Source organism: Nicotiana tabacum, chromosome 20 (genome assembly GCF_000715075.1).
Source record: "Nicotiana tabacum cultivar K326 chromosome 20, ASM71507v2, whole genome shotgun sequence".
In the NCBI taxonomy this organism is placed as follows: Eukaryota; Viridiplantae; Streptophyta; class Magnoliopsida; order Solanales; family Solanaceae; genus Nicotiana; species Nicotiana tabacum.
Genome location: NC_134099.1, coordinates 93867916 through 93940004, shown reverse-complemented (window position 1 = coordinate 93940004; position 72089 = coordinate 93867916). Strand labels below are relative to the sequence as shown.

At 38.7% G+C, this 72089-nt stretch overlaps 2 protein-coding genes and 1 non-coding gene across 8 annotated transcripts in view; all 3 read left to right on the top strand.

Annotated features, from left to right (window-relative positions):
- The first annotated feature begins 13142 nt into the window (after positions 1 to 13142).
- Positions 13143 to 48412, top strand: LOC107809493 (5'-3' exoribonuclease 3). Of its 5 annotated transcripts, none has more exons than XM_075239960.1 (23): positions 13143 to 13512; positions 21106 to 21208; positions 21632 to 21708; positions 21786 to 21977; positions 22116 to 22235; positions 22330 to 22392; positions 26075 to 26224; positions 26374 to 26538; positions 40502 to 40579; positions 40706 to 40792; positions 41425 to 41775; positions 41984 to 42079; positions 43062 to 43157; positions 44261 to 44331; positions 44693 to 44821; positions 44934 to 45010; positions 45388 to 45428; positions 45505 to 45579; positions 45662 to 45819; positions 46404 to 46508; positions 46614 to 46689; positions 47154 to 47233; positions 47322 to 48412. In XM_075239960.1, the coding sequence occupies exons 1-23, from the start codon at positions 13309 to 13311 to the stop codon at positions 48052 to 48054; spliced, it is 3327 nt and encodes a 1108-aa protein (XP_075096061.1). In that variant the 5' UTR covers positions 13143 to 13308; the 3' UTR covers positions 48055 to 48412. The 5 variants fall into 5 exon arrangements, with proteins under 5 accessions (XP_075096061.1, XP_075096060.1, XP_075096062.1 ...); XM_075239959.1 differs by having other exon boundaries at positions 46392 to 46508; XM_075239961.1 differs by having other exon boundaries at positions 13210 to 13512; positions 21106 to 21174; positions 46392 to 46508.
- An 831-nt stretch (positions 48413 to 49243) lies between these two features.
- On the top strand, positions 49244 to 49325 carry TRNAS-UGA (transfer RNA serine (anticodon UGA)). The gene has a single exon. It is a non-coding gene; the product is annotated as a tRNA-Ser (tRNA).
- A 21589-nt stretch (positions 49326 to 70914) lies between these two features.
- The window catches only part of LOC107813155 (putative HVA22-like protein g), a 3223-nt gene continuing 2048 nt past the window's right edge, over positions 70915 to 72089 (top strand). The window contains exons 1-2 of one of the 2 annotated variants that reach the window (XM_016638377.2): positions 70915 to 71167; positions 72020 to 72060. In XM_016638377.2, coding sequence (XP_016493863.1) covers positions 72029 to 72060 — 32 coding nt within the window. In that variant the 5' untranslated portion in view covers positions 70915 to 71167; positions 72020 to 72028. The remainder of the gene's footprint in view (positions 71168 to 72019; positions 72061 to 72089) is intronic. The other variant, XM_016638378.2, reaches the window with a different exon arrangement.

The following is a 72089-nucleotide window of genomic DNA, read 5'->3' as shown; positions in this document are numbered from 1 at the left end:
AAGCCAAATAAGCTCTAGAACTAAACTAGATTAAAGATTACAACTAGATGCAAGCTCAGTTGTTATGTTAACGCTAAATTTTGGTTAATCTGAAAATAAAAGTTTAAATAAAAGAGACGTTTTTTCTTTTCACATAAATTAGGATTTTTTTTAAATATTTAAATTTGAAATGCGTAGCAAGGCTATAACAAAAACAAGTTTTTAGCGTCAATTTTTTCTTTCCTTATACTTATTTGAAAGTTATTTTGTGTGCATCAAAGACGAGGACGGTCGAGTATTGATGGAATAGGCCTAGATTAGGCAAAGATGGCAGTCGTACTTTCATAAACTTCTAAATGAAGAGGGGGATGGAAACGTCGTGTTAGGGAAATTGGGGCACTCCGAGAGTCACCAAGACTTTAGGTATTGTAGGCGCATTAAGGTTGAGGAGGTCGTGGGTGCGATGAGTAAGATGAGTCGGGGCAAAGCGACTGGACTAGACGAGATTCTAGTAGAGTTTTGGAGATATGCGGGTAGAGCAGGCTTGAAGTGGCTGGCTGGGTTGTTTAATGTTATCTTCAGGACAAAGAGAATGTCTGATGAGTGGCGCTGGAGTACAATGGTTCCGGTGTACAAGAACAAAGGGGATATCTAGAATTGTAACAACTATAGGGGTATCAAGTTACTAAGTCATACCATGAAAGTTTGGGAGAGGGTGGTGGAAAGGAGGATAAGGAAGGCGGTATCAGAAAATCAGTTCGGGTTCATGCCGAGTCGTTCTACTACGGAAGCTATCCACCTTATCAGGAGGTTGGTGGAACTATACAGGGATAGGAAGAAGGATTTGCATATGGTGTTTATAGACCTAGAGAAGACATATGACGAGGTCCCTAGGGACGTCCTTTGGAGGTGTCTGGAGGCGAAAGGTGTGCCGGTGGCTTACATTAAGGCGATAAAGGATATGTATGATGGAGCTATGACTCGGGTTAGGACTGTGGGAGGTGACTCAGAGCCTTTTTCGATAGTTATGAGGTTACACCAAGGATCTGCACTCAGCCCGTTCTTATTTGCTCTGGCGATGGACGCACTAACATACCATATTCAAGGAGAGGTGCCATGGTGTATGTTGTTAGCTGATGATATAGTTATGATTGATGAGACATGAGGTGGCATTAATGGGAGACTGGAGATATGGAGGCAGGCCCTGGAGTCTAAAGGTTTCAAGTTGAGTAGGACTAAGACGGAATATGTGGAATGTAAGTTCAGCGACGTGACGGGGGAAGCGGATGTGGAAGTCATGCTTGACTCACAGGTCATCCTCAAGAGAGAAAGTTTTAAGTACTTAGGGTCAATTATCCAGGGAGATGGGGAGATCGTCGGGGATGTAACGCACCGTATTAAGGTAGGGTGGATGAAATGGAGGTTAGCGTCTGGAGTCCTGTGTGACAAGAAGGTGCCTCCGAAACTCAAAGATAAGTTCTATAGAGCGGTGGTTAGACCGACCATGTTGTATGGAGCTGAGTGTTGGCCAGTCAAGAATTCACATATCCGGAAGATGAAAGTAGCAGAAATGAGGATGTTGAGATGGATGTATCGGCACACTAGGCTGGATAAGATTCGGAATGAAGATATTCGGGAGAGGGTGGGCGTGGCTCCCGTGGACAACAAAATGCGGGAAGCGCGACTTAGATGGTTCGGACACATGCGGAGAAAAAACCTAGATGCACCGGTTAGGAGGTGTGAGCGGTTGACTTTGGCAGGTACGAGAAAAGGCAGAGGGCGGTCTAAGAAGTATTGGAGCGAGGTGATCAGACTAGGACATGGTGTGGCTTCAGATTTCCGAGGACATAGCTCTTGATAGGAACATGTGGAGGTCGAGCATTAGGGTGGTCGGCTAGGGGGTAGTCGAGAGTTCCTCCCTCTTTGTACCGGGTAGTCTGATAGAGTTTTATTTAGGTTTGTTAGCGGTCTATGTTGTGTTCACATTGTTGTTTTGTATAGTTTTATATTATTGTCCTTTCACTTATTCGTTATTGGTATTTTTCTTTCTGGCATCTTTTATTGTTATGTCTATTCTCTTGTTTCTTTTTTGATATTATTGTCTCTCCTATTGAGCCGAGAGTCTCCCGGAAATAGCCTCTCTATCTTTTTTGGGGTAGGGATAAGATCTGCGTACACTCCACTCTCCCCAGATCCCACTAGTGTAATTTTATTGGGTATGTTGTTGTTGGACTATGATTAAATTCTGAAAGTACTTTGCATCTAGGCATGGCAATACTGTGTGTAACGCACATGCTCCTCAGTTTAATTTGGTACTAATTAAGAGGAGTGATTACCTAAATTTAATGTTAATTAGTACTTTCACCTTCGGAATCTCACTTTGATAAATCATCGTTTGAACTCGATCGAACGTGCTAAGGTCGAAACCTATTTCGATCGTATACAATAATAAAAGAAGAAACGGTGCCAGTTAAGAAACCAAAATGAGAAGATTATTATATATAGTTTTCTTAATGATGAGGATTTATCCAAAAATAATAAAACTCGCGAAAGTCGTACGTACGCTAATAAACATTTCTTGTTATACTTTAAATTGAGTTCACAGCTGTTTTAATGTGTCCTTTTACGATCAATGAGCAGTTTCTAATATAATGATGCAAAAGAATATATCGACTTAATCATTAAGCATAGGCGACATCTTAGAAATTACAAGATGTTCAACGCATTTTACATTTGGTTTTATTATATACTATAAAGAAAAGTCAAGAGATCGCTGTGAGAAGTGGCATCAGACGGAATTTGATGCTTACAAAACTAACAGGTGATTGATCGACTGTCTCATTATTCAATAACCCATGGTCCATGGCTAACAACAACAATAATGCAATCCAGTAAAATTCCACAAGCGGAGTTTGGGAAGGGTAATGTGTACGCAGATCTTACTCCTATCTTGGGGAGATAGGGAGGTTGTTTCCGAAAGACCCTCGGCTCGAGAGGAAGAATAGGAACAAGTAAATAACAACAACAAGGCTAGGAAAAAGATAACAGCAATGTATGAACCGAGAAAAACTCAAAAGGAAGAAAGCAATAGCAATATCAAAAACAATATCAAGAAGCAGTAACACGACAGAGATCTAGAAAAATAAAGCGGAAGATAGTACTGCAAAAAAACAACCCTAATACTAGCCCTCTAAGAATAGAAGATAATGTACTAGTTAGCTCGCCCTAATAAACCTGGAACAGATCAGAAAAATACACTACGACCTATTACCCTTTTACCCTAATCATGTCCTCGGTAAGCTGAAGCCACGTCATGTCCTGCCTGATCACCTCTCCCCATTACTTCTTAGGCCACCCTCTACCTCTTCTCCTACCTGCCAGAGCCAGCCGGTCACACCTCCTCACTGGGGTATTTGGGCTTCTCCTTCTCACATGCCTGAACCGTCTATGCCTCGCTTCACGCATCTTATCCTTCCTATGGGCCATGTCCACTTTCTCCCGAATATCCTCATTCCTAATCCTATCCAACCTAGTGTGCCCGCACATCCATCACAATATCATCATTTCGACTACGTTCATCTTCTGGATATGGGAGTTCTTGACTGGACAATATTCTGCCTTATATAGCATAGCCGGTCTAACCACCGCCTTATAGAACTGACCTTTAAGTTTTGATGGCACATTCTTGTCATACAGGACGCTGGATGCTAACTTTCATTTCATCCACCCCGCTCCTATACGGTATGTGACATCCTCATCGATCTCCTCGTCCGCTTGGATAACTGACCTGAGATACTTGAAACTTCCTCTCCTAGGGATGTCATGTGAATCAAACTTCATGTCTATATCAGCCCCCATCCCCCCATCATATCACTAAACTTGCACTCTAAGTACTTCATCTTAGTCTTGCTCAACCTGAAACCTTTAGATTCTAAGATCTTTCTCCAAACCTCTAACTTGTCATTTATACTGCCTCACGTCTCATCAATCAGTACTATGTCATCAGCGAATAACATACACTATGACACCTCCCCTTGAATATGACGCGTCAGCGTATCTATCGCCAAAGCAAATAAGAACGGCTGAGCGCAAATCCTTTGTGCAACCCCATCCCAACTGGAAAATGTTTCGAGTCTCCTCTCACTGTCTTCACCCGAACATTTGACGTAAATGTTATCCTTATATAAATCCTATAGTTGAAAATTTCATATTTTTTTAAATCTTGGCAATAAATTCTTGATTTTTCAAATTCCAAAATAAATTGACGTGTAAATATAAATTTCTAGTGTGGTTGTGTGTAAATACTCTTAGAACATATTGTTTGACCAAAAAGTTTCAAGCTTTTTTATTAAACTAATTAAATAAGAAGATATGGGGTAAATCCTAGCCAGAGATAATTTATTCTAGATCTGAGACAGAAGACAAGAATAGACAAGCATAGCTGAACGTAAAATTTGATTACAGTCGCGATTGTATTCCATAATGTAAGAAAATGAAGATGGCTTTAATAATATCAAATGATAACGACAAATACAAGGAAAGGAATCACCATTCTTGAACTAGATAGACCACCATACATTTGATAAAGTTGAACTACAGATAAATGCCAAGATCCTGAGATTTATCCCCCTTTTGGCGAAGAGCCTGGGAGGATGGAACATCTTCTCCTTCAGAGGGATGAATGTCTATGTATGTGTTCCTCTCAGCCCCCCTTTTGTTATTTTCTCTCATGATTTTTATACAAAACATTTCCCTTACCCAATGGTCCTTAACCGGAGTACCTAAGTTCTTGAAATATCATCTAGAGTATTCGTCTGAAATGTCTAAGTGTTGAACTAGCCATTCGTGCCGAGCTGCGTCATTCGCTGATATATTATTTCCTGTACGTGACTTCGGCTTGATTGAACCCTGGTCGTTCTCCCTTAAGTAGAATTCCTTTGATCAGATTTTGACCTATATATTTAGTCCCTCTGCCTGTCGGGGTCGTCTTTGGACGAGCTTGATGGGCGGACTACGCCAGTTTACGAATTGAGAAATTTGAGTATCTAGGTCGAGGGGCGAACCCTTCATAACGAGATGACGATGTGATGCTTTGAGAGCCATACCTGCTCGTTACGTCAGTTTGAAATAACGTCAAATTGTCATGCGTCATTATGGCGCACGTTCCCTATACGTTACGTCGTTTCCTGTGCCTCTTCTGTTTTGGAGTTAATGTGGCGGCGTTTGGTTTTCCCACTCAGGGTGCTTGTATTCTTATAAATAGAGAAGAGAACTTCTCGTTTGGGTGTTGTGTTTCCTATAAATTATTCAAAAAACTCCAGGCATTTCTTTCCTCCCTCTTCAGATTCTTACATCTCCATATCTCTCCTTTTGAAGTTTCTTGCCATTGTTACCCCTTCCACCTTAGCACTTACCATCTATATAACCAAAGAATACATGGCTAGTGCATCTTCTAACTCCGATAGAGTCACCGGTACCGTTGTGTCAGAAATGGATTTGTCCTCTGGTGAAGAAGGGACATCCATTGTAGAAGATGAGAATTTTCCCATTGTGGATGAGATAATTCCATGCTCGGGGAAATCCAGGACTGATTTCAAGAACTTACTTGACGTCGATCCTGAGCCCGTCATTTTCGTAATGGATGTTGTGGTGCTTTCTGTGCTTAAGGCTAAGTGGAGGATTCCTGAACATGTTGAACTCATTCCTGCGGGTAACGATGTCGTGCAGATACATCGCCCGGGGTACTGTGAGTTTTATGCGTACCCGTTTGTCATCGGTTACACACTTCCCTTTCCTTCCCCGGCGGAGGACTTCTGTCGCTATTATGGGGTGTGCCCGGCTTAGCTCTCTCTGTATATATACAAGCTCTTCCTCATGGTTACCAAGTACGAAGAATTGTCCAGCTGGGGGATTTCTCTCCATCACTTGCTTCACCTCTTCGTACCCAGTTTTTATAGGGGTACTATGATACATCTTTGCCACTGCGGGACCGAGGGCTTGGTGGTGAAGATGGATGATAAGACCAATCATCGCTTTTGGGAGAACTTCTTCTTTGCGAGGACGGAGCACGTGGTGTCAAATCCTAACGGGTTTTCTGAGGAGTGGAATTATGCCCGTAAGTTTTTGTATATTTTTTTCTCAAACGGCTTTTTGTTGTCCCCTTCCGGTAATCTGATTGCTCTTCTTTTTCCCTTTTTCTCTATTTTGCAGTCGAGAAGGCACCTCCTCCGCTAGTCGCTGATATTCGCGAGGTGAGCCAGGTTTTGCCCATATGATGGGGATTTGTGAATGGTCGTCGTTCCATGAGAGATTTGGGCGTAGACCCTCTGCTGGTGAGTCACCTCGTCTTGCCCTTGGTCACTTTGCCCTTTGTTCTGTATTTTCCTCCCCCTATTTCCTTTTTGGTTTAAGCTTCTCTCGTTGGTAGGTCGGCGAGTCACGAGGAGGGCGAGGGATCCGATTGCGGCTACAAATGAGAGCATTCAGGCCGCTACTACTTTACAGACTATAGCCCCTCCCGAATTCGATCGTCGTGAGGTTGCTCATCAAGCGGAAGCTTTGATTCCCGTAGTTCATTTGGTGGACGGATCATCTTAAGACGATGGCGAAGAAGCTCCATTAAAAAGGCGGAGAATAAGGGTTGATGGGGTACCCAAGATCGAGGGGCATTCGAGGGGCGATCCCGTGTTGGCAGTGTCTGAGCCTGCTGGTGATGCTGATTTAGATGAGGAGAATATATCCCCCTGGGGCATGGAGGTGGTGCCCGTTTTTGGCGTGGGAGAGTCTACCGTGGTAGGGGCAGAGCTCGGAGGCTGCTGCGATCATTCTGAGTGGTCCATCAACTTCACAACAGGAATGTGCTCCCTCTTCGGCCAGCGAGAGGGAAAAAGTCGTGGTTATAGACGACTATGAATTCGGTTCAGATATTGACCCCGAGGACATAAGCATGTTTGAGGCGAGGTTCATTTGGGAGGAGGCTAGAACGGACGATTCTTCCAGCGTGATCGAGATTTCTTCGGATTGCGATTTGGTGGAGGACACGGTGATCCTGGTGCCCTAATTTGCCCATCTTTGTTCCTCTATTGAAAGCAGGGCCCTTCAGGAGATCAATGATGTTGGCTTATCACGGGGCGTAGCCAGAATGGCTTTGAGGGTGAGTTTATTGCTTTCTTCGTTTTACGTTTTCCACTCTTGCTGACTTTCTCTTTCTATTCTCTCTTCTTTCTTCAAACTTTCATTTTGGAGACCGAGAGTATCCGCCGCGAGGAGAGGTCATGATCCGGTCCATTGGCAGATGCAACAAACTCGAGGGGCTGCTTAGGGCTAAAGAAGAAGAGCTCGAGCTGGGCAAAGGGGTTGTGGCTGAGTGTGTTGATCTTCAGGCGAAGGTGGTGGCCCTACGGGCGGAGCTTAAGCAGAGTGCCACTAGAGTCATCGGTCTAAGTGTTGAATTGGCTAAGAAGGTGACCGAGTTGGAGAGGGCTGAGGGATCCCGAGTAGCGGCCTTGGTGAGGGCTGCGGCATTGGAAGATTCTATCCGCGTTCTCAGGTCTGAACGTGCAACTAAGATGGAAACGGCCACTCTGAGGGAGGCACGACTTGATGAGAGAATTTGTGGGCTTGAGAGAGACGTCTCGAGCCTGGGCGATCAAATTGCTGCTCTCGAGGCTGAGAGGGCGCACTTGTTGGCTTTGACTCCTCCGGTGTCTACCTCTGTTGACGTTCCTCACCCTTTGTACGAGATGTGGATCCACGCTGAGGCTCAGTGGGATATATATAAGGGCTTGTTGGCAACATGGAATGTTCCTAAAGCTGCTTTCAAAGAAGTTCGTGTTAAAGCGCGTGAGGCCCGGCTTGCCTGCGGCTATGACACCGCGACACCGGAGGCCGGTGGAGACCATGAGGGCGAGGACGGGCTTACCTTTGATGATGAACATTTTGATGGAGATGGTGATGGTGAAGGTGAAGCCGCTGAACCAAGCAGAGTGAGAGATGATGGTGTGGAGGGGGATAATGCTGAGTGAGCTTTTGTACTTAATTTTTCCTCTTGTATTTAGTTTTTCTGTACTTAGTTAGTTAGGTGGGACCCCCTTTTAACCCTTTGTAAGACGCTATTTTTCCTTTGAACGGAACAGTTGATTTGTCCTTGGTTGTACGTCTTTGGCTTTTCCTTCTCTTTTCTTTTCGAATTTCTAGGATCTTCTTGCAATAAGTTCCCGACTTTCGGTAGTTAATTCAAGCGTGGTCGAATGTAGCTTTCTAAAATTCGAGCGAGGTCGAATTTGACTCGCCAACTCTAGCGAGGTTGAATTTAGACTTGTTAATTCAAGCGAGGTCAAATTTGTCTTGCTAATTCGAGCGAGGTCTAATTTAGACTTGTTGATTCGAGCAAGGTCGAATTGATCTTTGCTAATTCGAGCAAGGTCGAATTTAGACTTGTTGATTCGAGCGAGGTCGAATTTATTTTGCTAATTCGAGCGAGTCGAATTTAGACTTTTTGATTCGAGCGAGGTCGAATTTATCTTGCTAATTCGAGCGAGGACGAATTTAGACTTGTTGATTCGAGCGAAGTCGAATTTATCTTGCTAATTCGAGCGAGATTGAATTTAGACTTGTTGATTCGAGCGAGGTCAAATTTATCTTGCTAATTCGAGCGAGGTCGAATTTAGACTTGTTGATTCGAGCGAGTACGAATTTATCTTGCTAATTCGAGCGAGCTCGAATTTAGACTTGTTGATTCGAGCGAGGTCGAATTTGTCTTGCTAATTCGAGCGAGGTCGAATGTATATTTCCTGTGTTGGCGTGATGTGTAAACTTGGTGGAGTTATGTAAGAATTCTGTATACTGCTTCGCTTAATCGTTTATTGGAGAATACTACATGTTATTGTACGGTCTGTACATACATTCGAGGAGTCCTAGTCTATATAGTCCCTTCATCGCTCAAGCTTCGGGACGTCTCAATGTATGTACAAGACCGAATTTTAGCTAGTTGTGTCGTCGCATAGTGCTTTGTCGAGCGCGTGGGTGAGTTTTACGCACTTGTGTTTTGTCTGCATGTTGGAGAGATTTTATGTTTTCTGGGATGGTGACCCAGTCCTAGTCTATACAGACTTTTCCTTTATGGCGTTGAGTACCAACTTATTGGGGGATGGGGGGTTTCGCTCGACCGTTGCCTATAGGATGATATGGCGCGGAGCATTTTCTTGGTGTGCTATTTTGACGACGTTTGTTCCCTGTTCACGTGTTGGTGAGTATGCCCCTGTTCCTGTCCCATCCTGAAAAGAAATAGCAAGTTAAAGCCAAACGAAATCATTTGTTACCTCGACTGATTGATTGACGAGTGGAAGGGAGCGATCATGTTCCCTTTTTTGGATATGCTTCGTAGCTGCTATCATTGGTTGAGCTAATATCCACCGAACTCAGATGAGATCTTGTGGGTCTTTGGCTTGGTATTTTTGCCGTCTCCGCTACTTGGGTCTAGAGAGTCCCTTCGATTTTATTGGCAATGAACTAAGAGTGCTAGCTTTAGATTCGATCTCAACCTCGTACTTAGCTTCGGCGTTAGTCAAATTTGGGCACCTTGTGGGCTGATGACTTACTTCGCCCTTTGAGATCTTCGAGTTCAAGTCTCAATCTGATCCAGTCCCGAGTGCATGAAGATACGGAAACATAAGCCGCACCACAAGCACACAGGCGAAGGGATGAAGTTACAATGAACGGGAAGTAGAACTAGAATCGAGTTTAGATCTAGAGGAAACTAAAACTTTGGCTAGGAAATCCCCACAAAACGGTGCCAAATTGTTTGACCAAAAAGTTTCAAGCCTTTTTATTAAACTAATTAAATAAGAAGATATGGGGTAAATCCTAGCCAGAGATAATTTATTCTAGATTTGAGATTGAAAACAAGAATAGACAAGTATAGCTGAATGTAAAATTTGATTATAGTCGCGATTGTATTCCATAATGTAAGAAAAGGAAGATGGCTTCAATAATATCAAATGATAACAACGAATACATAAAGGAAAAGAATCACCATTCTTGAACTAGATAGATCTCCATACATTTGATAAAGTTGAACTACAGATAAATGCCAAGATCCTGAGATTTATCCCCTTTTGGCGAAGAGCTTGGGAGGATGGAAGATCTTCTCCTTTAGAGGGATGAATGTCTATGTATGTGTTCCTCTCATCCCTCCCCCTTTCTGTTATTCTCTCTCATGATATTTATACAAAACACTTCCCTTACTCATCGGTCATTAACCGAAGTACCTAAGTTCTTGGAATATCCTCTAGAGTATTCTTCTGAACTGTCTAAGTGTTGAACTAGCCGTTCGGGCCGAGCTGAGTCATTCGCTGATATATTGTTTCTTGTACGTGACTTCGGCTTGATTGACCCCTGATCGTTCTCCCTTAAGTAGAATTACTTTGATCAGATTTTGACCTATACACATATGTATACAAAGAGTACAAAATGATTATATTGCTGTAGCATTGCACCTTCTTTAACTAATATAGGTCTACAACTCTGTTTTGTTCACGATGACTTGCTGGATGAGGGTTTCCCAATTGACGCAATAATAACTACAATCATTGAGCATACGACTTACTATATTTTATCACGAATAAGAAATCTACAATCTAGGCCCAGTTCTTAGTTGTCTACCACCAAATTAGACATGATTTGGGTCAACAGGCCCAGTTAAGGCGTAAAAGTGGGTTTGCAAAGATCCCCTTCTAATGACTGTTGAGCGGGCATTTTCACAAATATTTATTTTTGAAGAATTTTCAAAAACCACTATTGTTTAGTGGCTATTAATTTTCTATAGCTATCATATACATAATTACTTTGTATAGCTACTATTTAGTTGTTACGCGATTGTATTCGCTGTATTCGCGCTACTGTATTCATGAATACAATAGCAGAATTCACCTAAAAATAGAGGAGTCCAGTTGTGCGTCTGTATTCGCTGTAGTCGCGCTACTACATTTATGAATACAATAGTGGAATTCACCTAAAAAATAGGAGAATCCAGCTGTTTAATAACGAAAAGAGGATCAATTAGCGTGTATCACTCCTAATTTAACTTAACAAAATCAATTTTACATAAATTTCATTGCTACGCGACTGTATCCGCGCTACTGTATTCTTGAATATAGTAGCAGAATTCACCTAAAAATATGGGAGTCCAGTTGTGCGACTGTATTCATGAATACAACAGCAGAATCCGCCTAAAAAATAGGGGAGGCCAGCTGTTTAATAATGGAAAAGAGGATTAATTAGCGTGTATCACTCCTAATTTAACTCAACAAAATCAATTCTACATCAATTTCGATGCTACTATGCTGTATTCCATGTATTCAGGCGACTGTATTGATAAATACAGTGAGGTAATCAAGAAATAGGGTGTATATCGTTCTATTCAATTTGACCGTATACATTGTATTCAATTCGCATATATTCATTATTCACTATTATACATTATATTAAATTCACCGCACAATAAAAAATCATAAAACACAGTGATATTCAGTAGTATTAAAAAATATAAACCTTTAGAATACATAAAGACAGGCGAGAAAATAATGTATTTATAAAAAAATACAATATATTTGAGTGTACTTGTACAAAATACAATGTATTTGAATTATTGCATGTGACTAAAATAGCAAAGAAGAGAAGAAAGTTCACTGGAGATGGCGTTTTCCGGCCAAGCAAAATGAAGAAAAGTTTGATAGTTCCGGGAAAAGAGAGAGGATTGAGAATTAATCTTGATGATAGAGAGAAGGAAGAGAGAGAAAGAACATAATTAACGTATTTCATGTATCAATAGTAAGTATAAATAAATACCTATTTTGCTATAAAATAGAAAAGGTAGCTATAAGTAATAATATTTTAAAATTATTTTGGTTTATAATAAATAGGGTATAATAGTTTGCTATAAGAGGTAAAATTTCCTTTTCAATACTAATAGAAGTTTTTCATAAATTGTATAAAAATTTATAAATTTTATCCACCGGAATTTGAAGGAGTTCTATCTTTTCAATGCAACTTCAAAAATCAAATCTTAAGTTCTTTTATCTTTAAAATGCAACTTCGGAATATTCGAGTATTAAGTAGTTCTATCTCTTCAATGCAATTTCAGAAATCAAATCATAAGTTCTTCTATTTTTCAAATGCAACTTCAGAAAATTCGAATCTTAAGTAGTTTTATCTATTCAATGCAACTTCAGAAATCAAATCTGAAGTTCTTCTATCTTTCAAATGCAACTTCAGAAAATTCGAATCTTAAGTAGTTCTATCTGTTCAATGCAACTTTAGAAATCAAATCTTAACTTCTGAAACTAAACTTGTTTTTTCGAATTTTAACAATCCAATTCACGATTTAACCCCACAATCTACTCCAAATGAGCTCAAATTTGAAACATAACTTTCAAATAATACAAAGAATAACATTTTCTAAAACAACAAATCTAACAAACCTATTTTGTAACTAAGAAGAAGAAGAAACCTTAAGCACACCCTACAATGGTGTTTTGCAACTAAGAAGAAAAGATGAAACCAAGCAGCTCATGTATACATGAGTTATGAATACAGAAAAAAAGAAAGCAACAACAAAGTTCCTGAATATATGTGACATATACAGAGAAGAAAATAGCAATAGCGAAAAAGAAGAGAAAATCGTGAGTATTTGAAGTTAACTAAAAATTGAGTATCAATTGAAATTTATAAAAAAAATGAGTACATATTAAACGGGTAGGACACCCGGTGAAGTTCTTACCTGCTAAGCGTACCTTATGGACTTGTCATAAACGAGTGACTGCAATTGTATTTTGTTTGCGACTAAAAATAAATAAAAAAGTTTTTAGCGGTAAACCGAAAAATACAACATTTCAATCTCAAACAAATGAAAATTGTGAGTCCGCGTACACGGTACGGACTTAACTTATCTAGAAAAGTAAAAATTTAGTATGCAGAAGTGTCTATTATCACACCTCGTAATTTGCATTTGCGCGTGGTTTAACTTTGACAGACTGCTTAGTACGTATCTTTGCTAGATTTTCAATTGTCATGCTTTTCGCACAGATATTTTCGTTCAGCTCTTTTAACTGTCAACTAAAGATCTTATAAACCCCTCAGGTGACGTCTATATAAAGAAAGGTCATTGTCGTCCTTTCACAATTCTTCCGTGCCCTAACCTCTTTCCTCGATCTGAAAATCGTAGCCCGCCATTGTCATTCCCATATCACTTCCTTTCTCTCCTAATATCTTTCTCTTATACCATTCTTAATTAAAAGTCCGTTAATTAGTGGGTTTGAGAGGTTAATTACAATGGGAGTACCGGCATTTTACCGGTGGTTAGCTGAGAAGTATTCAATGGTTATAGTAGACGTCATAGAAGAAGAAGCAGCTGTTATTGAAGGAATTAAAGTTCCAGTTGATACGAGTAAACCTAACCCAAACAACATCGAATATGATAACCTTTATTTGGATATGAATGGTATTATTCATCCCTGTTTTCACCCCGAAGATCGAGTACGCACTTTAATCCTCTTGCTTTCAATTTAGTGTACTTTAGTCCCTTTTGATTAAATTTTTCTTAGAATTTGACTGTGTTTGTGTTGTGTTTTTGAATTGTTGGTTGTTCTAATATAAATTGAGTATGAATTTGGGTATGCTGAATTGTGAGCTTCATCATGACGTGTTAAATACTGTTAAACCAATCCAATTTATATAAACACTCTTTCCATGTCATTTCTATACAACTTTCACAAGTTACAAAAGTTCAAATTGGTTAAGCTATTACCGTTTTAAACTTTGATAGATGTTACTAACTTTTCAGGTTTCAAACAATACTTTAATATTTTTTTGTTTTCAACTATCAATGATTTAGTTTAGCGCACAGTCAAATTAACGTCTTATATTCTTTATTAAGTTGAACACCGTGGTATAACTGCTGGTGCTTTTGTACTGTTTTAAGAAGTCACAGTGGATGAGGGGGACGAGGTGGTGCATGCATTTTCATCTGCTTGTGGCTACTTTAATACATGATTTTCATTTAATCACTGTCAATTGCTCTATACATCACGAACAATTTTATGAAAAATCAGGGCAGTGTAGATATTTATGGTTAAAAGACAGAAAAATCTTGCTCTGTTGATTATTAACTTTCAAGTGATTATGAAATGTGTCAAGTCTTTTGGTGTTTCTCTCTGGATTTGCTAACAATCACTATATAATAGTCCCTTATTGTTGGATCGGATACTTTGAGTTAATCAAGATGTTTGTTTTGGGGCGAGGAGAAGTTTGATTATATATAAAAGGATCGATTTGCTTTTGCAAGAATTGAGCTTATGTATTGGTTATATATTCCCAGAACGTGATATTTGGGAAGAAAGTGCATGGAATTGAGATACTCAGTGCATCCTTGCCATTTCCCTATCCTATGTGTTAAATGTCGATTCCACTCACACTTAATATTGTTGGAGGATGACTCATAGGCAAAGAAAAAAATTGATGTAGCTAGAGGTTGTCACAAACACAACATTGAGGATCTTTTACTTTAAATGATAGTAGAACTTTGGACAAATGGTGTTTGAAAAAGCAGATAAATGACATAGAAAATGATTGAGTGGGGGTAAAGCAAAAAAGTTGTTAATGAATAGTAAAATCATTTGTTGGAACTTAAGGGGGTGAATGACCCTAGCAAGAGGGCCATCATCAAGGTGGGACTTAAAGAATGGGAGACAGATATTGTTTGCCTGCAAGAAACTAAAATGGAACTGGTGTCAGATAGCATTGTTAGAAGTTTGTCGGGAGGAAGATAATATGAGACTATTCCGGCTAGAGGCTATGCATGGGGAATTCTTTTACTATGGAATGAGAGAAAAGTTAAATGTTGGGAGGTTAAAAGGGGCGTGTTCTGTTTAGTTGTGAGATTGCGTAGTTGTGGAGCTGGCGTAGAGTAGGGTTTCGAGGGGGTTTATGGTCCTATAGGGGAAGGGTCTAAGTCGTTGTTTTGGGAGGAGATTTCCACTTTTATGGAGGAGTGGGATATTCCTTGGGTGTTGTGAGGGGATTTTAATACTAGGCGGTTCCCGAAGGAGAGGTACGGGGGAAGGGTGATTTCGAAGGCTATGGAGGAGTTCTTTGAGTTTATTGATAACCAGCTCCTTGTTGACCTTTCTTTAATAGGTGCCAGATATACGTGGTTTAGATCTGAAGACTCTTCTTTTGGAAGAGGAGGTAAGAGGGCTATTGCAGTGTCTATGAGCAGTTGTTTAAGGAGGAGGCTAAATGGAGACCTAGGTTGGGAAGTTCAGAGTTTAACCGTATCGGGGAAGAAAATATAGAATGGCTTGAGTTGAGAGGACAGTTGGGGAAGAGGAATTCGGTTGAGAGTCAGGGGATAAAGCTTCGGGACCTGATGGTTTTACTTTGGCATTTTTCTAGCAGTGTTGGAATATTGTTAAGGGCGAGGTGTTGGAGACCATCGATGCTTTCCAAACTACTGGGAGTTTGAAAAGAGTTAATGCCTCTTTCATTTTTCTTTTAAAAAAAGGAGGGAGCTTCGAATATTAACAATTTTAGACCTATTAGTCTAGTGAGAAGCTTCTTTGAGATCATATCTAAGGTGCTTTCCAATAGACTACAACAACAACAACAACAACAACCCAGTGTAAATCCCACAAGTGGGGTCTGGGGAGGGTAATATGTACGAAGACCTTACCTCTACCCCGAGGGGCAGAAAAGCTGTTTCCAGGAGACTCTCGGCTCAAAGAGGCGACAAGAGACACTATATTAGTACTATCAATAGACTCATAATAAAACAACATAAAATACCATAAAATCCATAACATAACATAAATACCATAAAAATAAAGTAACAGCAATATAAGAGATATAGGAAATACGAGAATATGTAAGGTATTAATACACAGAAGATAAAGACCATCATCAGTAGTTGATCAATAACATCCTAAGACTAATTCCTAACTGGCTAGTCTCACTCTAGTGCGCTGTAAAAAAGACATCACAATTTCCCTAACCTACAACCTTAATGCTCGATCTCCACAATTCCCTGTTTAGGGCCATGTCCTCAGTAACCCTAAGTCGCGCCATATCCTGCCTGATCACCTCCCCCCAATATTTCTTAGGTCTCCCTCTACCTCTCCACGTACCCACCACCGCCAGTCGTTCACACCTTCTCACCGGTGCATCACTGTTCCTCCTCTGAATGTGCCCGAACCATCTGAGTCTTGCTTCCCGCATCTTGTCCTCCATGGGGGCCACACCCACCTTCTCTCGAATATCTTAATTTCTAATCTTATCCTTCCTTGTATGCCCGTACATCCACCTCAACATCCTCATCTCTGCAATTTTCATCCTCTGGATGTGTGAGATCTTCACCGGCCAACACTCGGTCCCATACAACATAGCAGGCCTAACCACTGCCCTATAAAATTTACCTTTCAGTAACAGTGGCACTTTCTTGTCACACAGGACTCCCGTCGCTAACCTCCATTTCATCCACCCCACCCCTATACGGTGTGTGACATCCTCGTCGATCTCCCCGGACCCCTGAATAAACGACCCCAGGTACTTGAAACTACCCCTCTTAGGGATGACTTGAGAATCAAGCCTCACTTCCACTCTCGCTTCCGTCGGCTCTGCCCCAAATTTGCACTCAAGGTATTCCGTCTTTGTCCTGCTCAACCTGAAACCTTTGGACTCAAGGGTATGTCTCCAAACCTCTAACCTCTCGCTGACGCCGCGTCGTGTCTCGTCGATTAGGACTATGTCATCAGCAAATAGCATGCACCATGGCACCTCCCCTTGAATATGATGCGTTATAGCATCCATCACCAGGGCAAATAGGAAAGGGCTGAACGCAGACCCTTGGTGCAACCCCGTAATAACCGGAAAATAATCGGAATCGCCTCCTGCTGTCCTAACCCGAGTCTTAGCTCCATCATACATGTCCTTAATCGCCTTAATGTAGGCAACCGGGACCCTTTTAGCCTCTAAGCATCTCCATAAGACCTTCCTAGGAACCCTGTCGTACGCTTTCTCTAGATCGATAAACACCATGTGGAGATCCTTCTTCTTATCCCTGTATTGTTCCACCATCCTCCTAATAAGGTGGATAGCTTCTGTGGTAGATCGCCCCGGCATGAACCCGAACTGGTTGTCTGAAATAGACACCGTCCTTCGCACTCTCATTTCTACCACTCTCTCCCAGACTTTCATGGTATGACTTAGTAATTTAATACCCCTATAGTTGTTACAGATCTGGATATCGCCTTTGTTCTTATACAACGGGACCATTGTACTCCACCTCCACTCTTCGGGCATCCTATTAGTCTTGGATATAACATTAAGCAACTTAGTAAGCCATTCTAAGCCTGCTCTACCCACACACCTCCAAAGCTCAACCGGAATTTCATCTGGTCCGGTAGCTTTGCCCTTCTCATCTTACGCTTTGCCTCCATGACCTCATCGACCTCAATGTCCCTACAGTCACTTAGTTCATGGGGGCTATCGGCGTTCCTCAATTCACCTAGTACAATATCCTGATCCCCTTCCTCATTTAGAAGTTTATGAAAGTAGGTCTGCCATCTCCTCTTTATCTGGTCATCCCCCAACAAAACTTTGCCGTCCTCATCTTTTATGCACCTCACTTGGTCCAAATCCCGAGCCGTCCTCTCTCTCACCTTAGCGAGTCGGAGTAACTTCTTCTCCCCGCCTTTGTTCCCTAGTTCCTCATACAAACGAGCAAAAGCTGTCGTCTTTGCCTCCGTCACTGCCATCTTTGCCTCCTTCCTAGCTACCTTATATCTCGCAATGTTCGCTCTCTTCTCCTCCTCTCCAGTGCTCCCCACTAACCGCAGATAAGCCACCTTCTTCGCTTCCACTTTACCTTGTACAACTGCATTCCACCACCAGTCTCCTTTGTGGCCACTGGTGCGGCCTGAAGATACCCCCAACACCTCTCTCGCCGCCTTCCTTATATAGTCCGCCGTCGTCGACCACATAGTGTTTGCGTCCCCACTACTTCTCCAAGCTCCCATTGCCGACAACCTTCCTTCCAACTCCTGGACTTTAACCTTAGTCAAGGCGCCCCACCTAATCCTCGGGCGGCCTCGTACTGACCTCTGTTTCCTTCTTATCATAATACTAACGTCCATCACCAAGAGCCTATGTTACGTTGCAAGGGTCTCACCTGGGATAACTTTGCAATCCTCGCACAACCTTCTGTTGCATCTCCTGAGGAGGAGATAGTCAATTTGAGTCTTCGCCACCGAACTTTGGTACGTAACCAAATGCTCCTCTCGCTTCAGAAAACTCGAGTTTGCAATCACTAGATCGAATGCCTTCCAATAGACTAAAAAAGGTATTAGATATGTCAGTGTCTTCTTCTCAAAATGCTTTTGTGGAAGGCATGCAAATTCTACATGCAGCTCTGGTGGCCATTGAAGTGGTGGGCTCGAGAAAAAAAGCAAGGGGAAGCTGGGATTTTATGCAAATTAGATCTTAAGAAGGCCTTTGATCATGTTAATTGGGAGTTTCTTGATTTCATTACGATGAAAATGGTATTTAGTGCTATTTGGAGGAAATGGATCAAATTCTGTATCTCTACTGCCAGGTTTTCTGTCCTAGTGAACAGTAACCCATGTGGTTTCTTTGGTAGTTTGTGAGTTATATGACATAATGGCCCATTTTCCCATAGTGTTGTTCGTATTTGTGATGGAAACATTGAGCAGGATGATGGACAGAGCTGTAGCAGGGGTTATTAAGATTTTTTTTTTTGGCAGTGATCAGTGGACAAGGCACTGTGAAGGTGTCTCATCTTTTGTTCGATGATACCTTAGTTTTTTGTGATGCTGACAATACTCAGTTGTCTTTCCTGAGACAAGTGTTGACATGGTTCTAGGTGGTATCGGGCCTAACGATCAACTTCAGAAAATGCGAGATTATACTAGTTGGTGAGGTGGGGAATATTAAGAGTCTAGATGATGAATTGCACAACTGGAACACTTTCTTCTACTTATCTAGGTCTCCCATTAGGAGCATTCAATAAGTACCAAGTTTGGAACCCAGAGGGTAGAAAAGAGGCTAGTGGGTTGTCAAAGGAGGTATTTATCCAAAGGGAGAAAGGAACTCTTAATTAAGAGTTCTCTATCAAGCATATCCACATATTTCATGTCCCTATTGCACGCCCAGTTAATGTTACATGCAAGTTGGATTCAAAGGGACTTTCTATGGGATGGCACAAACATGGAGAGAAAATTTCACTTGGTCAATTAGAAGACCGTCACTATCCCGAAATGTTAGGGTATGCTTGGGATTAAAGACCTGAGAGTCTTGAATAAGACACTATTGGGTAAGTGGCTATGGAGATTTGGAGTAGAGGTGGTTACTCTTGGAGAGGGGTAACTGCAGAGAAGTACGGGGTTTTAGAAGGGCTGTGGAGGACAAAAATATCTCACTTCTCTATAGGTGTTGGCTATGGAGGAATATCTTAAAGGGGTGGGAAGAGTTTAATGACAACATCTCATTCAGGGTGTAGGATGGGAGGATGATAAGTTTTTGGGAGCATAGGTGGTGCGGGAACAAAGCTTTGAGAATCACATTCACATATCTGAATACAACAACAACCTATCTAGTATTATCCCACATTGTGGGGTCTGGGGAGGGTAGTGTGTACGCAGACATTATCTGGGGAAGTTGTTTCCAATAGACCCTCGGCTTAGGAAAGCATAAGCACCACATTAATGAAAATAAAGACAAGAAGGGACAACACCAAAAGCCCGATAAAAGCATAATAAAGACAACAAGATAGTAAGGTGATCAACAATGAAAGAAAACAACAGTTAGTCATAAAAACCTACTACCAACAGAAAGCGATACTGCATGCCAATACTATTGTTATGAACACTCTAGGCTACCTACTCTACTACCCTAATCCTCGACCTCCATACCTTCCTATCAAGGGTCATGTCCTCGGTCAACTGAAGCTGCGCCATGTCTTGCGTAATCACATTCACATATCTGAATATGTATAATATTTCAAGCCAAAAGAAGATACATGTCCAACGGGTTGTGGAATCTACAAGGAGAAGAAGTGCAGTGGGATGTGAGATTTTAGAAGGAACTTGCAAGATTGGGAGGTAGAAGAATTTCAAAACTTGCTCGGACTGCTTCACAATCAAAAAAATTCACTAGATAGTCATGATACATGGAGATGGGGTGCCGGGGAAAATGACATTTTTTTTGTGAAGTCTTATTATGAGAAGCTTCTATCTAGGAAGGAGCCGGTCTTCCCACATAATTCGATATGGATTCTCAGGGTATCGAGAAAGGTGTGCTTCTTTACTAGCTAGCTACAACAGGGGTGATCTTGATGGCGGATAATTTGAGGAAGAGGAAGATTATCGGTGTTTGGTTGGTGACTCATATGCAAAGAATCGGGACGATATGAATTATCTCCTTATACTATTGCCGGATAGCATCTTATTTGTGGGGGAAAATTTTGAGTTGGTCTGGTTTCAACTGGGTGATGCCAGTCACGGTGAAAGAAGCTATGTTTAGTTGGGGCTTCAGAAGACGAAAGAGAAGACGCAAAGCATGGGATGTTGCCCCCTAGTACTCATGTGGGTTGTTTGGAATGAGAGGAATAGGAGAGTTTTTGATGCAGTAGAAAAAGATCTTATTCACTTGAGGAGTAGCCTCTTTTCCCTTATTTATTTTTGGTGCACCCATGAGGTTCCTATTTGTATGGAATATTGGGTGTCGTTCATAGAAAACCATGTCCTTTTGTAAGGTTTTTTACTTTTTGGTATACTCCTTGTATACGGGCATGTTTTGCCTTTTTTCAATGAAATTTATTACCTTATTAAAAAAAAATGAATTATGCATGCACATTGTTTCTGCTATAGTAAGAAGAGGAACGTTAAGATAAATAGTTGGAACACAGTGTAGCATTATGCCCTTTTATTGATGACATATGTTACTATTGTATACATGTTTGGGGGATACTGCTTTCATGTTATATCTGTAAGATTTTTTCGTTATTTGTGCTATCTTCTCTATTATCTATTGCATAAGTTTCCGTGCTTTCTGATGCAGCCTTCTCCAACAACATTTGATGAGGTGTTCCATTGCATGTTTGATTACATAGACAGGCTTTTCTCTATGGTGCGTCCTCGAAAGCTGCTATTTATGGCTATTGGTGGGTAACACGGTCAAACTACCTTTCAATTATATTAAGAATTCTATATTTACCAAAGGAAATGAAATATGGGTCAGATGTATTAAGAAAGGGGTGGGTTATTATTGCTTGGGGAAGTCGAAGAAAACTTTGGGTTCTCTTGTCAAAATTCCCTGCATAGGAAATAATGAAATTGGAAATCATAAAGACGGAACTAAAACTGCTTTTACTTTCCTTCTCAATACTTAATTATCGACTTCTAAAATCTTTATAAAATCAAATTATTTTATATTTCTTTGTCCCTCCTGTAAGTTTTTGAAGATGGGCCCCAGATTTTCTTTTCTAATCATTTTTCCCATCGAGCAATTTTCTGTACAAAACAGTGATATATATTATAAGTGGATAGATTTCTGCGCTAATTACTGACGGTATATATTTTGGTAGATGGTGTTGCGCCAAGGGCAAAAATGAACCAGCAAAGATCTAGACGTTTTAGATCAGCGAAAGATGCAGCAGATGCGGTACATGCCCTTAATATTCTTTAATCATGGAGTAATAATTTCTGCTCAAGTACTATCTCATGGAATCCTTCTTTTAGGCAGCTGAGGAGGAAACATTGCGTGAGGAATTTGAGAGGGAGGGTAGGAAGCTTCCTCCTAAACAGGTGTCCCAAGTTTTTGATTCAAATGTAATTACTCCAGGGACACAATTCATGGCCACATTGTCAATCGCTCTTCAATATTATATTCACCTTAGACTAAACCATGATCCTGGATGGAAAAAAGTTAAGGTATTGTTCCTGTAAATTCTTGCTGTTTCAATTTGAGATTATTTGGTTTTGTTTTGTAGGTTGATGCAGTCACTTTCTTTTCTCTTGGTATGATACTAAAGATTATTGTGTACTTATTATTCAACTATTTTTTCGAAGGTTATACTTTCTGATGCAAATGTCCCTGGTGAAGGTGAGCATAAAATTATGTCCTATATTCGTATCCAAAGGAATCTTTCTGGTTATGATCCAAATACACGCCATTGTCTTTATGGTTTGGTACGTCTTATCTTTGGATGACTTGTAAATTCTTGGATGGAATCTTCTTCCTGATTTTCATGAATATTGTACTTGATATCTGGTGCCACAACAGGATGCAGATTTAATTATGTTGGGCTTGGCTACACATGAAGTTCACTTCTCTATACTCAGAGAGGTTAGGGACATTTATCATTACATATGCTAGCATGTCGGTTATAAATTTGTGCATAAGAAGAAAAAAGTTGAATCCTTTTGTTCACGAAAAGCCTTCTTTTTAAGGCGGATTAAGAAAATTCTCATTGTTTTCACCTTCACTTTTAAGAGAATGCTTATAGCTCCTATTTTCCCATAGGTAAAGTTTCATGTTTGATTGAAAATTTCGGAACTAAGAAGCTGTATTTTTTCCTAACAATGTCCTTTTCTTTGCAAGGGCTTAAACCTAACAATCTCCTTAGAAGTTGTAAATACTGTTAGCAGTATATTTTCTTTTAATTTCCATGATTGTTTAACTATTGGCTATTAGATCATACTTATATTAGTTTCTGATTTACAATACTTGTTTGTTAAATAATAATAGTAAAGCAATTAAGTATACAAGAATATTTGATTATGCGGTTAGTGTAGTAGTCTAAGCAGTATTGGTTGATCTACAACTTATATTTATTTGCTATTTTGAAGTAGTAATCTTTTTTTTTCCTTCTGAACATACTGTTACATCTGTATTTCAACCAATATTGTTTTTCCTGACAGTAATTTGGTGCAAATGTTGGATGTCTTTTGATCTATTGTCGTTGTTGTTATGAATTGGTTTTTATTTATCTAGGTTGCATTTTTGTACAATAAAATGGGATAACAATTGTATTTTCATTATAAACTAGATAGAATCCTCTTAATCCTAATAATTAATTCATTTGTTAATAAAAACTCATTGGATACAACAAAACAACTAAGCGTAAATCCTAAATAGGGGTGGCAGAACTAACACAAACCCATTTGACCCCCCCAAGTTTTAATGGGTTTGGGCTAGAATGATTTTGAAAATGGGTTGTTTTGGGCTAACCCAAGTTAACCCATAAAAATCATTAGCCCAAATTGACCCATGAAAATGCTCAATCTTAGAGCTCTACCTTGACCCATGTTCTGGAAAATATTTTCTAATTTTTACATGTTCGGTTGGTTTAAGTGTTTGAAAAACATTTTCTTTATGAATTCGTTTTTCTCCAATTGGAGGAAAATATTTTCCTTATCAAAATATTTTCCCTATCAATTGAAAACGCTTTTTCAACCTTCCCCATCTCCACCAACCCCTACCACCCCACCCCACCCCACCCCATCCCCACCTCACCCCCACTCTCACCCACCTACCACCCAACCTTACCTCGACCCACCACCCTAAATATATGAAAATAATATTTAGAGTACTTTCTTTTCATGATGTAGAAAATATAATTTTTTTCATTCCAATAAAATGAGTATTTTTTTTTATCACGTAAAAAAAGTATTTTCTTTCATTTCAACAAAATGAGTACTTCCGTTTCATGATGTCGAATTTAACTAATTGTTGTTGACAAAAATAATCATCAAATGTGAAAAAAATCTGAAATTAAAGAAGAAACACATTATCGCAAAAGAAAAAACAACAAATAAATTTATTTCGGTAAAATAAAGGACGGGTACTGAGCTATTTTTCAGGTATCACAATAGAATAAAAGAAGTATTCACATTTTATTGAAACGAAAAAAATACTTTATCTACAACTTGAAAAGAAAGTACTCATTTTGCGAAAAAGAAAATACTTTTTCTACATCATGAAAAGAAAGTACTCATTTTGTGAAAAAGAAAATACTTTTTCTACACCATGAAAAGACAGTTATCTTTTTGTTAAAACAAAAGAAAATAATTTTTCTACATCATGAAAAGAAAATATTTATTTTATTGAGATGAAAGAAAATACTTTTTCTACATCATAAAAAGAAAATATTTATTTTGTTGAAATGAAAAAGAAAATACTCTATCTACAACATTAAAAGAAAGTACTCTAAATAATATTTCTATTTAGGTAGGGGTAGGGGTTCGGGGGTAAGATAGGGGTTGGGGTGGTGGGAGGTGGGATGGGGTGGGTGGTAAGTTCTAAATTTACTACTTTTTAATTATTCTGATTTGATTTTTGTTAGTATTATAAGAAGAAGAGCTATCAAATAAAATTCTAAATCCAAATTGAGGAAAGAGATCATTTGGCATGAATTGACTTGTATTCCAAAACATAAGATAATATATATATGCTTGTTTAAAAGTTGAGAATATTGCAAAGATTTGGGTAAATTTGGGTAGTTGGTTTACAACCCATTTGTTTAGCCCATTTTGACCCAGCCATCTTAACCCAAGTGAACTTTGGGCTGGGTTGGGCAATGACCCATTTAATGAGTCAGCCCATTTTGACTAGCCCAAATACAACCCAAACAGCCCATTTGTCGCCTCTAATCGTAAACAAATCGGGATCGACTTTATGAATCTTCATGGACCATGTTTCTTCATTTAAACTGGCCAATATTCACAAAAGAAAGTTAAAATATAAAGTATGGTTTTCTATATATTCTATTGGCATATAAATCTCTGACATGAAATGACTCTTAGCATCAAGCATATGACCTATAGTAGATGTACTAACATGATTAAAGCATATTTTGAACTAGTTGCTATTGCCTATACAGATCATTTCCTTCCATGTTGCCTTATTTTCTGCCAAGTCTACACACATTCTAAGAAACTGTCGGTCTTTTGAGATAGCTCCTTTCCATGTGATTTTAAGTTTCCTCGCCTCCTTTTAACACCTTCACTCACCATAGCTTCACACTTACAGACCGACCAATGCATCTAGAGGTCGGCGCATGACTTGACCAAACCATCTCAAACAACATCTCTCACATAACACCCTGGGAGGACCTTAAAATCTCGTTCTAGGTTTAGCATCTTTATCTATCATATTCATAGCATTCTCCTGGAGCAAGGAGTCTAGATATATGTATTGTTTGCATTTAGGCATCACAATCCCGTCTAATTTCATCTCAACTTCACTTTTTATTCCGTCTGAATTATTAGTCTTGTTTCTACTTATCTTAAAATCCTTACTCTCTGAAGTGCTTCTCCAGAGTTTGAGTTTTTGTTGACTCCTGTTAACCTTCAGTTACTAAGGTCTATAACCTCAGGAAGAAGGGTGACATTAAGGCCTAAATGTAATTAACAACAACAACAAACCTACGGAAATTCCACAAGTGGGGTTTGGGGAGGGTAGTGTGTACGCAGACCTTACCCCTACCTATAGGAAGGTAGAGAGGTTGTTTCTGGTAGACCTTCGGCTCAAGAAAGATAAAAGGAAGAAGCAACAACAAGCAAACCCATCAGAAAACCGAAGCGATAATACAAGACTAATACTAAGTGGTGCAATAAGAAACTGAAGTGAAAGAAACAACAAGTAATAACAGAGATCTAAAACATAAGAAAACACAAGACTAACACTGAGTAATGCCCTAAAGCTACTAGAACGCGCAAGGACAAGGCTCGGCTGCCTATCCCTCTATCTTAATTCTCAACCTCCACGCCTTCCTATCTAAGGTCATGTCCTCAGTAAGCTAGAGCATCAGCATGTCTTGCCTAATCACCTCTTCCCAATACTACCTCTCCTAGGGCCCTCCAAGACCAGCCTCTCAAACCTCCTCACTGGGACATCTGTGCCTCTCCTTTTCACATGCCCGAACCATCGAAGTCTCGCTTTCCGCATCTTGTCCTCCACCGGGGCCACGCCCACCTTGTCCCGAATAACCTCATTTCTAATTTTATCTAACCTGTCTACCTTTCAGGTCGTATTTATTCCAGGCCAGCAGGACAAATGTTTCCTTTGTGGTCAAATGGGTCATTTAGCTGCAAATTGCGAAGGGAAGGCAAAGCGAAAAGCAGGGGAGTTTGATGAGAAAGGAGATGTTGAGGTTGTGGCGAAAAAACCATTCCAGGTAAGATTTCAGTCTGCCAAAAAAATTAACTTCTGTTTTTCTTGTTCATTCTCAAAAAAAAAAAAAAAAAAAATCATTAACTTCTGATTTTCTTGTGGTTATTCATTCCTATGTAACTTTTCAGAATTATTTTGGTGCATCATTTTCAGTTTCTCAACATCTGGACTTTGCGGGAGTATTTGGAATATGATTTGAGAATTCCCAATCCTCCTTTTGCGATTGATTTAGAGCGTATTGTTGATGACTTCATATTTATGTGCTTCTTCGTTGGCAATGATTTTCTACCACATATGCCCACACTGGAGATTCGCGAGGTGTGTGTTCTATAAGAACTGGTTTCATTTTATGTATTTGTTATGACTGGCGTTTCCCACTAACTACTAGATTTGTACCAAAAAATGATATATATATATATATATATTTCTTGACATGCTTTGATGGTTTTCGCTATATTTATGGATTAATATTTCTCTAACAGTCTAACTTCAAGAAATTTGTAACTAAAGCTGTTGCCTGCTTTTTGGAGCTGATAATGAATTTTAAATGTGAAAAACTAAATTTGGGGGAAAGACAAGTACTGATCATATATGAGGCAACAAGTGCAGAACATCTTGTGGGAAAAAAAAAGAGAAAGATGCTGCAAAATGCATAACTGTCCCTGAAGAATGTACTGTCGTAGTACTCATATATATAATGCCCCAGGTGAAAAGATGAGAACTGTAGGATGTTTGCTTCCTGTGAGATCAAAATTATTTTCTTATCTGACATGTATGTAACTGGTTTTACCGAAGGAAGTTGTGTTAACTTTTTGAGTTTGATGAAAAGCAAGCAGTGAGTACTGCTCGTGTTATTGAGTGTACTTAATGGCGTTGCATGCATATAGAGTGGAAAATGATGGTGCTTTTGCACTCCCTGTCTAGTGAAGGTGTGTCTGATTGAGAGATACATAACAACGGAGTGGTGTGGAATGGAGCTTCCAATTTTGTGAATGGCAAAAATTAATTAGCCCGCTGATAAAGTATTTCGGGTGCAATGTTAGGTTATGACATGCGACCTGCAATTTTTTGTTCCTTCTTTCAAGTAGGAAACTTGAGTTTTGTTGGATAATGGCTTTTGGAGATTTGCGTCTAAAAAAGGATAGCACATAGTCATAGCAAGCAAAATACAGTTTTTTTTTTTCTTTTTTCATAAGGTAGCAAGGAAAATACAGTTTTTTGAGGAAACAACTTGGTGTTTCCAGGGCACTCTCCATGTTGCATGGTGTTAGCCTATGGAAAACTTTTCAAGAGACTATCTTGAAAGTGGGCAATGGAGGAAACAACAGGATTTGGATGGATTGGTTGATTGGCCACATTCCTTTGGGTGATGAAGGATTCATGGAGCTGTTTGATATTTGGTTTTTCTTATCTGGAATAAGCAACTGAACATGACATTGTTTATACCAATTGCATCATGTGTTGGATTTGAGATTTCAGAGAAATACAATGGTTGGATGATGGAAAGATTCAATTTTCTCTTGAGAGTGTTCAGTGGGACTGTTAATTTACGAAAATCATAATACGTCGGAATTACGCTGAACTTGGCAGCATTTATACGGTGCACACCTGAACTATCTTTTGTGCTGATTACCCCCCTGAACTTAGCAGTTTGATACTCTTGATCCCCTTAGACGCTAACGTGGCAAAGAGTATAAATACACACTCTGTTAGACGTGTGGAGGTGAACCAAAACAAAAATCAGCTTCTAAGTATGGTATATTTCAACCGCTAATTTTCACGCAGTCATATACAATGATTTATTTGTTCCAAATTTGTATTTCGTCTTGCTTCTTCTTAATATACAATGCATGTTTACCCCAACTTTGTATTTCCTTTTATTTCTTCTTTAGAGGCAATGGTTATTTGTTCCTCCAACTGTGTATTTCTTCTTTTTTGAGCCAAAACTGTAAAAATTTGGCTGGAACTCTATTATTTTTAGCCAAATAAAAAATTCTTTAGGCAAATAAATGGAGCTCCAACGGTGTATTTCTTTTTATTCTTCATTAGATGCAATGGCTATTTTTCCAATGTGTATGTTTTTTTTCCTTCTTTAGATGCAATGACAATTTGTTCAATTGTGCATCTTCTCTTTTGGGTCAAATTTGTAAAATAATTTGACCGAAACGCCATTACGTTTAGCTAAATAATTTTTTTTAGCTCAAATAATGGAGTTTCAGCCAAAAAAAACTTACTGGCCTGCAAAGGATAAGAAGTTAACAAATTTTAGAAGGTAATAAATATATTTTATTTTAAAACAATGCCATCAGGTTAGATTGGTTTGGGGGTCAAGGCTATTGAAATGCCAATTCTTCAGGGATTAGGACTAGGAAAAGTTTAGTTGTGCACTAAATAAAACATGTCAAGTTTAGGGGGTGTCCTCAGGTATTCTGCCTATACAACACAAACCTGATGTTCTAATAGGGGATGAAAGTAACATAGGTACTCGCCTGTCAAGTCATTCAAAGAGCAATGTAAGCAGGTGCTCCTTGTAGAACAATGTGCAAAACCAAAGCATCCACAAGATTAATGTTTTTTGCCTGGACAATGATATGGGAAGTTATCCTCACTCAAGACTATTTACAGAGAAAAGGAAAAGAATATGTATATGATTATGTTATTTGTAAAGACCAGATGGAGCCGGTCAATCATCTGTTGTTACGCTGCAAGGTTGTTACTGAAATATGGAGGGTGTTCCTGCCGTTTTGTTGGATGAACTGAGTGATGCCTAAATCGGCTGATAGAGTCCCAATTCTAAAGACTTATTCTAGAAGAAAGTATCAGCAAAAGGATAAAGAACTGAATAATCTTGATGAAGTACAACTGCTGCAGTTTCTGAAATGCATATCTGATGAAACTATGGGTGTTTAACGGGTGGGCCGGGCCGGGCTGGGTAGGGAATTTTAGTACCCGTACGGGTTATGGTCCGGCCGGTTACGGGTGGGGGCCTACCGGGTTTAACGGGTTCGGGTTCATCCGGGTAAAAATTGAACCGTAAGGGTTACGGGTTGATGGAGCCGGGCTGGGCCGGGTTTAGTGTTATTTTTGATTTTTTTGTATTTTGTATAACTATTGTAAGTTATATTAATACAAAGTAAAAATATAAAGAATACAAGGAAGATGAGAAAAAATTGCACTTATAAATTGCAAGTGCTACATTTATTTCAAAATTCAAACTTACAAATTGAAAGGTTTACATTTAACAAGTAAAATAACCAAAAAAGAGTAAATTCAAAGGTTTTGCATTGCCTTAGTAAGTTCTTCATAATCAATATGAACTGAGTGACCTTCTTCTGGAGTGTTAAATTCGGATGGGTTACCATGTGTTAATATATCTCCAAGTTCCTCGTCTTCTGGGCTATCAACATCTTCACGTCCTTGATTTCTTCGTTCCGATCTAATCCAATCTCTGAAACATACTAAAACTTCCAAAGCATTGCTTCCCAATGAGTGACGGGTGTCTCCAAGTTGCTTGGCTAAATGCACTCTCTGATGCAACAGTTGAAACTGGCACATTCAGCACGTCCCGAGCCATAGCGAAAAGATCAGGAAATTGTTTTCCATTCTCATGCCACCATCCCAACGGTGAAAATTCCTTTGTGCGAGGCTCTTTTTGCTTCTGCAAGTAGAATTGAAGTTCATCAATGTTCCTGCTACTGGTTTTAGTGTTAGAAAATGTAGAAAAAATATTAAAACTATCAAGGCCTTCTTCATCATCCACAGTAGCAGAAGTGGTACAGTGCATAGTGGGATTAACATTGCCTACACTAAGAGCAGCATCATCAATTACATTTGCATAATAATTATATAATTGTTGTAAATATTCATTTAGCTTGTTCATACAAGTATATAAATCTGGGGTTTTTGTTGGTCCAATCTCCATATAAGTATATAAAGCATTCATTAATTGATGACAATCAGACATCTTAATAGAAAGATTTAAAACAACACCAATTAAGTAAATCGGAGGAATTGGAAAGAAATATTTTTTGAATTTTGCTTGCATTTTTTCAACAACATCCCTATATTTTTCTTTCTTCTTAAATTCAAAGAGAAGAAAAGAAATTTCAGCTATATGTACTAAAGCCATAGTAACAGTAGGGTAATATGCTCCAGAAAACTCAACAGTAGCTGTATAAAATTTATGTAAAAATTTAACAACATCATTAATGACCTCCCAAGTAGTAGTTGTTAACATACGGTTTGGATCAGTACAATGCGCATTAGCAACTTCAATTATTAGGAATCTATATTTGTAGCAACATTTTAAAAATATATATGTATAATTCCATCTAGTAACAATTTCGTTTGGCATGAATCTGGGTTTAAGGTTATACTGGACACACTTATTCTTAAATTCGTTTATTCTAGATTGTCTATTATTTCCTTGAATAACACCAACTGCTCTTCTAACATGAGTAATCTCAGTTGAAAATAAATCAAGACCACTTTTAACAATCTATACTATATTAAAAGCATGACGGTCCTTAGCGAAATGTCGTTCGCCTTTTTTACCCTCTAAAACTTGATTTCATACTAGACAAATTAGTCATTTCATTATTTCTCCTAATTTTTTTAGGACTTTAAAATCACCTAAAATTTTTCTTATTATATCTTTCCTTAATTCTTTTTTGAAGTATATATGTAAAAAGTCATAATATTTGGCAACATGTAACACATTAATTATCAAACCTAACATGAGTAATTTTCCATCCAAAGAAAAGCTACATTTCCATTGTTAGATATCCTTCGACAAATATAAGAAGTATAAAAAGAAATCAAGAAAATTAATTTTACACTCAAAATAATTATTTAATTATTTTTCTAACTTTTAGGACGTTAAAATTAGCTGAAATTTTACTTATTATATTTTTTTTATTTGAACTATGTAAAAATCTTAATATATAGAATTATATGACGTGTAATATATTTATTAAATCAAAACTAACGTGAGTATTTGCCGTTCAAAGCAAAGCTAAACTTCCATTGTGATATCCTTCCATTGTGATATTACCATGGTTTCAGCTATCATTCTCTTTTACTATAATTCAAGAGTCTAAAAAAATAACTTTATCAATTTAAATTTGAATGATTATAATAAAATAACAATAAACATTGGTTTTCTACCTTATTTTTTGTGACCTTTATTTTATATGACCATTCGATTAAAATTTTCGTATGATAACCTACATACGAAGTCTTTTTTTTTGTTTTTCTTTTTATAACCATTCTAATAAATGACAGCTTCCTATATTTACGTTATTTTTTATAAAGTATTAACTCTAATATTATAGTATTTTTTAAGTTTTATATTATTATTTATTTATCAAGCTAACGGGCTAAAAATGATCAATGTTCATCATATTTAAGAACTTATACTTTTTATTTTATTTTATTCAATAACTCACATTATTTAATATTTTTCGTATTTTTAAAAAATCATATATTCATTGATATAGGGTACACGCGCAAAGCGCGTACCGTAATACTAGTTAAATTATAAACATGACATGCACACCTAACATGAAAAATTTCATCAAGAGGTGGTATCAAATGCTATTTTAATATTGAAATTGCGGCATTATTGTTAGAAGCATTATCAAAAGACACACACAATACTTTTTGCTTGAGATTATAAAATTCAACTTCACAAATAGTACTACTTATAAACGCAGCAGTATGACTCTGATCTTCATAATATTTAAAAGCGATAATACGTTTGCATACAAGTAGTATCATCTATCCAATGACATGTAATTGTCAAATAATCATTTCCATTAACAGCATGACCAATATCAGAAGTTAGAGAAACTCTACAAGGAAGGTGGCTAAACAAATAACGTATGTATATTTGATATTGTCCATGAAGTCTAAAGATATCAGATCTACAAGTACTTCTAGGGATACATTTAAATAAAGGATTGTAAATCCTTTGAATATACATAATAAGATATGATGAAGAAGCAAAAGCAAAAGAAAAAGATAGACAACCCAAAGCAATCATTTTTGCTAACTCCTCACGATCCTTCATTTTATCATATTTCACAAGACCTCCAGTAGTAGGGTTTAGAGTTGATTGATTTCCATCTCCATTAGATCCCCATTCTATAGGATGCTCAATTCTCATATGTCTACTAAGTGTCCCAGTCCCCCTTAATTGTCCTCCAGTCTTATGTTTAAAAGTATCATTACAAAGTTTGCATTTAACTCTATGACTATTCGGTATGTCTTCAAAAAAATTTCCAAACCTTACTTCTTTTTCTACGATTACTAGTCGGGGCCACAGGTGGTCTACTAGTAGCACCACAACCACCACCCCTGCTAGCAGCTCCAACACTACTAGGTGTAAGTGGTATCTCATCTTCCATTTCTAATTCATTATCTTCTATACCAAAATCTTCCTGGAATTGTTCATAATCTATATTATTATCAGGTAATGTTTCAGGAATATTTGGAGAGGTATTTAAATTACTACCAGATGCTGAAGCTGAAGTACTACCTCTTTTTTTATTTCCCCAATTAGTAACCTTGTAACAAACTCTTTTTGCAGCATTAAACATATTGTAAAATTTTTAACTACTAGCAACAAATAAATATGCAAATAAAATAGTAAATAAGAGAAAGAGTTGGAGGGAGTGCACCGAATTCGGCAATAAATTGAGCACTTGATGATTTTGCAACTCCAATGTTACCACGAAAAAACGTCAATTGTTCCAATTTTGAAGTTCAATTGTTCAAACTTCAAATAATAAATACTACGATAAATTAAATTCCAAAAAAAATAGCCAAATAGTTGATTGCACTTTAATAGGTAAAGAATGAAGATTGAAGAATGAGAGAATATGAGAATTGAGAGATGAGTGAAGAAATGAGGAAGAGAAGATGGGGGGTATTTATAGCTTTTCAAAGGGGGTTAATTTAAAAAAAAAACAAAATTGGGCTATTTGTGCAATTCAGCCGTTGGGCAACGACCATATTCTGAAATGGACCGTTGCCAACGGTTAGAAATCTGGGCCCAGTTTTAAAAAAAAAAAAAAAAATTTTACCGTTAAATCGGTCCGGGCCGGTTAACCAGTTGAAGAAAACTGTTCATTGACCGGGTTTGACCAATTCGGGTAACCGGTAGTTCGAAGGTAAACGATGCAAACCGCCCTACACCCTTAACCCAGCCCAACCCAGCCCCTTTCTACCGGTCCGGGCCGGTTCCGATTTTAACCGGTCCGGAACCGGGCTGACCTGGCCCGTTTAACACCCTTAGATGAAACTGTCAACCAACAGCTGCTCCCTGGAATTGCTCCAGCAGTTTAGTACATTCCTAGTTTTTAGTTGTCTGATCTTATCTTATTATGTAGTTCTATAAATATGTAATTAGTACTAGTTATTTAGGCATGTTCTATCAGAAGTAAAAGTACTTTATTTGGAGCCTTGTCCTCTCCATACGGACAACTTTATAGGTGTAATTATGTTTAAAATTCTTGCACAAACTATTGCCAATAATATTAACTTCTTTATTCTATTTCTTTTATTATCTACTTCTGGTTACTATCAGTTTGGTATCAGAGCAAATCGATCCAAAATGGTCAATACCAGATCTTCTAATTCTCAAGAAGACGTTCCCAATGTTGAATCCCTTGCCCAACAATTATCTATCATAGCATCAAAACTAAATTCAATTGATTCACTGGCAGCAGAAGTTGCTACATTGAAAGCCCAGACTAGTCGCACCCAACAAGAGGAAACCAGTTACCGAACCCGTCAGGGAGGAAAGTCCGCTTGGCAAGAAGAGGAAGAAGATATCGATAGTCCAAGGTGGCCAAAAAATCCTTCACGGAGGCCACACACGAAGATGAAATTCCCTAGATTTGAAGGAGGTGATCCTAGAGGATGGATTTTGAAAGCAGAAAAATATTTCTGCTACTATCAAATTCTAGAAGAACACAAAGTTGACATTGCAACAATGTATCTGGAAGGCAATGCTCTTGATCTGTTCTCTTGGATTAATCGTGAGCAGACGTTGCTTTACTGGGAAGAGCTTGTGGAACCATTGCAAGAAAATTATGGTCCTGTGGAGTTCCAAAACCCGGACGAGCATCTCTGTAGCATCCAGCAAATAGGTTCTGTACAGGAGTACCGTCAAGAATTTGCAAAACGTTCTTCTAGAGTCACGAATTGGCCAGATCATTGTTTGTTAGGCGTGTTCTTAAATGGGATAAAGGAAGAACTTAAATCTGATGTTAGAATTCACAAACCCAGAACAGTTTACAGAGCAATGAGTTTGACACTTGAATTTGAAAACAAATTAAGCTCAATTCGCAGCAATAGAGGGCCTAATTGGACCCCAACCAGTAGACCCACTACACAAAACCCATTGCACTCTATTAAAAATGCCCTGAATAATGTTGCTTCTTCCTCTGCACATCAAAATTCACCAAACAGTGTTTCTACCAACCCAGCAACCTCCCAACCACTTCAAACACGAACATCGGATATCGAGAGGAGAAATCTCATGGCACAGGGACTGTTATCGTTGCCACGAGAAATTTGCACCAGGTCATAGATGCAAATCTACGAAACTGTCTCTCATGGAACTTACAGGAGGAGATCAATTAGATGATGTTGATGAAATCAACGCCACCAACGGTGACCCTCAAGAAACTGACATTGCTGAAATTTCTTTTCATGCCATTTTGGGACACTCAGTTGGTACTACAATGAAGCTTCAGGGTGCAATCAACCAGAGATAGGTTATAATACTTCTGGATAGTGGTTCCACGCATAACTTTGTGGCTGAATCCATTGTAGAAGAGCATAAACTTCCAGTAGAAATGTTCCAACATTTGGTGTGCAGATAGGGAATGAGGGCATCATACGTTGCAATAAAGTTTGTCGGAATCTTCAAATTCAGTTGCCAGGCTTAACCATCACTCAGGATCACTTCCTTTTGCAGTTGGAGGGGCTGATTTGGTATTTGGTATCAAATGGTTAGCTTCTCTTAACACTATTCAAGCTAACTGGAAGAATATGTTTATAATTTTCAATTGGCAAGGGAAACGCTACAAACTACAAGGGGTGAGTCGGCGAATTTCACTGTGGCTTCCCTCCAATCTTTTAACAAGTTATCAGAGAATCCAGGTAATCCAATTCAGACACTTTTAGATGAGTTTCAGTCTGTTTTCTGAATCGACCTCTCTTCCACCATTTAGAACATATTCCCATGCTATTCCTCTGTTACCAAATTCTAAACCTCCAAACATAAGACCTTATCGTTACCCACATAGCCAAAAGACTGAAATTGAGAACCAAGTTTCTGCTTTATTAGATTCCGATTTCATTCGTCCTAGCTCAATATCTTTTACTAGCCCAGTTCTGTTAGTGAAAAGGAAAGGTGATTCTTGGAGGTTTTGTGTGGATTACCGTAGCCTTAACAAAATCACTGTACCAGACAAATATCGCATACCCAATATTGATTACTGGATGAGTTACATGGAGCTACTATTTTTTCAAAAATTGATCTACGTTTAGGATACCATCAAATCCGAGTCCAACCTGATGATGTCCATAAAACTGCCTTCTGCACTCATTCAGGCCATTACGAATTTCTTGTAATGCCTTTTGGGCTCACCAATGCACCATCCACGTTCCAAGCTTCCATGAACGATCTTTTCAGACCATATCTTAGAAAATTCATCCTGGTTTTCTTTGACGATATTCTAATATATAGTCCTGACCCTCAAACACACCAACACCACCTGCAAACAGTCCTTCATCTTCTCTCCGTTAATTTTTTTTTTGCTAATCCAAAAAAATGTCTATTTGGACAACCCCAAGTTGGATTTTTGGGCCATGTGATTTCCCGAGATGGAGTAGCCGTGGATTCGGACAAAATATCCTCTGTTTTGGAATGGCTTGTGCCAAAAAATGTCAAGGAACTTCGCGGTTTTTTAGGTCTCACAGGGCATTACAGGCGGTTTGTTAAGAACTATGGGATCATTGCTCGTCCTTTAACAGAATTGACCAAGAAAGGTGCTTTTCACTGGAATGCAAAGGTAGAAGAGGTTTTTCAAAATCTTAAGAGGATCTTGACATCAGTTCCAGCGCTTCGTCTTCCCGACTTTACTCGACAATTTATAGTTGAGTGTGATGCTTCATCTGATGGAGTAGGGGCTATTCTACTGCAACAGTACCATCACATTGCATATTTTAGTAAGGGATTCTCCTTTTCTAATCACATTAAATCTACTTATGATCGCGAGTTATTAGCTTTGGTCTTTGCATTGCAAAAATGGAAGCACTATCTTCTGGGTCAGCATTTTATTGTCACCACTGACCATTACAACCTCAAATACCTCTTGAATCAGCGGGTGACTACTACTCAACAACAACGGTTGTTGCTTAAATTGTTGTCTTTTGATTTCACTATTGTCTATAAGTCTGGAAGTGAAAACAAAGGAGCTGATGCCTTATCCCGTCGCCCTCAACATGCTGATTTTTTTACTTTGGTGATGCCTATTCCATTAGACTTCAGTGATTTGAGAGAAGAAATTGAAGCTGATCCATATACTAAGCAGATTCGAGATCAACTTTCTTCTGATCCTTCAACTCATCCAGATTTTTCGTTGTCTGCTAACCATCTTTATTACAAATCTCGGCTGGTTATTCCCGATTATCCTGAGCTCAAAGCCAAGATTTTAGCAGAGGCGCATGATTCTCCAACAGGATGGCATGGAAGATACTTGAAAACTCTCAAAAGAGTATCTGCAAATTTTTTCTGGCCTTGTTTGAAGCATGATGTTAAGTTGTTTGTCCAGAATTGTTTGATATGCCAGCAACATAAATATGAAACATTAGCTCCAGCTAGTCTCTTACAACCTCTGCCTGTTCCTAACAGAGTCTGGGAGGATATCTCCTTAGACTTCATTGTTGGACTTCCTCCTTCTAATGGCTTTGATACTATTGGTGGACAGGTTTAGCAAATACAACCATTTTCCAGCTTTATCTCATCCCTTTACTGCCAAAACAGTGGCTGGTGTTTTGTGTAAAGAAATTGTCAGATTGCATGGTTTACCTCGCTCCATTCTTTCGGATCGTGATGTTGTTTTCTCAAGTATATTTTGGCAGGAACTTTTTCGCCTGAGTCGCACGCGTCTCCGTATGGGTACTTCATATCATCCCCAATTTGACGGTCAAAGGGAGGTAGTCAATTGATGCCTTGAAACGTATTTGCGCTGTTTTGCACACGACAAGCCAAAACCATGGATTCAATATCTACCTTGGGCTGAATACTCTTTCAATACTGGTTACCACTCTTTAACCAATATGACCCCTTTCCAGATTGTGTATGGAAGAGAGCCACCGCCCTTGCATTCTTTTGTTCATGGCGAAACTAAAATTGTTGACCTTGAACAGCAGCTCGTGGAGCAAGATCAGATGTTTTGGCCCGTACAAAATTCCAATCTCTTGAAGGCACAATCCAGGATGAAATCTCAATTGATTCCAAGCGGCGTGACTTATCTTTTAATGTGGGTGATGCTGTCTTCCTTCGTTTGCAACCTTATCGGCAGAAGAGTTTAGCCAAACGTCCTAATGAGAAGCTTTCTCGATATTTTGGCCCGTACAAAATTGTGCGCAAAGTTGGTCCTGTTTCTTATGAAGTGCAGCTGCCTCAAACATCCAAGGTTCATCCCATTTTTCATGTTTCGTTGCTTCGCCCTGCTCTTGGTTGTTCTGATGTTACCTCTCCCCCACCCTTACCACTTTTGGGCGAATTGGAACTTATGTTGGAACCTGAAAAAGTTTTATCGCATCGTTGGGTGAAAGAATCCGGAGTGTCAACTCTGGAACTGCTTATTCAATGGCGTCATCGTTCTATTGAAGAGGCTAGTTGGGAAGACTATGACCTGCTTGCTGTTCAATTTCCTTCTTTCTGCCTTGAGGACAAGGCATCTTTCGGGGGGGTGCACTGATAAAGTCCCAATTCTAAAGACTTATTCTAGAAGAAAGAAGAAAGTATCAGCTGCTGCAGCTTTTGAAATGCATATCTGATGAAACTGTCAACCAACAACTGCTCCTTGGAACTGCTCCAGCAGTTTAGTATATTCCTAGTTTTTAGTTGTCTGATCTTATCTTACTATGTGGTTCTATAAATATGTAATTAGTACTAGTTATTTAGACATGTTCTATCAGAAGTAAAAGTACTTTATTTGGAGCCTTGTCCTCTCCATACAGACAAATTTATAGGTGTAATTGTGCTTAAGATTCTTGCACAAACTATTGCCATTAATATTAACTTCTGTATTCTATTTCTTCTATTATCTACTTCTGGTTACTATCATCGGCCCTTCAATTTTTGATGCACAGAAAGGTCATGTATCGGGCAGAACCATAGGAAAAATTCTGGATTATTGAACCTTGATGCAATATATGGGTGTTAGGATAAATAAGTCACACCAATGTAGTTCTTGAGCTCCCTTGGTTTGTAATCCATTGTGGAGGGATTAGGGATGAACTTAGTGACCCAATCTTTTGATGAAATACGACAACAACAACAACAACGACCCAGTAAAATCCCACTAGTGGGGTTTGGGGAGGGTAGTGTGTACGCAGACCTTACCCCTACTCCGAGGGGGTAGAGAGGTTGTTTCCGAGAGACCCTCGACTCAAGAAGACGAAAAGAGACAATATCAATACCACCAACAGATACATAAGAATAACAACATCATCATAAAGACCAAAAAATAGATGAAAAGCAAAAGCGATAGCTAGTAAAAAGACCCAACACTATGAAAAACGAAAGAGTAGTAAGACACAACATAACCACTAGCAGTCTAAGACAAAAATTAGCCTCACAAAGGTACGAAATAGAAAAAGACTCAACTACCTCCTAACCTACAACCCTAATACTCGACGTCCACAACTTCCTATCAAGGGTCATGTCCTCGGAAATGTGAAGCCTCGCCATGTCCTGCGTGATCACCTCTCCCTAATACTTCTAAGGCCGACCTCTACCTCTTCTCGTGCCTTCCAAAGCTAGTCGTTCACACCTCTTTATTAGAGCATCTGAGCTTCTCCTCTGTACGTGCCCGAACCATCTGAGCCTCGCTTTCCGCATCTTGTCATCATGGGAGCCACACCCACCTTCTCCTGAATATCATCATTCCTAATCTTATCCATTCTAGTGTGCCCACACATCCACCTCAACATCCCCATTTCTGCTACTTTCATTTTCTGGATATGTGAGTTCTTAATAGGCCAATACTCAGCCCCATACATCATCGCCAGCCTAACCATCGCTCTATAAAACCTACCTTTGAGTATCAGTGGCACTCTCTTGTCACACAAGACTCCAGATGCTAACCTCCACTTCATCCATCCCACCCCAATGCGGTGTGTGACATCCTCGTCGATCTCCCCTACCCCCTAGATAACCGACCCAAGGTATTTGAAACTGCCTCTACTTGGGATGACCCGTGATTCGAGCCTCACATCCACGCTCGCTTCCCTCGGCTCGACGCTGAACTTGCACTCCAAGTATTCCGTCTTAGTCGTGCTCAGCTTGAAACCCTTTGACTCAAGGGCCTGTCTCCAAACCTCCAACCTCTTGTTAACACCGGCTCGCGTCTCATCAATCAGAACTATGTTGTCAACGAATAACATACACCATGACACCTCCCCTTGAATATGGTGTGTGAGTGCGTCCATCATCAGGGAAAATAAGAACAGGCTGAGCGCAGAATCTTGGTGTAATCCCATGACAACCTGAAAATGCTCTGAGTCGCCTCCTACTGACCTAACCCGTGTCTTAGCTCCATCATATATGTCTTTAATCGCCCTAATGTAGGCAACCAACAAACCTTTTGCTTCCAAGCATCTCCAGAGAACCACTCTAGGAACCTTGTCATACGCTTTCTCCAACCACTCTAGGAACCTTGTCATACGCTTTCTCCAGGTCAATCAACATCATGTGCAGATCCTTCTTCCTCTCCCTATGCTGTTCCACCAACCTCTCTAGGAACCTTGTCATACGATTTGATGAAATACAACATGCTTCAAAAACGTAGGATAAACGGATGAGTGTTTTTTCTTGAAGTTTGATTTTTGGAGAACGTGTATTATGTTTATGAACGAATGAGATTGTTTTTTGCTCTAAGAAACCTCAACATTGTTCTTCAAGTTTCTTTGGCAAACCAGTTGTAGGATACTCGTCATAATAATCATCGTCCTTCTTTGTCCTCTTCCTTATCAGGGCGCAATAAACTTGTTGATGGCTGTTTATAAGAAGGAGTTTAGGTCTTTGGGAGGGTATCTGACTGATGCAAGCCAGGTATTTGGTTACTCCTTTGATCGGTGACCCTTTAATCTAGATATGTGCCTGTTATAGCCTGTCTACCTAGTTATTCTTGCAAATTGTACTTAACCTTTTGATTTGCCTCTTTTGCTTCTTTTTCAGCCAAACCTTGGCAGGGTAGAATCTTTTATTCAGGCGGTAGGATCATATGAAGATAAGATATTCCAAAAGAGATCTCGCTTACATCAGGTCTGCTCTTGTCTGACCATTTACTGCTTTTTCACCTCCCTTTGAAAAAAATTAAAGGACATTGTAGCTTTACTGTTTTCTATTTTTGGTTTTAAGTGGCATGTTTCTCTGATAGTAGAGATGACTAGTATCTTAAACATAGAAGGTTTTTATCAATGCTCTTTGCAGTCCTCATCCATCAAAAGCAAATGAAGAACAGGGAAAAGAAAAAAGGAGGATAGTGCTAGTGAATTTTGTTGTCCTCTTTTTGGGGAAAAGGTTCACGTGAAGAATCCTAGTAGCAGTTTTTGTGGCACTAAGATCAATTTTCAATTGTATATCATTAAAATAGAGATGAATTAATATATTTACTTTTACTGTATATTACTTGATTTTATAGCTATAAATACAAAGCATCAATGTTCTATGATTTATTCTGCAGTTAACCATTCTATTTTAATTGAAATTATTTTGTAACTGGCAATTGTATCATTTATTACTCTTTTTTTGGATAAAGGTCATTATTTATTCTTATTGCGCCTTTCTTTCACAGGGGAAAAAGTGTTTTTCTTCTTTCTAGGACGCAATACCTCTAGTTCTTGATCCCTTGCATATAAAATGATCTTCACTCTACTATTTTATGGTGTATTCAGAGACAATCTGAAAGAATCAAGCGTGATAAGGCGCAGGCAAAAAGAGGAGATGACTCTACACCTCAAGCTGAACCGAAGTCTCTTGTTCCAGTAGCTCGATTCCATGGTTCTCGTCTAGCTGCGGGTCTTTCACCTTCTCCCTATCAACAAGGAGGAGCTTCAAAATCTTGTAGACCTGATCAGCTTGGGCAGGCCACCTCTGGTCTTTCCATCCTTGACATTAAGAATGAGCAGTCTGAGACTTCTGATGCTAAAAGGACTGTTGTCCGTGCGCAAAAAGTATCACGTTTGAGTTCCGAGGCCACGATAGGATCTGCAATAGTTGAAGCTGAGAATAGCCTTGAAATTGAAGTATGTTTTCCTGCTTCAGGAGAGACATTTTAATGTATTCCTACTCCAGCCAGTTTTAGGGCTAGGTTGTATCTCATGAACTTAAATTGTCTAGGTTTGCTTATAGGTGTTGATAGTTTTCTTTAACTTTGTTATTCACATACAGCATGTATTTCTTATTAGTTTTAAACAAATTCGATTATCTTCTAATTTTTTCTATGCCATTCAGGTTTCTGAAAACAAGGAAGAACTGAAAACAAAGCTAAACAAGTTGCTCCGTGACAAGAATGATATTTTCAATTCAGAGAATCCTGAAGAAGACAAGGTCTGAAAATTAACATCACTTTTCACTCCTTGGAAGTTGTGCGCGTGATTGTCTTGGAAACCAATGTGGCATTTAAAATTATCATAGATCAATCAGATTGGTGAATTTGAATATTTAAACTATTGATTTACATAGGGTATTAAGTTCAGGTTGCTTGTATTGGAGGGATGAAAATAATCTGAGTATTTGGTGGAAAAGTTGTGCTGAATTGCATAGTGTGATTTATTTGCTTCCATTGGAAAATGATAAATTTTGTTCGACTTAGTCGTTAAGAAAGTCAAAGCAATAGAAACCTTGAACACAAAGTTTTAATCAATTTTTATTATCAATTTAGAATTGATAAATTATATGAAATTTTTCTTTCTTAGATTTGATCATGTTTATTTTACTTACAAAAGGATAATCTATAATCTTTATTTTAATCGAATTGTCACAGTCAGTGCTTGACTAAAAATTTGTCAAACCATGGGCTGCTGCGCTAGTTTATTCAAGTTTGGGACTGAGATCGTATAGGAGCGTGTTCAATTAGAGCTATGAGTTAAGCCCTGTTAGTGGTTTACCATGAAATCAGTAATTGTCTCTTTTATTCATCAAACAAGAAATAACAAAAAAGTGAGTCGCATCAGTCGAGTTTCTCTTGATGACTGCAATTTAGACGAATTACTACCTTGAAATTTCCTGAGAAAGCGATGCATTTCTAGAGTAATGGAACTACATGTGGTCTACTTTGACTAAACTACCTGAGATCATGATGCAGACTGGCTTAGGTGACCTTTTCTAGTGGGTTTTAAAATGTAGTAGCCCCACTGGTAAACAGCCTGAGGGCTGGATGTTGCTATTTTTTTGTTTGAGATCTTTGGCAGCTTCTGGTATTTAACTTTAACAAATAGTCACAATATAATCATGCTCCTCTTGAATCTTTTATAGTAGCTAATGTCAAAATATTCATTCTGCAAATTTGTTATCTGATTTGTCTTTGTAGGTCAAACTGGGAGCACCAGGATGGAAAGAGAGATATTATGAAGAAAAATTTTCTGCAAAAACACCCGAGGAAATGGAAGCAATACGCAAAGACGTTGTAAGTTATCTGGTCTTGGGTAGCATCTTTACTGGTTAAGGTGAAATATTGAGGCGGTCGAAAATTTAGAACTTGACATCTGTTGATTAACTATTCTTGGTGATTCTGCACCAAGATATAGTTTTTCGAGTACAGAACTCTTTTCTGCTATGTTTACTATCTTCTATATTTGAGAATGATGTATCTGAACCTTATTTGTTTGGGATATTTTCTTATTGTATATGGTAATGTTTTTTAAAAGTTCTTTCTAGAAAAAAAATTGTATATCCAGCTGCTTTTCCAAAATTGTGTTTAGAAAATAGTTGTTAGTTCTTTGCTAAAGCAGGAAGTAAAACATTTACTTATTACTTGATAAAACAATCTGTCCCCCCCCCCCCCCCCCCCCACCCACCCACATATTATTAATTCTGTCTCCATTATGTAAATGTTTTAATAATACCTCTTAAGCAACATGCATTGGATTAACACGATAAGTTATACCCCAGCTATATAAGGAACTTTTTTTGAAAAGAAATTAATACTAGATTTTACATTTGAAAAAATGTGTAAGATGAGAAAAGTTACGAATATTTTTGAATCCAATAATAGGGAGAGTAAAATGGGTAAAAAATAAATAAGAATAACTTGGAAGAAAAGGGAGGGTCAAAGTGATATATTTAAAAGTGTGTGGTCCATTAAGGAAGTAACTCTGGTTTGTTTTTAGTGTTATTCAGAAAAGCTTTTGAGAAATTAGTCCAACAACAAATTTCAGGATAGGTTGCCTACATCACACCCCCTTGGGGTGCCACACTTCCCTAGACTCTGCATGAAAGCGGGATGTTTCATGCACTAGGCTACCCTTTTTAGCCCAACGACAAATTCTTTTCAGAAGATTTACAAAATCATTTCTAAGAAATTTTTCCAAATTGCATTCTTGAATAACTATCCAAATAAAGCTTAGGAGATCTGAATGACTACAAACTTCAGCCTTTTAGGCCACAAATGCAAATGCTGCTTATTTGTAGGTGTGGTTTGGGCTTTTACTGCCATTATGTAAGGCTTTTAGGGTGTTTTATGAATCAATTGAAACTTTGGACCTTACAACAAATTTGTTTTGTTTGTAGGTGATAAAATATACAGAAGGGCTATGCTGGGTTATGCACTATTATTATGAAGGTGTTTGTTCCTGGCAGTGGTAAATCTTCCTTCTGAATACAGGAGGTTATTTTTGCTTATATTTCCTTTTCTAGCCCTCTTTAATGTGTGGACATATTGCCCTTAGTATATAGTATACACTGTCTTGCATGTGTATAATGTACTTGGGACCAAGAACCACATGACTGATGCACCTCACTGTCAAATTTTGTCTGCATTTCACATGATCATACACATCCATCACGTTTATTTATACTTGAAATTTTGTTCTTTCAATTTATGTGTTATTTTCGTGCTGCATTTTTCTATGGAACGACCTTCTTCTAATTCTGCTTCTAGTTTTAGACACTGCTTATCATCGTGGCGCTTTGGCTTTCATTGCATACGTTGTTCCTCTGCAGGTTTTATCCCTATCATTACGCACCATTTGCTTCTGATCTTAAGGATCTTGGCCAGTTGAATATCACATTTGAACTAGGTTCACCTTTCAAGCCGTTCAATCAGCTGTTGGGGGTCTTCCCTGCTGCCAGGTTTAATCCTCTTTTTTTGCAGTCCTTAAACAACTTGTCTCTCCTGTCATTTAAAAAAGAAAAAGAAAAAAAGCTAGTTTTCACGCTTGGGAATGTTGACTATTTATTGCAGTGCTCATGCTCTTCCGGAGCAGTATAGGAGGTTGATGACAGACCCAACTTCGCTCATTATTGATTTTTATCCTGCCGGTATGATCTCCTTTTTCGTTTTGATAGTTGACATTTTGTCAATAAATTATACTCCCTCCATTTCAACTTGTTTGAACCTATTTGATTGGGTTCGGAGTTTAAGAAAAAAGAGAAGACTTTTGAAACTTGTGGTCGAAAATAGTCCATATATATTTGTGTGGCTATGAATCAATTTATTAAGGGTAAAAGGAGAATTTTAAAGTTAAATTATTTCCAAATTAAGAAAGGGTTCATTCTTTTTGAAACTGACTAAAAAGGAAATAGGTGCATTCTTTTTGAAACGGAGGGAGTACATGGTACAAGATACCTTCTCTGCTTGTATTAGGTTTGTTGTAGTGCTTCTTCTCAATTTTAGTTATATCATGCTTTGTGTGCAGATTTTGAGGTGGACATGAATGGAAAACGCTTTTCTTGGCAGGTACTTACTAAGCACTTGTAGTTTTCTTTAAGAACTGGATTCTCATATTTTGCGTTGACTTCTTTCTGTATTGAAGGGTATTGCAAAATTGCCTTTCATTGAAGAAGCGCGGCTCCTAGCAGAGGTTGCAAAAATTGAACATTCTTTGACGGTATGATAGTTTTTGTTTCTGAATCAGTAAGTTGACTCTCTTCGCAGGATTTTTATTTGCTAATTTAGTTATTTTCATACAGGAAGAAGAAACACGAAGAAACAGTGTGATGTGTGATATGCTTTTTGTGTCATTATCTCATCCTTTGTCTCCATGCATTTTCTCTCTTGATGATCGCTGTAAGAAGCTTACAGACAACGAACGTTTCAAAGTCAAGGAGCAGTTGGACCCAATAGCTAGGTTTGTTTGCAACTATAGCTATCTGTGCTAATGAATAGCTTATTAATTTGGACTTTCCTTTTGTTTGTGTATTTGTTTGTTTTCGATTGGTTCTTGTTTATTTGGACGTTGAAGGACTTTTAGCCAAAATGAGAAAATTGATCAAGTCAGGGAGCATTTCTCATGACTAGCTGTTAATTGGTGCTATTGGTTGTGTTGGGTGGATGAAATTGTCTTTCAGTTTTCTGGTCAGCTCCAATGACACTTGTCTCAGTTCATCTTCTAACCTGGTTGAGTTCTGTACTGCAAAACTTGTGCTGTTGAGTACCTTTTTAAAGTTATTTCTGTGTTTGTCTTTGTGATCCGAGTCTCCACTCGTGACTCAGCCTAGAGCCTCTTGCTAATTTCTTTTTATTCGTTATCTGCTCTTTCTCTGAGTTGGATCATGTTTCTTCATCATGTGTGAAATTAGTATGTTTAAATCTTCTTCTCCATCACTTTGTTCTGTATCTTCAATATTGTCTATTGTGAGTAAATCATTGCTCCAACCGCAATATTTGAAGTCCTATCTGGACTCTTCTCATTCTCTCTAGGTCTTCTTGCAGCGGTGGTATGAACGGATACCTATCCCTTTGCATGGGAGATCCTTGTCCTCCAATTTTTAGATCACCTATTGAAGGGATGGAGGATATTAAGCAAAATCAAGTCATGTAAGAACCCAGCTTTTGGCAGCAGCATCTGTATCAACTGACATTGCTGACCAACGTAGAACTTTTATGTTTTGCTCATCAGCTTTTCCTGTTCTTGCATTTCAGATGTGCAATATACAGACTTCCCGATACTCGTAAACATATCGCTCGGCCAATGGAAGGGGTTATTTTCCCAAAGAAGGTACATAATGCTGAACAACTTACTCCAACCGATCTTTTACCATGAATCTATTTGTTTCTGATGTCTTAGGTTTTGGTGAAAACAACAGATTCACCTTTCCTTCTTCCAGGGGGGTTGGGTGGGGGTGGGGGGGGGGGGTGGATGCCTTATTCTTTACTAGAATGCTATTCTTAGATTTCCTCTGTGAGTACATGAAAAAAGATTTCCCTCGAAGCAGTGTTTGGTGCAGATATTGATGAGGGTTCTCTAATTATACCTATTTGGTTGTTGCCTTCACATGACCTATATAGAATGAGAAACCAGCTGTGGTTATGTTCCCAGCTAAGGTTAACACATCATCATATGTGTGTTTCATTCATGTCTCATTACCCTTTACAAGTTTGTGCACCTTTTTGAACTTTTCAGAATCTTCATTCTTGCACACATTTATCTTTTTCTCTCAGCAATGTACTGTTTCTATACAGATGGTCGCATTAGGTGATATGAAACCTGATCCTGTACTATGGCATGAGGATACTAGGAAGAAACCTTGGGAAAATGGACGGTATGTTGCACCATATAATTGATGCAGTGTAGTCAGTACGCCAATCTTGTCTATTTAGGTTATACTTAGCTTGTGTGCATTGTTGCAGGAACCACCACCCTGGTGCAATTTCTGGTCGTCAGCTTGGAGAAGCTGCGCATCGTTTGGTGGTTAATAGTATGCAGAAGAAAGAAGATAGGGGTGGACATAGTGATTTCAGGCGTGCATATAATGGTCAGGGGCATGATGACTATACGCATGCCAGACCAGCGTCCTATCCTGCTGCACGTGGTCCTCCCTTTCAAACCCATAGATACAATGTTCATGAGAACACACGGCCTAGTTCCAGCCATTCTGCTCGAGATGCTGGACGTCAACCCAGATCTTCAGGTTCCTCGACTGTACGGCATCACTACGACCATAGCTATAGCGAGTCTTATGTCCCTGCTGCTGTGGCTTCTTACAGTAGGTCTCACCCTCACCACGAGAGTGGTGGGCGACCTGTCACCCACAGCAGAGATTATCGTACTCGTGGACATCATACTGATGGAATGCAGCAAAATGGTGGATACAGTTATTCCTCGCATGCCAGTCATCCTCAGCATGTGGACCAAGTACCAGTTCCACCAACTGCTAATTTCCACCAGCAGAGTGGATATAGCACTTCTACGAGCTATGAACCTTACGGGGCTGGAAACTATAACCAACGTGGTGGTGGATGGGCCCCTCAAACCAACCAAAATGTTAGAGGATATCATCATCCACATCCTTCAGGAAATCAGTTCTCAGCTTTAGGGAGGGGAGGAAGTAGAAGGCCACCTTCTTCAGGGCATAGTCGGTAGCGGGTTGTTTTTAGCCTGGACAATCTAGGCTAAGCTCGTTTGCTGCCATAGGATGCGACGGATCTTGCAAACGACTTCCTTACTTTCGGAAGCAGGTAGAAGAAAATAGTTGTTGGTTGTCAATGATAATTATCTGCAGGCCACTTTCTGGTTCTTGTCATAACGGTAATGTGGTAATAGTAGTTCTTTAGATCTGTTTTTTTTCATACTTTATTGTAACACAGATGTCATTGAGCTTCATATATTAGAGCAAACACATTGTATTATTTGAAAGATCAATCTTGGATGTATAAAGATGAAATCTCTCATCAAGTAGACTGCTTAATCAGTGTTCCGATCAGTGCTTTATTCAGGAAAACATTTTCTCCCTACCTCCCGCTTACTCTCACTCTCACTCTCACGGTCACAACCACAACTACTGCAGGTGTTTTCCTCCAGTGAAAGTACTGCATATTTTAGAACAAATTATGCGAGCAAGTCCTATTAATATTTACTTGTCATAGCCGACTTAGTCCCCTTTTCTCAAGCAAAAACTCAAAGGTCATGTGCCTACCGTATTCACCAAGAGCTGCTCGATTGCTGTGTTGACTGTCATATACCTAGATGGTTCATGTTCTTCCGTCGTTCTAACTTGTATGTATGCAAATAAGATTGCAGAGATGCAATCAAATGGAGAAACTTTTCTTAGATAACTACTGGAAAACCAGGTAATCAAAATGTGTTCTGTCTTTTCTGTAACTAGTGAAAATGACTCTCAACCATCAATTTAACTTTTCTTCCGCCACAATTAAAATAACACACATGTTAGGTTAAACATCTTAAAACTCTTTTATCCAATCAAACACGTTAGCTACATGAAATGAAAAAGCGGAAGTAATATTATTAACCATATTGGAAAAGGTACTGACTAAGCGGCCGAATGAGAGAAGCAACCTCTAAGCACACTAATTAATTTGTTACATTTACAAGTGGTTTCAAGCATTTTCAAGATGACGTCTTTCTCATCCCTCAATCCTATGCCTATTACACGAATCAAAGCTGCTTTACCTTGGAATGTCTTACCCCCTCTTCTTAAATTAATTACACAGAGACAAGGAGCGAAGACTTTTGGGAGTGTGGCTATAAGGTCTCATGTGATCTCGTTATTAAAACTTATAATTAAGTCTTAACTAAATAAATCAACAATAAGGTCGATATGTCTGAGTGGTTAAGGAGACAGACTTGAAATCTGTTGGGCTTCGCCCGCGCAGGTTCGAACCCTGCTGTCGACGAATTAGTTTTTGACAATTTCTTTTATTCCTAATTTCTTGGTAAGAACGGTGTCCTCCTTTCTTAAGAACTTAGTTCGGGTATAATCGATAAACTGAACCGATAAAATGTTATCGGGTTATTGGGTAAATAGTTCGATAACGGTTTAATGTTATTTGACTAGTGGGTTATCGGTTTGGGTCTCGGTTTGCCCAATTTATTAATGGTTTTACCGATAGCCCAATAAGCTTTATCAAAATTATAATTTTATCCACTAAGTATATAAAGTCACCTTATGGCTTCATTCTCTCAATTCTCTCGGTAGTTACTCTTCATCTTCTAACCTTAATCCTTAGAGTAAGTTTTAAACTTTTCTGAATTTCTCATATTAATTTTTCAATTAAGATTTTTTAGTTTTAAAATTTAGAGAATTAATTGTTCGTATTTTTAATTTTTCTATTTGTTTCTTTTGTTGCACTGATTCTTTAGTATTTACAAGATTAAGATTTTATTATTTTCCTGTGAATTATGCCCGCCCGCAGTGAGATACTTAGTAAGATTAGATTGTTGAATGTCTTATCACTTACTCCTATTAACATATAACTTTGAAAATTGAGATCATTCATTCGGATTTTCAAATGCAAAGAAAGTTTTATTTTCTAAGTTGAAATTTAATCCCTCTTCTTTTAAGAGCAAAAATTCAATTCCTTTCTCTTAATAGTATGGTCGCGATTTCTATAATAAAAATATAATTTTTTTGGATAATTTTTATTCTTATCGGGTAAACCGATAATCGAACCGATAAGTATTGATAACCGACTAACCGACACCCGATAACCGATATCTTATCGATTCGGTTATTGGTTTAGTATATTTATAAACCGATAACCGATATGAAGAACCGATAATATTCACAACCGAACCGAACCGACCGATGCCCACCCCTAGTAATCACCACCACCTGCGAAGGACATTGTCCCTAAACAAGAAACTACTGTGTGATGAACCAATAAGAGCTTGAACAACAAAATTAAGGAAAATCACAAGAGGGAAATTTATGTGACAAAATGGCCAGTATAACCATCATTTTAAGGTATGAGGAAGTATGAATCAGGGGTGTCAAATGAGCGGGTTGAGCCGATTTTGGGCGGGTCAAAAAGGATTGAGTCAATAATTGAGCAGGTCATTTGTCATTTGTCAAATGACCCGCCCAAAAGTTACTTGGGTTGTCACTTCCTTAGTTGTTAACTAAGTACACCTGCGGCACTTGACAACTCGCTCACGATCTTGCACAACTTGCTCACGTTCTTGCTATGTCAAGTCAGCCTTACTACACTCAAGATCGCTAAGAGAATGGAAGAATACAAGAGAATTGCCAAAGGAAGCTTTTGTATTAGAGAGAACTTGATTATTTTGCTTGGTGAATTACAAATGAGTGGCTCCCTTTATATACTAGTCTCCTAGGGGCTAGTGTGTAAATATTAATTGTTACACAAGTCCTTAGTATTTACAAGTTAAGGGCTTTCTCTAGAACTCTCTCCAAACCTAGAAGATTCCGAGGACTTTCCTATAGGGATCTAGGATCTTCCTAAGGAAATGCCCATACTTCTCTAGAATCTTCTCACAAAGGCTAACCTTCCTCCTATGTAATCTTCCACATAGCATTAATATATGCCAAATGGAGCTTATGTAGCATGATGACATGGCGGGTCATCACACTCTCCCCCACCCAATATTGCGATGACTGCGGTGCAATGCTGCTGCATAAACTCTAGGATCTTATCTTTGAATTGCCACAAGTCTTTATATCGTTCTCACGCGGCCTCCTCCGGTGATTGCCCTTTTCAATGGACGAGGAACATAGCGGTGGCTTTTTGCCCTTGTTTTTGCCTGACCTAGTAATCTATGATAGCCTCAATCTCCCGATCATGCAAGGCGGTGATAGTCATTGGCGCTCGACTTAATTGGCCCATACTCGGATTGTCCTTATCTTCATAATATGGCTTAAGCATGCTGACATGGAAGACAGGGTAGATCTTAAGATACGATGGCATGTCAAGCTTGTATGAGATCTTGCTTACCTTGGCGACGATCTTAAATAGCCCCTCGTACTTGCGAATCAGATTCTGATGCATGCCCCGTAGTGCCTTGAACTGTCTTGGGTTAAACTTTACCATGACCATGTCCCCAACTCTATAATCTGTGGGACGCCGCTTACGGTCCGCAAACTTCTTCATCTTTTTAGCTGCCTTATCCAAGTAGGACTTAGCAGTGTTGAGCTGCTCCTCCCATCCTTTGGCCATCTAATAAGCCCCCAAACTCTTTCCCTCGAATGCGGCTGGTAATGAATGTAGAGTTTGTGGTTGTTGGCCTGTGGCTAACTCAAATGGTGTCCACCCCGTGGACTCACTCGGCTGCAAGTTATAAGAGAATTGGGCGATGTCTAGGAGCCTTGCCCAATCTTTCTGATGCACGCTTACATAATGCCTCAAGTAGTATTCTAGTAAGGCATTGACCCGTTCCGTTTGTCCATCCATTTGTGGGTGGAAACTAGTAGCAAAATGCAGTTCCGTGCCAAGTATGTCGAACAACTCTCTCCAAAAGTTCCCAGTGAAACGGGGGTCTCGATTACTGATGATATGCCTTGGTAAGCCCCAATACTTTACCACGTTCTTAAAGAATAGCTTGGCGGCTTCCTTAGCTGGGCAACCCGGTGAGGCGGGCATGAATGTGGCATATTTGGAAAATCTATCCACGACTACCATAATAGTACCATAACCATCAGACTTCGGTAAGCAAGTGATAAAGTCCATAATCACGCTCTCCCATGGATGCTCTACAATTAGTAGTGGCTCCAAAAGTCCTCCGGGTTGTTGTTCTTCAACCTTGTCCTATTGACAGACAAGACAAGTCTGTACATAGCACTCTATGTCATCTCGCATGCGTGGCCAATAGTAGACTGACTCAACCAAGGCCCTAGTGCGACGTTGACCTGGATGACCAGCCCACATTGTGTCATGACTCTCCCTTATGATCCGTCGTCTAATGTCTCCAAACTTAGGCACGCAGGTCTGCCGACTTGTGGTAAGCAGTAGGCCGTCTTCTATCCAAAACTGTCTCGTCTTGCCTTTGTTGGCTAACTCGATAAGTTGTTTGGCTGCTGGATCATGTTGCATGCCTTCTTTTATAGCCTCCCAAATGTCCTATCTCGCTGAAGTGATTGCAACAAGCTCAGCTTTCCGGCTCAAGGCATCGGCTACAACGTTACCTTTGCTCGGCTTATACTCAAGCGCATAATCAAACTCGGCCAAGAAATCCTGTCACCTAGCCTGCTTTGGTGTGAGCTTCTTCTGTGTCTGAAAGTAGATAGTAGCCACATTATCAGTCTTGACCGTGAACCTTGACCTAAGCAGATAATGTCTCCATGTACGAAGGCAATGCACAATGGCAGTCATTTCCTTCTCTTGCACCGTGTAACGCTTCTCCGTCTCATTTAAATTGCAGCTCTCAAATGCTATGGGATGATTATCCTATATCAGGACACCCCCAATGGCGAAGTATGAGGCATCTATGTGCACCTCAAATGTCTTGTCAAAGTCAGGTAACACCAAGACTGGCTCCTTTGTTAGAGCTGCCTTAAGGCATTCAAATGCCTTTTGACAATGCTCCGTCCAATCCTATGACATGTTCTTCTTTAGCAACTCAGTCAATGGTGTGGCCTTTGCTGAGTATCCACCGATGAACCGACGATAGTAGTTAACAAGGCCAAGGAAGGATCTCAACTCAGTTACCTTTATAGGTGCCTCCCACTCCTAGATAGCACGTACTTTAGCCTCGTCCATGTGTAGCTCGCCATTGCTAATGACATGGCCCAAGAAGTGCACCTTTGATTGAGCAAACTCACACTTCTCCCTCTTGATGTATAGCTCGTTCTCCCGCAAGACTTGGAAAACCTTCCTTAAGTGCTCCATATGTTCCTCCAAGGTGTTGTTGTAGATGACTATGTCATCTAGGTAGACTACCATGAACTGATCAAGGTAGGGATGAAAAATCTTTTTCATATGCAAAATGTGGCCGGTGCATTGGTTAAGCCGAAAGGCATCACCAACCACCCAAAGGCTCCATATCTCGTCACACATGTTGTCTTTGGCTTATCCCCTTCCATAATGCGAACTTGGTAGTAGCCCTTTTGAAGATCCACCTTGGTAAAGTACTTGGCTTGCCCAAGTCTATCGAACAAGTCAGTAATGAGCGGGATTGGGTACTTATTCTTCACTGTAACCTTATTAAGTGCTCGGTAGTCTATGCACAAGCGCAGCGATCCATCCTTCTCCTTTTGGAACAATACTGGTGCGCCGAAAGGTGTCTTTGATGGGCGAATATGACCATCATCTAGCAACTCTTTCAATTATTTCTTGAGCTTCTCTAGCTCGGGCGGTGCCATACGATATGGGGAAAATGCGGGTGGCTTAGCCCCTAGCTCCAACTCAATCTTGTGATCCACCTCTCGCCTAGGAGGCAAGTGCTTAGGAAACTCCTCAGGCATGACATCTTTGTTTTCCTCAAGCAACTTCTCTATGCAAGGCGGAACTATATCTTGAAAATTCTTGTCTTCTTCTAGACTTGCAATGGTTGCCACGAACGTCGGCTCCCCCTTCTTGATCCCCTTGACAACCTACTTAGCTGAGAGTTGTGCTTGGATCTATCTGTATGGCATAGTCACTGTAGGTACCACGCAAGCTCCTTCTCTCTCCATAACCAAGAGACGTTGGAGGTAGGGGTCGATCAAAGTATGACAATGTCTAAAGAACTCTTGCCCCAGTATGATGTCAAAGATATACATAGCGGTTACGGTAAAGTTTGTCATACCTTTCCAAGTTCCCAATTTGACACCAACTCCATTAGCTACCCCACGAGCATTTTGTACCTTGGCATTCACGGTCCTGACGCGAGAGTTGGTTGGAGCAAGCTTCAATTCTAGTCTCTTTGCGGCAGCCTCAGTCACGAAATTATGAGTTGCTCCAGTATCCAACATTGTACGATCGGGCTTGTTGTTGATGGTCAGATCCACGTACTAATTGCCATTCTCGGTAGGTTGGATAGCTTGCTTTGTAACAACACCACATAATCCGATCATACCCAACCATGTGGTTCCCGAACTCTCTCCGTGCAGCTGCTCCTTCTGTTCATGGACTATGGCACTGAGGCTCTTGAGGTCGGGACAATTCCAGAAGTCATACGGCCTTCCACATATGTAGCATCCCTTCTTCTCGGCCTGTGCCTTCTTCTCAGCGTAGCCCTGACGACCGCTCAACTTTTTGGGATCTTGAGTCTTGGAGTATTGTTGTTGTATCTCCTTGCCTTTGCCATGGTCTCCCCCACCTTTGACATTGTTAACCTTTGACTCCTTTCCATTGCCTTTGTCGTGCTTGTCATGCTTGAAATCTATCAATGATTCAGCCTCCACTATGGCTTGGCCTATATCAGTGACTTGTCGGCATTGCAACTCCTGCTTAGCCCAATTTTGCAACCCGTCCATGAAGTGGAACAACAAGTCATCATTGGTCAGGTTGGGGATTTGAAGCATAAGGGTAGTGAACTCCTTGACATAGTTACGTATGCTCCCTGTTTGCTTCAATTCCCTAAGCTTGCGCCTTGCCTCGTACAAGACATTGTTTGGAAAGAACTGTCGCTTGAACTCCGCTTTGAACTGATCCCATGTGCTAATAGTACATAGACCTTTATCCACGTCGGTCATCTTCCTTCTCCACCATAGCATGGCAGTCTTTGAGAGGTACAATACCGCAGTGTTGATCTTGGCCTCGTCGTCCCTCACTTTGTCGTGCCTGAAGTAGTTCTCCAAGTGCCAAAGGAATCTTTCCACTTCTTGTGCATCACGAACACCTTTGAACACCGGGGGTTTGGGAGCCTCGATTTTGGCCTCCCTTGTCACCACAACATTGCTGGCTGCCTCAGTCACACCAGCATTGATGTCCTCGAGTGACTCTGTCTTTGCCTTCATAGCATCGATAGTACTCAAAGCCTCCATGAGTCTGCACTCTAAGGCAATGATGGTTTGCCTTAGTTCTATCTCAGTCTGTGTACGTCCCTCCAAGTCATTTCGGATACTCTCAATCTTTTCAAGAGTGTGCCCCTCAAGAACGTTAAGAGTGTCTTCCACCTTCCCCAAGCATTGACCAAAGATCTCCACGACGTCCATCTTTATCACCCACTCTTTACCGAGCGAGACGTCCTCTGGAAGGACCTCCACTTCATCCTCGCTCGCTTCAGTGACAGATGGTTCTTGGGATGTACGCCCTTCATTTGACACAATCTCAGATGGCACCTCCTGGATCTTGTTGATGGCATTCCTGCTTTTGCTATGGCCTCTCTTGCCAACAGCATCCTGGATGACCTTGGCTTTGGTATTGGCAGCATTAATTTCTCCGTCGTTCACCATTCCCTTAGTTGAAACCTTCACTCTGATACCAAGTTGTCACGTCCTTAGTTGTTAATTAAGTACACGTGTGGCACTTGACAACTCGCTCACGATCTTGTACAACTTGCTCACGTTCTTGCTATGCCAATTCAGCCTTACTACACTCAAGATCGCTAAGAGAATGGAAGAACACAAAAGAATTGCCAAAGGAAGCTTTTGTATTAGAGTGAACTTGAGTGTTTTGCTTGGTGAATTACAAATGAGTGGCCCCCTTTATATACTAGTCTCCTAGGGGCTAGTGTGTAAATATTAATTGTTACACAAGTCCTTAGTACTTACAAGATAAGAGCTTTCTCTAAAACTTTCTCTAAACCTAGAAGATTCCAAGGACTTTCCTAGCAAATCTATAGGGATCTAGGATCTTCCTAAGGAAATATCGATACTTCTCTAGAATCTTCTCACAAATTCTAACCTTCTTCCTATGTAATCTTCCACATAGCATTAATATATGCAAATGGCGCCTATGTCGCATGATGACATGACGGGTCATCACACTAAGATGGATTGGGTCAAGATCGGTTAAAATTGTAAAAATAGCACGGGTTAGCTAGTTTTCGGATTGGTAAATGAAAAATAACCAACGTTTGCAAAGTCATTGAAAATAGCCACTATTTTGATGCAACATGAAAAGTTCCAGCATAATATACCGGAGATTGGTGCACCTGTGTATGAACTTCCAGCATATTGTGCTGGAACTTCACACGCAAAAAGTTCCACCATAATACACTAGATTTGAGCACCTGTGTATGAACTTCTAGCATATTATGCTGGACCGGTATATTATGCTGGAATTCCAGTATATTATCCTAGAACTTCAGTATAATATACTGAGTTCCAGTATACTTATGCTGGAACTCGAATATAATATACTGGAGTTCCAATATATTATACTAGAATTCCAGTATATTATGCTAGAGTATTTTTCAGATTTTGAACAATATTTTTGTTCAGATTTATCTTTATATGAAAAGTGGCTAAAATTCGATTACTTTTGAAATTGTAGCTATTTTTCAATTACCAAATGTAAATCTGGCTATTTTTGTGTTTCTCCCGTTAAAACTTGGATCATAGCCCAACCCGCCCAATTTTTATCAATCTTTAGTTAATATATATTGTTTTCTTAAGAATTGTATAATTACTAAATAACTTTTTTTTCTTTTGTTATGGTCATATATAACATATCAAACAAAAAAATAAATTCATTTGAAAGATATTTTAGCAAAGTTATTCTTGGATCAATTTGGGCTAAAAATTAACCCAATTTTAAATGGGTTGAGTTCAATAAATAGGCGGGTCAATAACCAACCCAACCTTGGACGAGTCATTTGGGTTTGGGCCAAATTTGACAGCCCTAAGTATGACCATGGCCTTAGCCCTCCTCGAGTGAAGGCATTTCTCTATAAGTCTCTATACTATATATAGGATGATGATTCATTTCGTTTCATTATTTATTCGTGCTTCTGTCCAGAGGAGGAGCTAGCATGCTGGTTACGAGTTAGATCAACTTCAGTAACTTTGATCCAAATTCTTTATTTATCTAAAAAAATTAAAATGTATAATTATTGATTTAGAATCCAATAACTTAAAAAGACTAGAATCTCGAACCATTAGCTTTAAATCCTAACTCTTCAGGCCTAATTTGGAATTGTTTCCTTTGAGACAAAAACCTAATAAACATGGTAACCAATGCTTTGATGAAACCAATTAGTTCCCACACTCATTCTTCTTTCCTGGGCCTTTGCCTTTTTACCATCTTTTCCATAGTGTACGACCATATGCATGGTGAGACACTTATATTTAAATTGTTATGTTATAGAGTCTCTTGACCACTTAACTCTTTTGAGAAGTGATGGGTTTACAATGCCTTAACTTTATATTTTGATGATCTAACAAACTTACTATCAAAGAACCAGATAAGGAACCTGACCCACTTGGTACACAACTCAAATCAACGGACTCCAGCTAATGTGAACTGCTACGACTTTAGAAGATAGAGAATCAACACAGGGACCTGATACCCTTGTGTTTCCCTGACAGCAGTACGAAGTCAATTGTCTACAGCTGGAAAGCTGGAAAGTGACTGCCTGCACTGTACATAGAAACAGTGCAGCACAGTTCTGCAATCATTTCTCATTTGACCTACCAAGTGATTACATCATTCAAGTGATGTCATCCATGTTGTATTAACATTAAACATTACAACAAAACATTACTTGAATACTTGAGAATTCATTCAAGCATTCAAGCATCTGACATTCAATCATTTAATTCTCTAGTGCATCAAGAATAAAGTTTAAGACTACTACGGACTAGTTCCTAGAGCTAGTATTTTGTATGTCCTTAGTTGAGTTGTAACTTTATAATTGTTCTTCATTGAAATTCCTACTTTGCTTATCTAGAAGCGTTGCTTAAGAACCCCTTGTAAAACCATAAACCCCTAGTGTTTGTGTCGTGACTAGAGTTAGTCATGAGTTGATGTCTTTGTAATATGTGTATTGCAAAGTGACTTGTAATAGGTGTATTACAAGTTAGTGAGGGATTACGAGTTTAATCCCTAGATTGCATATGTTGTAATCTAAAGTTGCTCATAGTGAAGTTGAAATCCTACCAGTGTAGGTCATGGTTTTTTATCCCCTCGAGCAGGGATTTTCCGCAAAAAAACTCTCTGTCTTATTTGCTTTCTGTTTTATTACCATTCTTAGTAGAAACTCATAGAGGACCTGGTCTCTATATGATTTGGTGGACTCATATATTCTATCAATTGGTATCAGAGCGGGTTCTTTCTATTAGGTTAACACCTAGGAAGGATCCTTATGGCTATTCCACCAAATTTTGAAGAAGGTCAGTCTACGTATAGACCACCTAGGTTCAATGGGCAATACTATGGGTGGTGGAAGACAAGAATGCATGATTTTATCATGGCAGAAGATTATGAGTTGTGGGATGTTATATGTGATGGTCCTTATGTCCCAACAAAGAAGGTCGGAGATCCTCCAATGACGACGCCAAAGACCAGGAAAGAATACAACGATGCAGATAGGAAAGTTGTGGAGAAAAATTTTTGTGCAAATTTTTTTTTGGTGTGTGGCATAGGATCTGATGAATACAACAGGATCTTAGCTTGTCAATCCGCTAAGGAAATATGGGAAGCTTTACAAACAACATACGAGGGAACCACTCAAGTAAAGAAATCTAAGATTGATATGCTTACCACTGAGTATGAGCTCTTCAAGATGAAAGACGATGAATCTATTCAAGACATGCATACAAGATTCACTTCCATCATAAATGAATTACACTCGCTTGGTGAAGTCATTCCCAGGAACATGCTCGTAAGGAAAATTCTTAATATCTTGCCCAGTTCATGGGAGAGTAAAGTGAATGATATTACTGAAACAAAGGACTTGCAGGAGTTGACCATAGATAAGCTAGTTGGAAATCTGAAAACCTACGAAATGAAGAGGAAGATAAACAGTGAAAGAAGAGAACCAAAGAAGGAAAAGAACTTGGTACTCAAAGCTAAAAGCAATGACTCAAGTGAGGAGAACAATGACATGGCCTACTTAATCAAAAGGTTTTAGAAGATGGTCAGAAGAAATGGAGGGATACCAAAAAAAGGCAACTCCAGCAGACCAAAGAATTACGACCTTTGTCATAAATGTGGAAAGCCAGGGCATTTCATCAAAGATTGCCCCCTCCTGAAGCAAGAACACTTCAAATACAACCCTAATAAGGTAGCAAAGAGGAACCCGGTTCCTGAAAAATGATTCAAAAGGAAGAGATCTGCTGATAATATTGTGAAGCAAGCTCTTGCAGCATGGAGAGATTCCTTCAGTGAGTCTGAAGAAGAAACTCATGCAGGTGATAGTTCTACGATGGCAGTTGAAAGTGAAGGAAATAAATATGATTCAATATTTGCTTTTATGGCTCAATCAGACGATGATGAAGATGATGACAATGATGAGGTAAACTTCAGGGATGTTTAGAGAAATCTGAAATCCTACTCTCCTAAGAAACTCATGTCATTAGCAAATGTATTAATTGATGCCTATCATAGTCTTGTAGATGATAAAGATGCCTTGACCATAGAACTAGGAGATGTTGAACAAACTAGAGACGATTTGGTAGTTTGTGTAGTTGATCTAAAGGAAACCATAAGCAATCTGGAGAATGAAAAGGTGGTTCTAACTGAAAAAATTGCTAGTGTAGAACATGAAAGAGATGATTTGGTGGTTGTAGCTGTTGACTTAAAAGAAATTATTGAGAATTTCAGTAAAGAAAAAGATGCCTTAGTGGAGAAAGTGACTGCTATTGAGAAGGAGAGAGATGACCTTTTAGTAGTGATTGTAGACTTAAAGGAAACAATAAAGGAACTTGGATTTGAGTGTAGGCCGGGAATTCTGAAAAAGGGAAAGAGGTAGCTAGTGAGACACACATTAAGCTTGAAAAAGAGTTAATTGTTGTGAGAACTAGTTTGTGTGCTGAACTTGAGAAAATAGGCAACTCCAAGCAGAACTGGAAAGAGTAAAAAATGATCTTGAGAAGTCCCTTAAATGGACTTGGTCCTCGGAAGCTATTACTGTAATGTATGTTAATAATGGTGGTAACAGGCAGGGAATAGGGTTTCAAAAGGAGAGAACTCCTTATAACCCTCACAACAAATATGTTATTGTGCCCGATAATTGGCTGTGCACCCACTGTGGGAACAACGGACATTTCAAAGAAAATTGCCAAGCCAAGGTTCAGTCTTAGCAAAAAAATAAAGTTTTTGCTAAAAGAGTAACTGCTGAAAAGGGACCAGGTGCCACTCATAAAAAGCGCATGCTACCTGCATGGACTAAAATAGCACTTATTCATCCTCTTGCTTATTACAAGGGACCCAAACTTGCTTGGGTTCCTAAATCTAACCCGTGATCTTTTTGTGCGGGAAACAATGAAAGGAAGTAGTCAACAATGGTTCATGGACAGTGGATGCTCAAAGCACATGATTGGAAATACCATGGACTTTTTTTCACTAAAATCCCTACAAGGAGGGAGTGTATCCTTTGAAAATGAGAAAAAATGGTACATTCTTGGTGTTGGAAAAATTGGAAAGTCACTCACTCACTCAATTGAGAATGTGTACTATGTCAATAGCCTTAAGTACAGTCTTTTGAGTGTCTCTTGGATATGTGATAAAGGAAACAAGGTGAAATTCTTGTCCAAATATGCACAGTTATAAATCTGGTAACTGGTGAAGTGGTACTTGTTGCCAAGAGATACAAGAATATCTATGTTGCTGATTTCGAGTTTCTACAAAGTGGTGATCTGTGTTTCTTAAAAGCTGTTGATGATGATGCTGAATTGTGGCACAAAAGACTAGGAAATGCAAGCTTCTCTCTTCTGAATAAACTGATTCAGAAGGACCTGGTTCGTGGTCTGCCCATGTAAAAGTTCAAAGAACACAAAGTCTGTGATGTCTGCGCTAGAGGGAAGCATGCGAAATCCTCATTCAAGTCAAAAAGGGATGCCATCACCTCAAAACCACTTGAACTCCTACATATGGTAGATCTATGTGGCCCTATGAGAGTGCAAATCAGGGGAGGAAAAAGATATATCTTTGTGATAGTGGATGACTACTCCAGGACTCTATTTTTTAGAACAAAAGATGAAACCTTTGAAGTGTTCGTAGCCTTTGTGAAGAAAATCCAAGTGAAGATGGAATCAAGAGTGGCATACATTAGATCAGATCATGGAACAGAGTTTGACAATGCTAAGTTTGATGAATACTGTAACGAGAATGGCATTACTCATAACTTTTCAGCCCCAGGGACTCCCCAGCAAAATGGAGTTGTGGAAAGGAAGAATAGAACCCTTGAGGAAATGGCAAGAACAATATTGATCGACAGTGGGATTGCTAAGAACTTCTGGGCTGAAGCTATCAACACTGCCTGCTACTTGGTTAACAGGTGCATGATCAGGTCTCTCTTGAACAAAATCCCCTATGAGTTGCTGAATGGAAGGAAGCCCAAGCTGACTCACCTAAGAACATTTGGGTGCAAATGTTATTTTCTCAACAATGGAAAGGATTATCTTGGAAAATTTGATGCCAAGAGTGATGAAAGAATCTTTTTGGGGTACTCTTCTCAAAGCAAAGCCTACAAGATATACAACAACCGGACTCAGTGTGTTGAGCAAAGTGTACACGTAATCTTTGACGAGTCCTATCCCTCTTGTGAGAAAATCAACAAGTATGATCAAGATGGAGAACCTCTGCTAATTCCAGGTGAAGTCATTGACATGACAAACGAAAAGGAAGACATGATAAGTCAAGTGAAGGAACCAAGTGAAGACAATGCAACCTCTTTCTCATCAGCCAGAGAGGAACCAGGTACCACAATTACAACTACTGAAGCTGAAGAAAGAGTGGTTGATGCAGTTCAAAGTACTCCACAGGTAGCTGAGAGAAAAATGCAAGGGAACCAGTCAGACTTACCCCGCTCCTCTACAAATGAGGCTCAAGTGCCCAACTGGAAACACAAAATCTCCCATCCTCTTGATAACATAATTATCCCTCTAGATTCAGGAGTGCAAACCATATCAAAAGCTAAAAATTCACTTGCCTTCTTAGCCTTTCTTTCCCAAATAGAAGGAAGCCTTAAAAGATGCAGACTGGATTACAACCATGCAAGATGAGTTGCATCAGTTCGAAAGGAACAATGTATGGAACCTGGTACCTAGACCTTCATATCGAACCATCATAGGAACCAGGTGGGTATCCAGGAATAAACATGATGAACATGGAAACACTACAAGGAACAAGGCTAGGCTAGTGGTTCAAGGTTACAATTAGGATGGAGGAATTGATTATGATGAGACTTTTGCTCTGGTTGCTCGCATGGAAGCTATCAGAATCCTAATTGTCTTTGCATCACATATGGAATTCACTCTATTCTAAATGTATGTCAAAAGTGCATTTCTGAATGGATTTCTTAAAGAAGAAGTCTATGTAAAGAAACCTCCAGGGTTTGAATGTCATGAACACCCGAAATATGTGTTTAAATTGGACAAGGCATAGTATGGGTTGAAGCAGGTTCCTCGAGCTTGGTATAAAAGGCTGTCAAAGTTTCTCTTAAATGGTTTTACAAGAGGAAAAATTGACAACACCTTGTTCCTGAAGAAACGAGGGAGGAACCTGCTCATCGTTCAGGTATATATTGATGATATCATTTTTAGGGAAACAGCTGATTCACTATGTGAAGGATTTGCCAAACTCATGGGAAGTGAGTTTGAGATGAGCATGATGAGTGAGTTGAATTTCTTCTTGGGTCTTCAAGTAAAACAGTCCACAAAAGGTACATTCATCAGTCAACAAAAATACATCAAGAAACTCCTGAAGAGGTTTGATATGGAAGTATCAAAAGTAATTGACACTCCTATTGCTACTGCTACTCGACTGGATATGGATGAATCTGGATCTCCTGTAAATCAAACCATGTACAAAGGCATTATTGGGTCTCCTCTCTATGTCACTACCAACAGACCTGATATTGTCTTTAGTGTGGGGCTATGTGCACGGTTTCAATCAAATCCCAAGGAATCTCTTCTGAAGGATGCCAAAAGAATTTTAAGATATCTTAAGGGAACACATGACCTGGTCCTGTATTATCCTTCAGGTGATAATTTTAATCTTATTGAGTATGCTGACGTTGACTATATAGGTTATCTTGTGGACAGGAAAAGTACTTCTAGAGTGACTCACTTTCTAGGATTATGTCTCATCTCATGGGGCACAAGGAAGCAAAACTCAATGGCTCTTTCAACAGCTGAAGCAAAATATGTTGCTACAGCTTCCTGTTGTGCTCAACTCTTATGGATTAAACAACAATTGGAAGATTTTGGTATGTACACTAACTATGTGCCTCTTCTATGTGACAACACCAGTGCACTCAACATGGCCAAGAACCCAGTTCAACACAAAAGAACCAAGCACATTGATGTGAGACATCATTTTCTGAGAGACAATGTGGAGAAATGGCTTATCTATATGAAGTTCTGCAGTACCGAAGACCAAATTGTAGATATCTTCACCAAAGCACTGAGAAGAGAACATTTTGAGAGAAATAGGCTGGAGCTGGGGCTAATAAAGCCTAATTGAGAACCTAATTCCCATCAGTTGGCTATGAACGTCACTTTCAGGTAACATTAGCTAAAGGGTTTTTCGGCCAAGTCTAACTCACTTCAATACCGTTGTAGGTAGACACACATGATGATCTGTAGATACACTACATGGGTGGTAAAAGAGGATTGAAATTTTCAAAGACAGGTCAAGAACTTAGTTCTTGTACCACAGGTTAGTAGTCTTGTGTTTTTTCATACATATCTTAAAAGGATGCAAAAAGTCGAGTGCCATGTCATCAACCTTTTCAGACCCTATATTTCACATCTTTTTATTTCAAATCCCTTTATCTCCCTCTGAAATGTTGCAAATCCCCACAACTCTACCGCTGTTTCAGAATCGGTTTCTCTCTCTCCATCATAATTATCTCTTCTCCCATTAAAACCCTATCTTCTTTTTGGAACGATCATATCCTTCTTTTTAGTCTCTTTCTAGAACTCTCAACTTCATCTCTGCCATGACTGAAAATCAACCAATAATCTCCTCCTTAGTTGAGAAAACCCTAGAGAAAACCCTTGATTCTTCCGCTTCTGATGAACCATCTCTCACCATCCCTGTCTCAACCACCACTGCTGAAGATACTTCCAAACTAGAATTTCATACACCCTCTAGTTCTCATGCGACTCTTTCAGATCTCTCTCTCACTCCAAATGTTGAGAACTCAGAAACCCCAAAATTCGATAATCCATCATCTCTATAACCTGAGATTCTCACTGACCAAAGCAAGGGTGGAGAATAGAGTAACGTTCCATAGGTAGTAGAGGTCTCAGAGGTTGGTATTGATCAATCTACAGTTGTTCCCTCTTCTGAGTTTGTGGAACCTATGAAGTCTCAAGAGAAAGAGGCCATAGACAACATATTGGCCATATCTTCTGATGGAATAGTATATGGGGTGATTTCTTATATGCCTGAGTCTTAGAGAAAAGAGACACAGTTGTCAGAGGAAGCATGAGTTGTGGTGCTCTTTGAAAATTCTGCATCAGTAGAGACTACTGGACCCCTCTTGAAGGACATGACCCTTTTCTTGAGGAAACAGGTCAAGGATCCTCTTCCCAGGTTAGTCGTGACCCTTCTCCTTCTCCACATTTTGATGTTGAGCCATTGGAAATTTTGGCTCCTGGTATGCAGTCCAGTGATGAAGAAGATCAAGATGATGTTGCCCTAGATGCATTCATTGCCAAGAGGAGAGCAGTAACCACTCCCGAGCCTTCTTCTAAGCGACATACTACTAGGTTGCAAGCAAAAAAGGCTTTTGAGTCTGCCATGCAAAAGAGTAAAAGGAGTAACAAGAAGAAGAAGAGGCTGGTGAAAAATAGGGAGGTTGTGGACGACAAAACATTCCTGTGATGGAAGTAGATGAGGAAGCAGCAGAGGAACCAAGTTCCTTGGTGAAAAGGTATAAGAAGAAGAAGCGAGAGGAAGGTGTTGCTACGCTAAGTTCAAAATCAGTGAAAAGTGGTGGAAAGATGAAAGAAGTAATAGGTGAACAGTTATTGTCTAATGAGGACGTGTTAGAAAAGTCAAGTGGAAAATGTAAATCGAGTGTGAAGTTCGGAAAGAGGAAAGTTGAAGCAGTGAGGGAACCTGATCCTGCAAAGAGAGTGAAGCGTGAGAGTCTATCTGCTAAAGAATGACTGAGGTACCAAAAGGTCTTGTGGGGTCACACTTTTGACCCAGAAATCTCTGAAATGGTCGGAATGAGACAAATAATTGACATGGTCGAGTTTCAATTGTGGGGATATCTGTTCAAGGTGGATGTACCCAGGGTCTATGGGGATGAGGTCCAAAGCTTATATGCACACCTCTTTCCCATTGACACTGACCATATCTGTGCTTTAGTTAATGGAGTGGATATTATATTGGATGCTGCTTTGCTTGGGGAAATTCTTAAGGTCCCTACCGATGGTAAGTCTTCTATGAAAAATGTGTGTGGGTCAAATTTCAGAAATGCTATTGTGAAGGAAGGTGCAGTCCAGCGGGGGGAACAGGTTCACAAGAAAGCTCTACTTTCCGTTTATCAGTTATTGTTCGAGATGGTGAACAAGGTTTTTCTACCCCGTGCTGAGAGAAGATCCATTATTTCCAAGTCTGACTTGTATCTGATGGAAGTACTGGATGGGTTTAAAGCTGTAACTTGCCTTCCATCATGATTGAACAGATGCAAAAGGTGGCAACATTCAAGGATGGAAGCCACGGTCTTCCATATGGATTTCTTCTCACGCACGTCTTCAAGTTCTTCAAAGTGCCTTTGGGACAGTCTAAAGTAGGGACCAAGAAGCAGACATTCTCTCAAACTACTTTGGAGGAATGCGAATGTATTGAAAATAATGGAGGGGTAGGCAGCACTTCGACAATCTCTCAGCTCTTCAATGCTCAAAACAATGCTACTGAGGAGATTTGAAAGTTGAAGGCAAGGAATGCCATACTGGAGAGTCAGCAAGCCCAAGGGGCCCCAGGGTCAAATGAGAAGATAGATAGTCTGACCAAAGAAAATGCTGCTCTCAGGCAACAAGTAGAGAACCTGAAGGAGAAACTGCTCACCTAGCAAATGTCGACGAATGCCCGAATAGATCTAGTTCTCAACACCCTTGCTGCAACCTCCAAGACCTCTCCTCCTAGTGTCCCTTAGGCAACCCTTCAGTGACTAGTTTCTGGATTATTCTGTTTTTATTTTGATGAGTTTGACAGTTGTTTTTATTTTATTTTATGGTATGGATGGGATGTACTTGTACTACTCCCGCTGATAACAGTCCAATCTTTGCCTTTGCTGTATAGCAAAGGCATATGTTTTTATAAAAACTATCCTCTTTTGCTATTTAATGCTTATGTTTCTCTGTTTCTCTTTTCTATCATGTTGTGTGTACATATGCGTAATAAGCTAGCTAGGCTAGACTTTTTTATGTTGATTGCTTGCTTGTGTATTTTTAATGATGCCAAAAGGGGGAAGTATAATTGAAACAGGGATCTGATTAAAGGGGAAACATAGAATTAGGGTGAACTTGTGAGGTTCCTGTTGCTTCATCTGGTTAATTTTGCTCTAAATATGTGTTATCAATTTCTAAGTTTTTCATCATCAAAAATGGGAAAATTGATGGGTTTGCAATGCCTTTGCTTTATGTTTTGATGATCTAACAAACTTACTGTCAAAGAACCAGATAAGGAACTTGACACACTTGGTACACAACTCAAATCAACGGACTCCAGCTAATGTGAATTGCTACGACTTCAGAAGATAGAAAATCAACATAGGGACCTGATACCCTTGTATTTCCCTGACAGCAGTATGAAGTCAACTGTTTATAGCTGGAAAGCTGAAAAGTGACTGCCTGCACTGTGCACAGAAATAGTGCAGCACAGTTCTGCAGTCACTTCTCATGTGACCTACCAAGTGATTACATCATTCAAGTGATGCCATCCATGTTGTATTAACATTAAACATTACAACAAAATATTACTTGAACACTTGAGAATTCATTCAAGCATCTGACATTCAAACATTCAATTCTCAAATGCATCAAGAACAAAGTTTAACACTACTACAGACCAGTTCCTAGAGCTAGTATTTTGTATGTCCTTAGTTGAGTTGTAACTTTGTAATTGGTCTTCATTGAAATTCCTACTTTGCTTATCTAGAAGCGTTACTTAGGAACCCCTTGTAAAATCATAAACCCTTAGTGTTTGTGTCGTGACTAGAGTTAGTCATGAGTTGAATTCTTTGTAATAGGTGTACTGCAAAGTGGCTTGTAATAGGTGTATTACAAGTTAGTGAGAGATTAAGAATTTAATTCCTAGATTGCATAGGTTGTAATCTAAAGTTGCTCATAGTGAAGTTGAAATCCTACCAGTGTAGATCGTGATTTTTTATCCCCTTGAGCAGGGATTTTTCCACATAAAAACTCTCTGTCTTATTTGCTTACTGTTTTATTAGCATTCTCTATAGAAACTCATAGAGAACCTGGTCTCTATATAGGTTGGTGAACTCATATATTCTATTAAGAAGACATCAAATATGTTTTCTCAAGAGATTTATTTCAACACTAATATTTCTTGAAAGTACTTTTTTTTTTTTTTTTTTTGGGCATCAAACACTTTAATCAAACTTTTAACTCGATATAGTATGAATTGAATTTTGGTTAGTTAATGAGACAGTAAACGTGCAAAATGCATGGCTCCTCAATCTTTTATTCCCAGCAGATTCATTGGAAGTAATTGATATTGCGATAGTTTAGCAGAACACTGAAATTAAGACTTAATTGTTTATAATAATTTATGAAATTTTAAGAACAGGATAAACACTTTACCCATTTTTGAATTATGAAATATTATTAGAGCTACTTATATATGTCAGCCACCTGTTCCTTCACACAGCAGAATGGTTAGATCAATAACGGTTGTAATAGGTTCTAACGAAAAATAATTATTTTTAACTGTTGATGAAAACTTTTACACATTCCTTGATAAGATACACCAGTTTCTCACAATAATTTTTTTGCATTTTTGAGATGTAAGTCAAGTTTATTCTTTTGTAAAATTTTGCAGCATTTTATCTCTAAACTTTCTCCTATGTTTTTGTTTCAATTAACCTTGTGAATATTTAATGTATATTAATATTTTTAAAAGTAGCTGGTGTTTTTTTCTTTCTTTCTTAAATTTAATTTGTTTATGTGATCATAGTATAGTATTAAGGGCACTAGGCATATTAACTTTTTGGTGTTTTTGTCATCGTAAACGTATGTATATAGTACAAGTAATTATTAGGGAGCAATCTAAGAAAGAATCTTTTCTTTTCTTTTTAATTCCTTTTACTTCTTATTTTGCTTTTGGGAGGGTAATGATATACTCTGGTCTTCATACACTGATACGTTGAGGTGTCAAAATAGTTAAAAGAAAACAGTTATTCATCTATATTATCCATAAAAAATGGGTTGGATAATGAACCATTTAAAAACGGGTCGAATATGGATAAAAACAATATTATTCACTTAGAAAATGATTAAACAATGGACAACTAATGTGTTTAACTTTTATATTTGTAATGCCTCAAATTGGGATTCCTTAAGTTTGAAAGATTAGGAATTCTCCCATAAGTGATAATATTCAAGAAGTCATGGATAATATGGATATTCATATTATCCGCCGGATAACCCGTTTTTTATCTGTTTCAAATACGGATCGAATTAGATAATTTATTCGTTTTTTGAATTATCTATTTTGATCCGGTCATATTCAACCGACCCGTCAGTTTGCTACCCCTACTTTTACGTTTGATAGTGGTATCAAAGAGTGATGCTAACATTTCTCCAAATCATGAGTTGTTCATAGGTACTAAAGGAAGTCTATCTTTCACTTAAAGCCACAAACATTAAACCACGTTCGGTTGATAGTTTGGAATACCTAATTCCAACATAACATCTCATATAGTAACATAATACTCTATGTGCTTCCACGTTACATGAACCTTGTTGCTTTTCGAGATTCAATTTAACTAATTTTTGAAGTTAAATTGAATTGGATTAACTCAATATTGTAAAAATTAAAAATTCTGATATTCAAAAATTATACAAAAAATATTATAAGCTTCAATTATTCTCTTATCAATATAACACAAAAATGTATTTCAAAGTAATATTGTTCAAAATTTACATAATTTAAATTTTGGAAAGCAAAAATATTCACAAAACTAGAATAGAGGAAGTATAGTGTTTAGTTGACCGCATAATAAAAAAATAATCATCACATAGCTAAATGCAACTTTTGATTGGCGATATTAAATAATATGTCACATTAAATTAAGCGAGAAGTAACATATTAAGTGGGCGTTTGGACATAAGAATTGTAAAATTTCGGAAAAAAAGTAAAAAATAAAAGTTAAGTTGAAATGATATTTGAAAATAAGAATTGTGTTGGGATATGAATACAATTTGGAGCTGTTTTTGAATTTTTGTAATTCCGAAAAATTTCAAAATTCAGCTTCTCGTGAAAATTTAAAATTTCATGGCCAAACACTGATTTAGAAAAAAATAAAAAAAAATTGACAAAAGAAATCTTTTCTTATGGCGAAACGGGTCCTCATGTGAGACAGAATATGGAATAAGAGTACATCTCTACATGTATTTGTAAATCAAACTAACCTTACGACATTTCCAAGTTTGACGGTTATGATGAAGAAGCTCACGCCATTACCATAGACCCTCACATAATCAATCCCATCTCAAATATTCAAATTAAAATGCAAAACCCCACTAATCTATATACTCTATTAAAAGTACGAAAGCCCTTAGCGAAATGTCGTTCGTCTTTTTTACCCTTTTAAAATAGAGTTCACACTAAACAAAATAGTTACTTAATTATTCTCCTTGCTAATATTTAAGTGTATAATCAAATTTATTATTTTAAATTTTTTTATTTGAATTAATTAAGAAGTCCTTATATTTAGGACTTTAAATAATTAAAAATTACCTAGATTGTTTCCAAGGAAATACCATAATTTACTGTAGTGCATATTTCCGTCAACTAGATGAAAAGGACTTTTTTTGGTTAAAAAAATGTTTATTACACAATTTGACTTTAAAATAAGAATTAGCTTTGAAATTCGTCTCTTACCTAATAGGCTCCATCACACACCTATAGTTAAATACTACTCAGCAATGAATATTTACCTTTTAGCTACATAATTTATTTGTCATATTTTTTTTATTTCTTTAGTTACCCTGTCTAGAATATATTTACTTAGACAATTATTTTCATCCTAAGTTAAAATGAAATAAGGATAAATAATAAATTACTAAGCTATCAAAAAAAAAATGCTGACTAAATAGGATCAGTATTTGTCATTTTCAAGAGCTTATAATTTTTTTAAAAAAATTATAACTCAAATACATTATTTAATAATATTTATATAATTTATAAAGTTTATACTTATTGATATAAGATATATAGCCTAAAACGCCAGCCTAAGACTAGTCTAATTAAAAATGGTACCGGAGTGAATTACTCCTAGATAGATAGAATTTTAAAACGACACAATCTGGTCTTCCCTCTCTCTCCTCCCTCGCCGCCGACATCGCAACGGTTCGCCGGCGCCGGTATCTTCCATAAACAGACAACAATCACTCCGTTAAGCTACATGCTCTGCTTCTCCGTTTATTAACCAACGATCAATTGCCTTGTACAGATTTTTGTTCAGTTATTCGATTCATCAACTGTAGGTATTGATCGGGTTTCTAAGTGAAACTTTGCCTCATTCACTATCTAATTTAATTCGTTCTTGTACCCTCTGTGTGTGTGTGTGTATTCTAAGTATGTATAGTTCAAGTCGAGGTCTGTCCTTATACAACATCGATCCTTGCTTTTACTATTTTCTCTACTGCCGTTTAGATAACTTGGGAGATATTTAGAGAACGTAGTAAGTGAATTTGTTTTGGTTTTAACTCCATTGCTTAGTGTGCCATAAAGTCTTGAATCACAATCTGCGTAAATTTTTAGTATATGAAATGAGTGGTGCAATGCAAGGCGATTCTGTGTTTGACAAAGTGAATGCTTGATTGTCTTACTCCCATAAAAAATATAATAAGTAAATAGTTAGCTTGATTGTGATTCTGGACTAAGTTGTGGCCTATTGTTGTCTTTATATTGTGTGTTTGGGGCTCAATGTTGTTCCTTTTGTTTTGGAACTCATTAGCTAATGAGAAGATTCTATATAATCCTTGAGTGGATTTATATGGAAATATATGGTCTATAAATAATTAAGTAGAAGCCAAAAGCAATTTCATTGAATACTCATATTAGTATTGGAAAAGGATCGGGCATAGAGGATACCCATAGCCAACCAAAATAGTTTGTGATTGCGGCGTTGTTATTGTTGTTACTCGTTGCCTTTGAAACAAAAGGCCCAAAGGAATGGCATTCTTGGCACTTCCTGTATTTCTTATCTTTGTATTATTAAATTTAAACTGACTGCTCCTCATAAGTTTCTTTCCCCTATGTGTTGAACACTTGAATTCTGTATGTTACTAATGTTAGAGCGTGCTTAACGAGCACTCACATTTTTCCTGTCACAGGAATTCAAGATGATTGGATCTTTTCTCACTAGAGGGCTTGTGTGAGTTTGAAAATATCCCATCATAAAGT

Excerpts from the sequence above, each read along its gene's own strand:
- LOC107809493 (XM_075239959.1), top strand. The coding sequence starts at position 13,309 with ATGGGAGTACCGGCATTTTACCGGTGGTTAGCTGAGAAGTATTCAATG. Across the intron at positions 21,978-22,115 it reads CTGGATGGAAAAAAGTTAAG|GTTATACTTTCTGATGCAAA; the intron begins GTATTGTTCCTG and ends ATTTTTTCGAAG. Across the intron at positions 44,332-44,692 it reads GGTGTTTGTTCCTGGCAGTG|GTTTTATCCCTATCATTACG; the intron begins GTAAATCTTCCT and ends GTTCCTCTGCAG.